Genomic DNA, 72,089 nt, shown 5'->3' with positions numbered 1-72,089 from the left:
TTTATTTCTTAATTTACACAATCAGTTAACGCGAAAAGTAAACGCGCGTTTACTTTCAAGTGCACGTAGAAATACACTTGTGAAATCTGTAGTAAACACCCGTTTACTTTTAAGTGCACGTAAAAATAAACTTGTGAAATCTGAAGTAAACGCCCGTTTACTACTGACTAAACGGACACATAGTAAACGCCCGTTTACTTGGGTAGACATTAGAAATTTCCATTTTGACCGCGTTAACGTAATTATAGTAAACGCGCGTTTACTAGTAAACGCAAAAATTGAAGTTAACTAACGAAATATGTGCACGCGGCGTTAACTTGCGTTTACTTTATGTAATGCTTGGTCTGCACCCAACTGTACAGGTGAAGAAAAAAAATTTGAGAAGTTTTTTTAATTTTATATTCACTGCATGATAAAAAACATAAAAACAAAAAGTGGTATCTGAGGTTCAAAAAGATAGCAAAAAAAGTAAACGATCATTCATTTCTGAATATTATATTGAAAATACTTCAGATTGTGTATGTAGAATTTTGGGCAGTGTTAGAAAGTGGTGAAAATTCTCAAAAGGCTATCATTATCCCTATGGGCCAGGAAATACTACCGTGCCACCTTAACTAGTATATATATGATGTACACTAAATTAATTGTATTATTTTTTACCTATTCAATTTGTACGTTTAACAATAAATAGTTGATAAAAGGCAACTAGAAAAAGTACAAAACTTAAATCCCCCCCCCCCCCGGAGTGAAAATTGAATATTCAACAAATTGTGCCTAATCTGTGGGTAATAGTGTCAAAATGTACCCAGACAGTAGCATTTATAATTTCAATGTAACTTGCAATACATTTTTAATTATAAATACTAGCTTTAACTTTTCGCAGTGTTTGACACATGCACAACTACTGGAATTTGAGACGCGACATATTTTAGCTGCCTGTACATCCTATAATTTTCACCACCCTTGGCCGCCACCTAGGATCCAAAATGTTCAGTAGCCAAAAGTTGCCAATCAGGATATTCAATCCCTAGACATAAAACATTCTGGATTAGGGATAGCGTTCAAAGTCAATTATGTAAAAAACTGTTAGAAATATTGATCTTACAAAAAACTGACGTTTCCACACAAATAAGGCATACTAGAGGGATAATTTATTCCTCATTTTCAATGTGATGTGTCAAAAAAAAAATGACCTTGTATTAATAGTTACATCGCAACCATTTCTATTTGAAATTTGTAGTATTTTGGCCTGATTTAAAAATAAAACATCAAATTCTTAGGGCCAGTTTGAACCAATCATGATCTTACTCCTATATTAATTTCTTTGTATACTTGGATATGCTGAATCTGTCCAAATGGAAGTCCAAAAACTGACTATATGACGTTCTTTAATGTGCTAAATCTATCTTTGTATTTAGATTTTGGATTTTCAGGGCCCTGTTATCAAATTTGACCACAGTGTTGTCCAAAATTAAAGTTTGTTTGATTTCATCCAACATTAAATTCTTAGGGTTCTATGATAACCCGAATCTAACCATGTATTTAGATTTAAGAAATTGGGACTTGATAGGTAAAAGTCCAATTTTAATTTTTTCAGTTCTTCGACCACATTCATTCTGTGTCAGAACCCTATGCTATGTCAAATATATAATCACAATCCAAAACCAGAGCTGTATCAAACTTGCACGTAGTGTTCATACTTGCCCCAACTGTTCAGGGTTAGACCTCAGTGGTCGTATCAAGCTGCGCCCAGCCATTTTATTCACCATTGTAACCCGCATTCATCGATTTACAGCAACTCATTTTACGATAAGATGAATAAGGAGGCACGCTGAGGGCACTTTTGCGGCCTAAGAAAATTATGTAAATACAAAATCAGGGGCTTATATCTTCAATATAATTGTTAATTATGCAAAGCTGAAACTGTAATGTCTTTTAAATAGTATGAATATTTAAGAATATTTACAGTTAAAAGATAGCAAAATTCAAATGTTATACAAACAGGACAAAATAAGCATTTATTCACACACGTTTGTTAGGTGGAAATATAGTGCGCATGGAAGAACAAAATTCCATGAAAGACTTTTTTATTTACAAAATATTAAAAAAACATGAAGATGTGGTATGATTGCAAATGAGTCAATTATTTTTCATAGTCTATCTGACGTGGATGTAAGCATCTTATATATAGGTAACCGCAAACATTGTGGTATCTTGTTCAGTTGGTACTTGCGTGTGATCTATATTTGATGGTCTAAAAACTATAAGAAAATTACCAAAATTTGCAGATTTATTTCGAAAACGCGTCTAAGGATCTATTACGTGATTATAATTTTGATAATTGAGAAACAAATCTAATACATGTCCTTCCGATCTACTTTTAGGCTGACATTTTATTTTTATGAAAAATAAATGTCAAACAATCGTTATAAACTGCTTTCATATTGTTTTTTCAGATTGGCATTTCGATTCCGTTAATTACAATTTCTAAGATGATCAAAGTCTCTGGTTGACAGTTGTCTCATTGGTAATATTATATAATATTCTATGTAAAACGTCATGCTCATTTTGTTCTGCATTTCTGTTCCAGTACTTCGAGCTTATTTTAGTAGATACACGTGTTCTTTGATAAGATTTATGGAGGAGGGTCTGGATTGGGGGAGGGGGGGGGATGGGGTTCTTCGATTCTGTATTCATTCCTTTTTTTAAGCAATTATTCTCCAATCTTCATATTTTAGCACCACTTATTCTCTATTCTTTATTTTTTGTGGCCTATTTATCTGTATCCATTATTTTTTGGCACATTATTCTGTAGTATTGGTACTTTATTCTCTATTCTGTAAACCCAATCAAAACCTTCATTTAGTAACGGTTGCATGTACATGAAATTATAATGTGAAGTCACGATGTCTTTTTTTAATTTTTAGTAGAATCCAACTCGAATACTCGATTATGGATTTTTAGATAAAAAGATCTGGAAGTCTATTTATGTTAAACATGAAGAACTTCACTAGTTTGAATGTAAAGATAGCATCAATTGGGTACAGATATATATGCTAAGTTAACCAAACTGGCACACACAAGACACAATACGACTGTAATACTAATACAAATACATAAAATGAGTGCAATGCAATTTTCCGGAGTTGGTAGCTCCATGTTGGCATGAGATATCTATAAGCACCATACTTCAACAACAAATTAACGATATTTGTGTGTTCATTCTGTGATGCTACAAAGCGAGGAGATCTCCGAAATGAATCGACAATATTAGGGTCAGCATCATGCTGCAAGAGAACATCTACGAGTTCATAGTAACCTTTCTTGGATGCAAGGAATAATGGCGATCGATTGTATTTGTCTGTTGCGTTAACTCTAGCGCCATTGTTCAAGAGTAGTTTCACAACTTGGCAATGTTGTTCTTGTATGACTTTAAAGTCAATATTGCGAAATCGTCGCCTTGAAGCTCCATGTAGTGGTGATCTTTTCAAGTTATCACATAGGTTCACGTCCGCCCCCTTTTCAACGAGAAATCTTGCAATTTCTAGATTGCCTCTCTCTGTCGCTCTGAAAAGAGGCGTCGTATTGTCACTTTTACCTTTCTTCACGGAGGCACCGAATTCTATTAAAATTTTAACTGCATCGAGGTGGTTCAAAGATGTTGCTGTGAACAATGGAGAAGAGTCCCCATTATTACCATAATTAATGTCAGCATTTGCATCTAGTAAAGCCTTTAAGACATCTCTATTACGTGAAAATGCAGCATTGAATACGGGCACATGTCCCGACTCATCCATTTTATGCAAATTAGACCCCATCTTTATGAGCTTCGAAATGCATGTAGGTGCTACACCCACATGCAAGCAAGCGGCAGTGAGGGGTGTTTTGCATCGATGTCTATTTTTGTCTTTTGTTTCAAAATCCTCCTTGTTCTGCAACAATGTGGCATTAAGACATTCATGTTCTACATTTTCCAGTACTATCTTTAATGTGTCTAAGTCCCCACTGCAACATCCTAAAGTGAGAAGTCTAGTTTGTTCACTTCTGGTTTCATCGAATATTTTGCACGGTGAATCATTTTGTGTCGAAGCAAGATGTAATAAGTACCGTAACAGAAGCTCGTGTCCATAAAATACTACCCAACTAATTACCTTAATATGGTATACGACCGAATTATCTTTTTGAATTATTTTGTTCATTAGAGTATCTTGGCTTCATGTCAATGACGTAATTAGAAACTCGTCTTTTATGTTTGATTCTATGAACAGCTTTTCGCCCTGGTCAACAATATTTGTACAATTCGTTTCGTCTTGATTGTGGAAAAAGATTTTTTAGTTCATTATATGGTTTGTTTTGTAACATTTGTTTGAAAACTTTGAAAAAAGCAATGTGCATTAAAGCTGGATTTCTAAAAACGTGATTCAGTTCTATGCTCTGTATGTCTTTGTATATTCTCTCTGCTAATAAATGATAATCATGTTCTTGCAGGAGAATACAAAGAGCATTATGGGCTTCTCCTACGGTGACCATATTTGTTATATAACTGGTTGACAAATATTTTAATATTTGATTCGGATACTTCGTCCCATGATGATAAGCAATTACTTCGAATATAGTATCGTGAATGAACGATAACTGTTTACCAGAATTTACAGTGTATGTGCCTTCCAATTCTTCTAATGCTCTCAGAATAGTATACTTAGAGGTTCCCTGATCCAATTCACACTGTTCATAAACGTCTCCTTTGATGACAGGGTCAGGGAAATTGTCCGTTGAAAGTTTACCACCATTTATCATGCACATAACCAACGCTGCATAGTAATATCCCTCAGTTTGTCCCTTCTGTCGTGTGCTTCTTTCTTGAAGTTTCTTTAATTGGTCTATTAAACACTCATACGGATGAGTGAAGAATCGAGAGCCGATCTGTTGATATTTTTTCTGGTTAGCAAACAACTCGCATAATAATGGAAACATGATAAAAGCTGATTCAAGAAATAACGAATCATACATGTCAGGGTTAACATTGTGTTTGCTGCAATGAGCTTTAAGAATCCCCTCTTTATCTTCTCTTGTCAACTTGTTCTCTTCTCGATCTATATCAAACGCATCTTTTGAAACTAGCGACGCTGTAAGTTTTACGGAATTGAAAACAGCTTTCCTGCATGTCATGACGAGTTTTGAACCGCTTGTCTCCATTAGGTTGACAATAGCCTTGCATCTTGAGTCTAATTTGTTTTCATTGTTCACATCAACACCATAAACACCTAAAATATCGTCATGAACAAATACTTGTCTCGAGTTAACGTTTCCATACGCTAATATCTCCTTGACACTGTCGACAGGAACAATATGATACTCCTCTTTCTGTTTTAGTTCCAGTGCTACATGCCGTGAAATGGAAGTTTGTCCTGACCCTGGACTACCGACAATTGTTGTATGGCTATTTTCTTGAACAATTTGCATGATTTTTCCTGTTGCACGAGTAACAGAAAAAACTTCATCGTTTCTTTCCCACTGGGTTATCAATGCGTTATGCCGTTCTATAATATACATATACATGACACGGGTTATGTTCTTCTCATATATTTTATGACGGTATAATACTAAACCCTTAACAGGAGGGATTGTGCCTGATATTCATATGACGAAGACATAATCTTTCAATCAGTTTAATTGAGGTCTGGAGCTGGCATGTCAGTAACTGCTAGTAGTCTGTTGTTATTTATGTATTATTGTCATTTTGTTTATTTTTTTTTGTTTCCTATTCTGACATCGGACTCGGACTTCTCTTAAACTGAGTTTTACTGTGCGTACTGTTGAACGTTTGTTTTTTTTCTACATTGGCTAGAGGTATAGGGGGAGGGTTGAGATCTCAAAAAACATGTTTAACCCCGCAGCATTTTTGCGCCTGTCCCAAGTCAGGAGCCTCTGGCCTTTGTTAGTCTTGTATCATTTTTAATTTTAGTTTCTTGTGTATAATTTGGAGTTTAGTATGACGTCCATTATCACTGAACTAGTATACATATTTGTTTAGGGGCCAGCTGAAGGACGCCTCCGGATGCGGGAGTTTCTCGCTGCATTGAAGACCCATTGGTGGCCTTTGGCTGTTGTCTGCTCTATGGTCAGGTTGTTGTCTCTTTGAAACATTCCCCATTTCCGTTCTTAATTTTATAATAAAAGACTCAAAAGAAATATTAAATCAATTCTATGGAAATTATTGAGGTATTTTAAAATGACTGAACATTGTTTCATATTCATTGACATTTTTTTGTCACATCAATGTAAAGTTGGAGTATTTAGAGTTGAAAAAAAGGTTTAAATTATTTTGGATCGGCCGTAAATATAAAAAAAAAAACATACACATTTGTTATACAATGTCGTCATTTCGATTACCGTTCATATTTTTCCAAAACTTCAATGCATAAGAAAATTCAACAAACACAATGTACATTTATCATACCTCGGACATTTTTCGGAATTTTCATTTCGATCTCTATTTCTCTTATAATTTCTCTTTCAATGCTTTCTTTTCCTAAAATAAATAAATGAGCATTTAGTATAACATATATTTTGCAAATAAATAGACGTCATTAACCTAATTTTGTGATTTTCGTGAAAAATTATCGCCTTAAAATAATTAAACCTACCTTATATATAATTTGGTATGTCAGACGAGTGTTTTGTCTGCTAAAACTCATCAATGTAGATCTAATAAAAATAGTTCAAGGTCCAATTCAAATACGAAATTGATGAACATTGAAAACTTCAAAATTGCCTTAACTCGATACTTATGAATCATGTGAGCATTTTTGTAAACTCGACACTTGTAAATCATGTGAGCATGTTTTGTAAAGTCGATACTTATAAATTATGTGAGCATGTTTTGTAAACTCGATACTTATAAATCATGTGAGCATGTTTTGTAAACTCGATACTTATAAATCATGTGAGCATGTTTTGTAAACGCGTTGTTGATGAATCAATAACAAGTTACTTCACTTAATGATAATAATACTGTAAAAGGGCATTAGCTACGAGATATGAAAAACAAAAAAAATTGAATATGATTTAGTTTGGTTCAATCACTAATAAAAGTGAAACAATGAGATAATAATTCGCTTTTAGCAGCCAATTTGGTTCAATGTTGTCAAACTAAGCAAAGAAACATCGCTGATGAATTATTCAATTGCAAGTGCAAATTCGACCTCATTGGATCCGTATTCATGTGACCTTCAATTTAACCCATTACCTAGAAATTGGTTATGCATGCATTAGTCGGGTTCAGCCATTAAAAGGAAAAGCATGTCAACATTGAAAGTGAAACAAAGGTGAACCATTTCGTTGACTGAATCGATCCACAAAAAATCATTCTTGTATAGGTAAAAACGATAATTAACTTATTTGTTTAACCTATAACATGAAATCAAACAGACATAGAAAAACCAAATTGCACGAGGTCGCTATCTATTTATATTTATGTGTATGTTAATATTGGGTTAGTTGACCGTCGGCAATCTCCGGAGGTCATCTCGATAGTTAATTAGATGGCGTCTAGACTAAAATACACACGAAATTCTGATATATATTATCGGGTAAATGCATTGTTAACTGTTTATTTCAGACTTATTGTAATTTGGATATACGTTTTAGTATGTTATAAATCAGATATTAGAATTTGAGTCAAATCGGTGAACATGATTTTGACAGCTAATGCCCCTTTAAATAATTATATTATGACAATAACAATTAATAAGCTTATTGCTTCAGCGTATTGACTCTTGCAGGGGTAAACAGACTCACCAAAAATTCCATGGCTTATAAATGTGTACCCCAGACGTTCGTTTCGTCTGCAATAAAATACTCACCAGTGACAATCGGATCAAAAATGTTTAAAGGCAAAAACAAGTACGAGGTTAAAGAGCATTGAGGACCTAAAATTCTGAAAGGTTTTGCGAAAAAAAACAACAGCTGAGGTGATCGATATGTATTCCTGGTATACTTCATTATATTTTGAACAATTTAAAGTTTTGTAAACCGTTAATTTATAGATATGACCATATCAAAGGTAATTCATGTCAACACAGAAATACTGCCTTCTGGGATGGTGATACAGAACTTGCAAACGTAGGCGCTACTATTTGAGCGATCAGTTTGCAGTCACCAATCCTTAAGGCTTATAATAAGAATATTTAATTGGTCGGACTAATCGGATGGACCGGACGGATTGGCCTTTCTGTCGGATTGGATTCTTCTACGTCACATGTTGGACTTTTATAAATTTCGAAATGTTTGTTTCGTTTCATTTAATCAAAGTTTATTTGAAAATTGTGCATCAATCCTATTGAGCGTTTATATATCTCGATAGCTAAAATCTGCTAAAGTGCAGAAAATCAAACAGTTAAATATTGCCAATTTCGGTGCATGGTTTTCAATAAAACAAAAAAATATGGACACTTAAAAAAATGCAAAAAATACATAAAGTATATTTTATTTCATACTCATTATATTCTAAGAACAACCCATCCCGATGTTGAAAAATAGAAATATCCAATGATGATTAATGAATTCTAATAAAATAAATACACTCTCATTCAACAGAAACAAAAGTTCAAGTATCTTTATCCATATAGTTTTCACATTTTATATACCCCAAAAAAAAAAACTCATCAAGAGGCATTAAAATGACTAACTGCAAATAATGGTGCAATAATTTCAATAAAAAGATGAACTATTGCCTTTTGAACAATGCAAACTAAACTTTAGTATATTTTCTCTTATATTTAACATATTTTATGTTAAAAAGTACTTAAACAATGACAGTATATATTTTCTTTTATAATGAAGTCAGAATTGAACTCTTATTCAACACAAACACTTATGTTATTTATTTAGCAGACAAATACAAATACAATTAATGGAATAATCAGATAATGCGTTCAAAGGTAATTTTTATACTTTTTGTATTTGTCATTGCGACAAATTTGAATACTATTCATCGGGAAAGGTGTCTTTGTCGAAGTCCGCGTTTACCGCATGTTAATATCGCGGAGTTCGTTTCACATAATTTTTTTAATTATTATATATTTTTATCTGTCCGATCCGTACATGAAAAAAAAAGATAAGCTCATAAGTACAGTACTTGCAACCTTAGGCGTTACTGTTTGACGTGAACTTGACTGATCGGTGAATGATCGGTGACGGATGTTTGACTGATCGATGACTGATCGGTGATCGATGACCCATATAATCCGTCAGATACGTCAAATAAGCTATGTGAGAGTTACCTTGACAACGGTCAGCGATCGATCAGAAAAGTTATTATATGCACGGATCTGACGGATATGTATATAATTAAAATTCTCATGTAAAACGAACTCCACAGTATTTACATTAGATAAACGCGGACCTCTACGAAGACACCTTTACTCGTTAATTTTTAATCAACTGGTTGTAATATCATAAATATATAAATTACTTTTCAAGCATTATATGTATTACTATATATTCTCTTGTACTAGAACGTGGTATGTTTTATTTAAAATCAAAAGGCCTCAAGGAACGACTTTTTTTATAAGAGTTTCATACTTCATTTCAAATTGTAAGGGGAAAAATACTTCAACTTTTTTTGTGTTGAATACGGTGAATACGAATGTAATAATTTCTTTATTTTGATAGAAATTACGAAATTCCATTAGATTTCAGTATTTTTTGTACATCAGGATTGATTGTTTTTCATAAAATATGCTAACTTTTAGGGAAAAGATACAGTACTAAATTTTTTTTCGTGTTTAATAAAAATGCAAACATTTTTTCTTTTATATCAGAAATAAAGCAACCTCAAATGCAATCAGACATTATAAATGCATTTATATTTGTACATTTGTATAAGATGTGAATAATATAAGGATATATAAGCATAAACTTTTGTTTTTGTTGAATAAGAATGCAATTTTTTTTTTATTTTAATGGAAATTATTGACTGCCATTGGATTTTTGTACTTTTTGTAGTTCAGGATTGTTTTTTTTTCATTTAATTAAAAGAATATAAGAGAAAATATACTAAAATGTTGTTCGCAATGTATAAAATTAATAATTTTTCTTCTTTTAATGAATTTTATTTGAAACTAGTTATTTTAAAGGCTTCGAGATCAGTTTTTTATAAGAAATCTGATAATGCAAGGAGAATAATACTTAAACTTTTGTTTGTGTTGAATTTTGATAGAAATAATGAACCGCCATTTCATTTCAGTACTTTTTGTACATCAGGATTGGTTGTTTTTATAAATTATGGTGAATTTCAGGGAAAGGATACTAAAATTTTTGTTTGTGTTGCTTAAAAATGCAAATATTTCTTCTTTTATTTCAGAAATATTGCAACATCACTTGCAATCAGTCATTATAAATGCCTTAAGATAAGCAATTTTGTATAAAATGTGAATTATTGAAGGATAAATATGCATTAACTTTTGTTTTTGTTGAATAAGAATGCTATCATTTCTTTATTTTAATGGAATCTATTGACCGCCATTGGATTTTTGTACTTTTTGTTGTTCAGGATTGGTTGTTTTTCATACAATTAAAAGAATATCAGAGAAAATATACTAAAATGTTGTTTGCATTGTTTAAAATTACCAATTTTTCTTCTTTTGGTATTTTGTTATTTGTAACTAATTATTTAAAAGGCCTCAAGATACATGTAAGATTTTTTATGAGAATTTTAAATACATAAGGTTTAAACTTTTGCTTGTGTTGAATAGGAATGCAATAATTCCTTTATTTTGAAGGAAATTATGAACCGCCATTTGATTTCAGTACTTTTTGTACATCAGGATTGGTTGTTTTTCATAAATTATGCTGAAATTCAGGGAAAAAATACAAAATTTTTGTTTGCGTTGCTTACAAATGCCTATATTTCTTCTTATATATGAGGAATAATGCAACGTCACTTGCAATCAGACATTATAAATGCCTTTAGATAAGTAATTTTGTATAAAATGTGAATAATTTAAGGATAAATATGCATAAATTATGCTGAATTTCAAGGAAAAGATACTAAATTTTTGTATGCGTAGCTAAAAAATGCAAATGTTTCTTCTTTTATTAAGAAATAATGCAACGTCAATTGCAAAATGGGTTGTATTTCACAACATTAAACGAATATCAGAGGACAGATACTAAAAGTCATTCACGTTGTTTAAACTCTAACAAATTACCAATATTTCTATTTTTTTATAAAAAATTCAGCAATGTTATTTGTAACTAGTTATTTTAAAGGCCTCCAGATACGTTTTTTCATAAGAATTTTAAGATTATAAAAATATAAAAAATAATACATCGAAATTGTCAAAAAATGATCATGTCTTTTCATTTTCCAGAGCATTTTCAGGGAACAAAATCCCAATCGCGATAAAAAATCGTTTTAGCACTGTTCGGGTATGAAATATCCCAGCAAACACACAACATTTTAAAAACATTTTTTAAATGTCATATGGACGTCTCTCACAAAATATTTCAATAAGATATCATTTAAATATAAAAAAAAATGTTTATTTTATTGTTTTTGAAATGTTTTATTTCTAACATTTAAGTAAAATGTTTTTACAACATTAACAAAATATTATTTGCTAATATCTTTTATTCATGTTCTCAAACATTGTTCTAAAATATCCCGTAGATATTTTATAATATAAAAAAATAATAGTTTCTTCAATTGGTATTTTATATTTTAACAACATTTAAAGTAAATATTTTCCAAATATCCAAAAAACATTCTGCAAAAAAATGTTTTACAGAAAATATAGTTTTGCTATTTGCATAAAATGTTTTATAACGTAAAATTAAAATGTTTTACATAAAACATCTGAAAAATATCAGCTAAATGTTTTCTATAAAATATTCTGACATACACATTACTTAATAGTCTTACTGATATTTTATTCAACATTTTACGGATATAAAAATAACATTTTATTTAAATTTTAATCAAAACCCCACAAACAACGTTTTGTGGAATTAGCTCGTTTTTTTTCAGGATAAGATATAGTACTACATTTCATCAATATCATGACAAGCAAGATACTATGCATGGTTGAAATCCTTAATTGATATCTTGAAGATCCTTGAAGTCAGATTTTATTTCTTCTTATATTTAAATTCAAAAGAGTCAACATTAAACTAAGCAATAATGTATTAATAAACAATCACGTTTCTTTAATGTTTATTCATTTCGTTCGTGTATATTTTAGAAATTAAGAAATGAAAACTGTAACTGTACTAAGTTCAATTTTCGTATCGTTTATATGCCTTACGGAAAACCGACCTTTTCCGGAATCGACTTTTGTTTTATCACCGGAAATGATTTTGAAATTTCAATTTCGAAACGAAGACAGGATATCAACAAAGAGAGCCAAGAAAGTTGTTTGTTACGCGATATATACTCACTTGGTAAGAATGATTAATCTGTTAAGATGAAACTTGTGCATTCATTGTGTGTGTTCAATCATAATCGGAACCAAATTACATCTGTTTCTGGAGGTGCGGATCAAGGTTTTGAAAAAAGGGGGGCCCCTGCCCAAGGCAAGCAAACGTTTGGAGTGATACTTGTAAATAGTCTATACATTTATCTTATAAGTAGCTCTATAAGGGGGTCGGGGCCCCTAAATCCGCCACTGTTCAAGCATCTACGTACACAAATTATGAATTTGTTCATTGATATAAAAAAATTATAAGGATATGTGGCTTGTGTGTCTGATTGCCAATACACCTTATCACTATTTGTCTGCCACTACTGGCCATGGACATCACAAAAGTTCCCGTAAAATGTTGACGTCATATTAGAAAATATTTGATTCCACAATTGAAAGTAATACACCTTATTGCTATTTGTCCGCAATTACTGGACATCACACAACCTTCACAAGTTCCCGTTAAATTTTGACGTCATCATAAAAAATATCTGATGCCACAATGGAAAAGTGATTGTTGTTTGAGGTCAAAAGTTCAAGCAGGATAGATTCTCGGGTCAAGCGGGAATAGCGATCAAGTGTATTATTGTATGACGTATGCTGACGTAAAAAGTTCAAGCGGGACAGATTTCCAAATACTGAAATAGCGATAAGGTGTATGAGACAGATATCCACCAGAATTTAAATGACTTAGATAAAAGAAATTATAGGTCACTCATGACCGTTTTGGAAGCCTAGGGTCACTGTACTGCTTTCAAAACTGAGAAAACCAAAGCCATATAGTCCACCTTGAAGCCTTGACAAAAAAATGTTAAATTTTTCTCAACATAATTGAAACAAAACAACTAACTGCCTACATTAAATACACATTATGAAAAAGAAATTTGACAGACTTAAACCAACAACAACTATTGCAACAAGCATGACTCAATACCTTGTTCCGAGGCACACAAACAAGTTACAATAACACTAATATAAGCACCATTTGAATATGGAGATTTTTTTTTCTAGTAAAATCAGTGTATGTATGTATTTGCAAAACAGTAAATTAAATTTCCCTTAACAGCTGAATGAACATTACAAAGACTATGTAAGACTTCAGTACAAGCAAGATAATATAAACTGTTGCTTAAAATTATATTTATTGCTTCATACACACAATGTACATACAATGTATCTTTAATTTTTTAACAGGAGCTAAAAGAAAAGCCACAAAGGACAAGTTCAATATGCAGGTTTACAATTTGGAAGTGGCGCAGGTTCTATGGAATGTCTACAACCTTTCAGGAGAATTTCTTTTTGAAGTAAGAATTTTATACAGAATTACTGTTATTCCATAATTAATTCAAATATTTAGCATAAACAATGCATTACATTCAAGATTAAGGGCATACAATACAGAAAAGATATCTGGATATTTGAATAAATTATTTTTTTTGTGACAAAATAGAAACACGTTGTTTATTTAAATCAATCTTTTAGTCCAACAGTGTGCTTTCATAAACAACACATTAGCTTTCCTCTGAAGTATTTCAAATACATATAAACAACTCATTTAATGACATCTGTGTGTTTCTCGGAAGTTAAGTTATATTATTATCATCATTGCGAAAACAATGGGTAACACTTCGATAAGTTATTATGTGCCTATAGTATACTTCTAGGACTGTATCATATGCCCTTAGATACAAATGACAAGTTATAAACTATGTCACTCTACATACAGAGTTTAACACTTAAAAAGGACAATAAGATGTTTAATGACATTATTTAGCAGGCCCCTACTTGATACAGTGCATTTTATGAAAACTAAAAAAAAACAAGAAAAACAACAGCCTGATTTATACAAAACAATAACAGAAAAAAAATACGATAGACAACAATCAACGAGTATAATGAAATAAGACTCTTGACTGGACACATATCTAGTCTAAAGTTTTTTATGTGTTTTTTTTTTAATAACTAAATGAAGTTCAGCGTGGCAAATTGCTCTCTCTTAACACGGTCAGCCATTTATCGTCCCCTTCCGACAGACTATCATCGTTATTTGTTTCAAAACTTTAAAGGGGAGGGGATGTATATCCTTCAGGCAACGTGAATCGTTCTATAATAAAGGAATGTGCAAGAAGTTTATATATGAATGTAAGATTAATTTTTTTTCAGAAGCATGGCACAGCAAGAAAAAGATATAAGACACTACAAGACATTCCAAGTGATTTTGAATAAGACAATTGATTGACACTTTCAATGTATTCTTAAATAAATCAAATAGTTGATGTAAAATGGTGTTTTGTTCTCATCTCTTCAGCCAATTATCAATGATTATTGACTTAAGATGTAACCCTATTAGAAGTGTAGCGTTTTAGTTTAGAAAGAGAAGTTGTATTGAAAAATCTGAATTTGTGACACAAGTTTTAGTCAATGTAACTTGAACTTAAAAATGTGTATAATGTTTGCATAATGTCCAATGGGATATATGTCATGCATGTTCAGGTTGACATATGCATGATGTGTATAAGATAGGTAATAAAAGTTGAGAGTGAAAAACTAAACATTATACCATTGTGGTTGGAATGTGGGCTTTCTTGCACTGTCTGTCATCTGTCCACCTATATTTGTCGGATTTTGTCCAACAAATATTTTCATCACTGTTTTTCCCAAAACTGCTGATAAAGATGAGTTCATATTTAATGAGCTGCTTGATAGTGATGAACTGTGATGTGTGAACATTTTTGTATCTGGCACCTGTTTCCTGTTTGCTTATACATTGTATTTCAAAATGTTGAATGTTCTCAAATTGTTTATTACTTTAATTAGTAATGCTGATGAACAGAATGACTTTATATTTGGTAAGTGGCTTGACCATGATGAGTTGTGTCTGCCATTTTGGATGTGTCAAAATTTGAAGATACTTCTTGTTTTTAGATACTTTGAATTGTGAATTTCATTTGCTTAGCAAAACAACTGATTTATTCTTGTTTGTATATAGAATTAATCACTGTGTATAAGTTAATTTAACTAATGATTTGTTATTTAAAAAAGCAGGAAACTCAATCAAAAGTACAGAAATTTTTATATTGATATGATCTAGATATCAACAAAAAACATCTTCTTAAAACATTTTGAAAACATTTTTTAGGCACAGTCTCAGTTGCAAGAAAACATCCAAAAAACATTTTTATAACATTATTCGATATTCATGTTTTTCAAACGTTCAGAAAATATTTCTAGAAAATATTTTTTAAAAGATTATCAAAATGTTTTATACGCCATTGTTTTTCACATTATCATGATATTTCTTTACAACATTTTAATTATATTATGCAAATATTTTAGAAAATTTATTAGAAAACGTTTTAGTGATATATTTTCTACCATACATTTAATGTTTTTCTCACGTTTATTTGTGATATTTTCATGACATTAGACACAACATTTTAAAAACATTTTATAGATGTTTTTGTGTTTGCTGGGATATAACCAAAATAAAAACGAAAATCACCATTCTGTTATAATAATATTTAAAATCAGTGTTATCTGAATATTTCTTTTTTTTTTAATTCTTAAAACTTTGCTGAATAATCACTAAAAAAAATGTTGATCTTTTGTACTTGAACGTTTCGTATTTTCCGTGGCGCCATTAATTAAATGAAACGAAACTAAGATTCCGTAATTTGTATTAGTTTATCATATGACGTAGTAGAGTTCAATCCGTCAGAAAGGTCGATCGGTCCTATCCGTCCGATCCGTCCGATCAGTCAAATATTTTTACCATAAATCTGACGGATTGGTGACGTGAGGTTGACGCGAACTTGACTGATTGGTGACTGATCGATGACCGCTGATTGATCGCTAAAATAGTAACGCCTAAGGTTGCAAGTACTGTAACACAGCTTGTATTACTTCTGTTTCACGTCTTTTTTTGACGCAAGCTTGATGCCTTAAAATACTGACAATATCTTAGTTACACTTAAAATTACGCTTTTGTTTTTTTATTTTGTTCAATATACAGTTCATCTCATGTCCGCAAGATAATGACTTAAAATATTCGTCGCAACTTTGTGTGACGTCTTCACCACCAAGTCTTTGAATAATCTACATTAATAAAAAAAAAATTTAAAGGATACCATATATTGAAAGTGATTTCGTTCGTAAATTACAAGCGGCTTTACGGTCATATCAAATCGAAACAAAATGTCTGACCATCAAAGAAGGAAGGTCGGTGAAATTTCAAATAAGCGGAATACCATTCATTGTAAATTCAGTGTACTTTAAATATATTATCATAAATGAAACTAAATGACATGTTTGGTATAATTTATCCATTTTTTTCATAAACTCCAGCGAGATTGAAAGAGGGAGCGGGTCTCGTAGTGCCAACCGTTGGCTGTTTGGGTATTGTTTTGTTGACTTGTTTTGTTTATTTTTCAGTTATTTTTCTTTTTTTCCATTGCATTGTCTGTTTTATTGGGAATATAGTTTTTGATAAGCCCATTTTCTTCAGTAATTTCTTTTTGTAAATTTTTGTAAATTCTTTACAGAGATCTAAAGTTAACTTCAAAATATGATAATGCAGACTATACATCCTTAGTGGTGCCCCCCTTTCCAAAATAAAAACGAACTGGTTCTAAAACGTTGCATTTATTAAGTCTCCCAAACGAAGTTTGGGAAGACTTATTGTTTTGTTCAGTTCTTCTTATTATTATTATTTTTCTTCCTCTTCTTCTTCCGCCGCTTTTAAATTTGAACTTGTCCGCACCCGTTCTCCAAAAACCGCTTGTCAGATTAACTTAGGGTTTCCACAATATGTTAGACTAACATGTCTAGTGGTGCAATCAGGGTTTTGTTTGTGCAATGGGGTTAATAAAGGATACTTTGAGGGACAAAAAGGAAGGAGGGGTTTACTATAGAACCCTATGGGATTTTATTATTTTTAATTTTTAAATGATTATAACTTGAAAACAATGAGTGATAGACACAATTTTTATAATTGAAAATGTTCTAAATGATGAAGCACATTAAATGAAATAAAAGGTAAGTCCCCAGGGATTACCCCACTCCCTTCCATTTGATAAAGTTCTTATATCTTGTTAAGTGGTTAAGATCCCCACCCCTAAACCATATATATGCTGGTTTGCAATGCCAAGATGATTTAAATGATATACACGGTAAGACCCAAGGGGTCATCCCCACCCCCTGTCATTTGAATATATTCAAATATCTTGTTAATGGTCGAGATCCCCACCCCTAAACCATATATATTCCTGTTCGTCATGTCATGAAGGTTTGAATGATATATAGTGTCAGTCCACAGGGGTTTCCCCCCACCCCCAGTGTTTTAATATCATGTAAATGGTCGAGCTCCCCACCCCTAAACCATATATATTCCTGTTCATCATGTCACAAAGATTTGAATGATAACTAGGAGAGTTCCCCAAGGGTTTCCCCCACCCCAATGTTCGAATATCTTGTAAATGGTCGAGATCCCCACCCCTAAACCATATATATTCTGGTTTGTCATGCCAAGTTAATTTGAATAGTATAAAGGGTAAGACCCAAGGGGTCATCCCCACCCCCTGTCACTTGAATTTGTTCAAATATGTTATAAATGGTTCCCCACCCTAAACCATATATATTCCTGTTCACGAAGATTTGAATGAATTACAGGGTCAGTCCCAAGGCGTCACTAATGAATATCACTTTACTGGACCAAACCAAGTTTTACTGGACTTTGCCCAATGTCAGGCCTCGGAATGACGAATTATGGGAGCTTCGTTTGGGAGACTTCGTAACAGCATCCTGTTACAATCATTTCTTGTTGTATATATTTTGAAGTTAAACTCGTTTGGCACTCAGTTTTCTTTAATAATAAATATATAATGACAAAAAAGTATAGATTGACAGACATTACCACGGACAAAGCTTTATTTGGCTTTTAACTTGCTTCCAGTAACTGTGAGTTGCTGCGAGTACTTCTAGGTTGGAACTTTGGAACTTTGGGTCTCTTATCGTTTTGCTTGTTTAAGTGCTTCGTGTCTATCTGATGATTATAGCCCTTTTCTACAGATTTTTGTAGTATATTTTTATTTGATGTTACGACAAAACTGTTCAAGATTAGAGTGGAATATGGTTTAACCCCGTTACTTTCTATAGATTGCACTTTGTAAATACAGCTTTTCTACAAGCCACGCCTCTTATGGGGAGATATATAATATTCATAGATATTTGATTTTGTTTACGTACTGGTTCCCAGATATGATCTCTATGTTTCATCTCTTAGAGAAATAACCTGGGAATGTTACCAGTATAAAAACAGATGGTAGCGGCGATAATTGAATTCTGAGGGACACCCAAAGTGGAGGTAGGGATAGTACAGAATTTTAGTATAATTTTAAACTCTTAGAAGTTCGGTCATATAAATGTTGAAAATATGCCGCACAGCCCTATGTTTTGACCTTTGAATAAAGAAGTAGTGCATATCAACTTTTCGTTTTAGGATATGATTTTTTACGAAACTACATAGTAAAAGTGGCACAGCTTTAGCCGCAAAGGGAGTTCCTATGGAAAGTTGCATGGTCTATATTTACAATAGTGCATCCTATATGTGCCTGTCCGAGATCAGTAATAGTTATACTGACACACCAAGTCGATCGAGTGGGATAACTATTTTACATTCCAGCTCTTCTAGACTATATGAAAAAACATTTACGTTTCATCTAGTTCAGAGTGCCATACAATAATCATAATATACTTTATATATTACTATATAGTATATACCTTTTATGAGCCCCTAGTACAATGTTTAAATGGCTTCATATTCTTAAGGTCTTGAGTTCGATTCCCCGCATAGACACTGGAAATTTAGTGGATTATTTCTACATAAATTTGGAAAGTTAGTATTTATTCCGCATAAACAAGTTTTATTGTGTGTTTGACATTCCCGCCAAAATGTTACAGAAACAAAAGAAAGCATGCGGAAAAAAGAAACTCAAGTTACGGTGATCTGGTAGGGGTGATCCGACTCAGATCACCCTTGTTAGAACAAAGGAGTTGGGATGTGAGGTGGTATGTTGCATATTAATAAATTTGTTTTCCCGATTGAATAAGTTTGTTTAAGAAATAATTCATGGGGGCTTGAAAATATCGTGATTTTACCACGGGTTGGCCCTTTATGACAAATATTTTACCCTGAGCGATAGCGAGGGGTAAAATATCGGCATAAAGGGACAACCCGTGGTAAAATCACGATATATTCAAGCCCCCATGAATTATTTCGATTCTAATAGGATAAATACGGCAATTGTTTTGGATCGAAGCGCTCTAGATGAAGGCATTATTTGCCGTTCCCATGAATAAACGCACTATTAAATTGACGTAAAAGACCGGAGCAAACTGAATAAATGACATGCTTAAACTATTTACAATGACATATTTAGATAGGTTTGTATGAATCTAAATGATAATTGTACTTATATGTATACAACAAATGGTTTATATAACACATTTTTTCATCGTTTGTTTACGTTTCCTTGTTGTGATGATTTTCGGTTTCACAAGTGTGTATTTTCCCGTAAAATGCTTATATTCTTACGTCATCGTTCTATGACGTCGGGTAGCTCATTCATAAAAAAACATATGACGCGGGAGTACGATTGGAACAGCCCAAACAATATATTCATATTTTACCACGGGTGTGTACTCAAAGCGTTTGAAGAACGTCAAGTTAGAATTTTATTCAATTTATCATGTCGGGGCATTTTATAGCTTACATTTTGTACTATACGGTATTAGATATTCTCATTGTTGAATGCCATACAGTGACATATATTTTCTTACTTACACTTGATTTGGTTAATAGTTGTCTCTTTCACGATCCTACCACATATCCTTTTTTGTCAAATCGCTCATAAAAAGATAAATTTTGGATTCGAGAATTATGAACAGAGATTCCTTACGGAAGCATAGGCATAACTGATGACGTATGTATTTAATAAAATCTGAATGTGCAATTTGATAAGAGACACACAATTCAGTTTTTGATACAAATTCTTCACAGAGTGGTTGCTTAATTATGGATATTGCGAAACATAGGCTATTGAAACAATTACACTTACTTCCATAATTGATAAGAAACGTATTTTTTAAGTAGAATAATGTAGAAAGGTTTTTTTTTTTTTATTTTTTTATGCTAACTTTTAAATGGTTAAAGCAATATATTAAAAAAAAAATTACAGATACATAAAATGAAACCTTAATACATACAATAAGGTAAAACTACACCTGTCATTTATATAACTTACCCCCAAACCCATGTTAACCGAAACCGAGAGGGTATTATAGGCCTTGACTACAGGGATGAAAACTCCAAATCTCGAAGTTGCTCTTGTAAATCGTTCACATGCAAATATATGTCTACTAGTCATGCTACATGTATAACGTATTACCTTGTCATCGCTAACAGGCACAACTTTTCTATCGAATTCTTAAGCCAGTCAACTGGAAGAAGAACTTCTGGTTACAAATGAAGCAGTTAATATTTACGCCAGAAAATCGGTTAAGATGAACTTTAACTTGACACTTTATCTAATGGATCAACGCTGTTTTGTCATGCATTTAGAATACGGTCAAAATCTACGACGTAACATGCCCCTTCCGGTTTAGATGTTCGACGTAACATCTTTTTAAACTTATTACTACTATTCTTTCTACAATAAAAGATGGCCTTCATTCAATTTGTGATGAGGTGTATCCCTCCAGATGTGGATTCATCATTTTTTCAAGACCAACTCCATAATCTTTACACACAAACTTTACAATTCTGTAATGAAATCAAAGCTTTTGATTTTTCTACACTCTACCTCTACACTACTTTTCCTCACACTTTATGGTAATATTGACTACATCTTCTCATTTAACAGTGCTTTTCCTACAAATATGGATCGTAGACACAAATTCCATGCTTTCTGATATGAAAAATTTAAGTTTGTGAAGAACAACAATTATTCCAATAACAAACATACCGCATATGATATCATCAAAAAGTTTGAATTTGGACAACATATATTTGTTCTGTTTTGTAAATTGATATTTCAACAGACAGTCTGTATTTAAATCGAAACTAATTGTGCACCCATTAAGGCTGACTTGTTTTTGTACTTATTTGACAAAGAATTAACAGATTGTTTCCTGTCATTCAATAACCCACACTTTAGTGAATGCTGCAGCCTTGCATATTATTTACCCTAGTTAAGTTAGGACTATGGATATTTTTGCAAAAATAGAAGGTCTACTTCATTTCTTGATCTATTCATTGATATTAACACAGATAGACCTCATCAATCTAGAATCTATGAAAAGTAAAATAACAAAAATACCGAACTCTAAGGAAATTTCAAATCGGAAAGTCCCTTATCAAATAGCAAAATCAAAAGTTCAAACACATCAAACGACTGAAAAACAACTATCATGTTCCTGACTTGGTACAGGCATTGCCTTATTTAGAAAATTGTGGATTAGGCATGGTTTTATAGCTAGCTAAACCCCTCACTTGCATGACAGTCGCATACAATTCCATTTTATTGACAACAATGTGTGAACGAAACAAATAGACATAATATGTAAAAATGTCAAAAATAGGGGAACATCAGTCAACATCGTGTTATAATCCTAATTCACTATAAAACAAACAAATATATCAACAAAGAAAAACAAAAAGGTAATGCATTCAAATTTCCGATTGTCAACTTTCTATTTCTTAGCGGTAACAGACCATATTATTCATCGTATGGCGTTTATAACTACCAAATAATGCGTTACCTCATGGGTGTTTTCATTATATGGACTACATTTATCATCAATAAACATACTACATACATACTGGTTAGAGAGTTATGAGGCAATACGAATGAAACAAACACTACTCAAGTGTTTTCACTATCACTAATGGGTTGACCGATACGATGAATCTGCGTCTTTTGATTTCTGACCGATTGAGTCCTTTTCTTGATTGCTACATTTTGAGTGTGGGTAGGGACGGAGGGTGATGCATATATAGCAGGAATGTTTCATTCTGTTGACGTACCCGGTTTCACTACTTTTGGAGATCATGCTATTACCTAAATTTGACCTATTTTACTTTGATTTGTGTTTTCTTATTGAATTATATGAGAACTGAAACCGGCAAACTACTTTGCCTCTATTTTATATCTGACGATGAACAATTTGACCAGAAATAAAAAAAAAAAACAAAAGAGAAAATGGACAGGGTCTTTTTTTTTAATTCACAATCTAACAAATTTATTCACCAGTAAGAAATCGAAACTCTAGTGCCCATCGAAATTATGCTTACCTATTTTTAAACGATTAAAAAGTTAAAGATGTTCCTTTCTTTGGCGCATAGAGATTTTCTTGTTGTTCCGTTGCTAAAAGGCAATTTATGATCATAGTTACCGAAAAATAATTGAAGTAATGTTAACGCTAAGATAATGATAAATATTATATGATAATGCAGACACTTACTTTATTCAACTCACTAGCCAGATGATTGTACGTTGCCTCGTTAATTTCCTCTTCTTCAATAATGAATTGCATGTGTACGGTCAATCGTTTCAGGTCTGCCTGAATTCTTTTATCTTCTTTGATTGGCCCAGCCTTTGGTATGGTCACTTTGTCAAAAGTTGCACATAATGATATCATGATGGATAATCCTAAACTGGTTCCAATACTCTGATATTGAGGAGCTTACAGAAAAAAGTGAAAGTTTTGTTTATTTCGAAAGACAAATATTTCCGTAAATGATAACACATTTGAAGAAGGCTACAACATTTCTTATAAGAACCAAAAAATTAGGAGGATGTGCAAATTGTTTAAAAAATGTACACAAAAGTGTCAATCACAAATTGAAATTCGAAAAAGATCTAAAAAAAACACACAAGCAATTATAGAGACATTTATTTTTGAAATTGGCATCTGGACTGGTAAAATTGGTACCGTTAATGTTATTTAACCTGAAATTGATGTTGTCATGTGCTGATTGATATATTTTAAACTGATTTGATTAAGGCTATTGTTCAAATATATGTCTTGTGTTAATTGATTGGGAGTAATTATTCGCCACCTATCCTGATATTTCTAGCACTTTGAAGCAATACATTTCTTTTTCCTTATCAAATGTAATTGAACTGCCAAACACTCTTCAATTTCACTGACAAATGATATATCGAACTGTTTTACCATAGAGACGTTCCTGATAATCATGATTCCATATGTTATGGAGAAGTCCTGCGGACTACATTGGCAATTAAATTAAATCTTTTCAATAACGTAGAAATTGTTTTGTTTGTTTTATTCACGCATCGTTGTCAATATAATGGAATTTGATGCGGCTGTCATACAAGTGAGAGGTTTAGCGCTATAAAACCAGGTTCAATTCACCATTTTCTACATACGAAAATTTCTGTACCAAGTCAAGAATATGACAGTTGTTATTCATTCGTTTGATGTGTTTATGCTTTTGATTTTGCCATTTGATTAGGGACTTTCCGTTTTGAATTTTCCTCGGAGTTCAGTATTTTTGTGATTTAACATTTTGCTTACTTGGTTTATAACGCGCAATGTCCTCCTCTTTTACAGGTGTGCGTTCTATGATATCAGCCACCACTGAACTCACTTCGTCCTCATGCAAAGCAACGAGGAACTCCGAGTAACCTTTTGCTGTTCTAATCTTTGAAATTAACTTCCTGTTCATTTCAGATTGTACATCAATAGACATGATTTCTTGCATATCATCGGTATTAAGAACTTCAACCTCTATTAAATGATCAATGATACCAGAGGTATTAGACAGTTCCCGTACTAACATATAATAGTTCTTTCTAATACGAATCAAGTTGTGACCTGTGAATAAATACATTGATAATCACCATTTTTACAACAGATTTGAAAGCACTCTATCATAATGAAACATTGGTGCGTTTTTGTCAAAATTGGATAACAATGATAGGTTAACTCATTTCTAAAATAAAAATGAGGGAGTTGCTCCCACTGAATACTATAAGTTACGTCAATAGCACATAGATACCAGATCAAATGTGACAGGTGAGCTTAATTCGAACACAAAATCTAGTTCATTTAAAAGAAATTAATTAAAAAATGTTAAAAAAAAAGAAAAAAAAAAAAAAACAGGACATGAAAAAAGACAAATAAGAAAGTAAATTCTTTACCAATTTCTTGGTTTTCCTCCAGTTGAACCAGATCAACTTCCTGTGTGTTGATTTTCATGCAAATCTCTGCAAAATTTGTATGGTCTCTTTGTAAAGCCTTTAGAAAAAGATCGCATGCATTTTCTGATTGGTCCATCATTCTATCTAATATAAATTTGTTCTTCTCTGTCTGACCTGCGCATATACCTACTTTGTCACTGTCTTCCAGTGTCAATACTCCCTCTTTTATTAAAAAATCCATGACAGATGTATCAAGTGTTGCGTTCAACAAAATACCATCGTAATAAGGATATAACTGATGCTTGTAGATACCTTAAAAACATAAGTGATACAATAACAAAAATAGCATAATATATAATACCGTTTAAATAAACATAAGAAGATGTGGTATGATTGACAATGAGACGACTATCCATGGTTTGTTTGAGTTGTTCCTTAAAAGTTTAATGATAAATAATTTAAAATCAGGATTTATAATCGTACCTTTTACTTTGCAATGTATTTCTATGTATGTAGTATGGCGATTAATTGCTGAGCTTTCACATATTAAGTAAAAGCCAGAAACAAATAAGTTGGAATTTGCATGATGCAATTATACTTTATTGTCTATAAATTTTCTGTTCACATATTATGCATATAGCCTTAACCTAAGCAAACTACTTTAATTTGTTACTTTAATGAGTGTGGAAATATCGTATGACACTTGATGCAGTGACAGAAATCATGACAATTGATTAGGAAACAAAATAAATTGAAGCATGTTAAGGTTATAGACTTAGTTAAGGGCCTTATCTCTGAAGTCATTTGTACTTTTGTGTCATCCATTTTCATCAATATAGTCTAAACTTTTAAGAAACATAAAATAACTTAGTCCTCTTTCATATAAATGCTGAAAAAGCTCTAATAAAACTTAGTTTTGAAGTGCAATACTGATTTTAATACTTATATCCCTTAAACAAAGTATACAACCTTAAACTGTAAAAAAAAACCAATGTTTTGTTTACTTTTAATATGAAATATATGATTCCATTCCTCTATTGTTAAAACTTTTTTTAGATCTTCCTCCGTTTTCTCAATAGCAACAAGAAGTTCGATGTTATGTTTTCTCTCGATATGTTTCTCGAGAACTCGCGGGACTCTTTGAAACAATATATATACAATTTTTAAGTAGTATTCCCTCTCTTTTCGACCCTTTCTTGAAGCCATGCTTGTAACATATAGAAGTCGTTTTCTGTAACATAATAGAAATGATGTTTAATTTGTATCTTGAAACTAGTAGAATGGATAATAATGCGAACTTTAGATGTCATATTCACGCACTCAAATTCTAATTGAATAATAGTTTGATATTTTTTTAATATTTTTTTTCAAAATGTACTAGATGACTTTTATGACGAGAATTCAATATTATTCATACATTTTCGCAATTATGTGGAAAAAAATGGAATAACAAATATACCGACCTCCAATGAAAATTCAAAACGGAAAGTCTCTTATCAAATGCCAAAATCAGAAGCTCAAACACATCAAACGAATTCAAAACAACTGTCATATTCCTGACTTGGTACAGGCATTTCCTTATGTAGAAATCTTTTACTTGTATGACAGTCGCATAAAATTAAATTATATTGACTGACAGCAATGTGTGAACAGAATAAACAGACATACTTGTTTTTGTTAATATGTCTTTTGATTGCGTTAAGCCATTTCAATTGATATTTTATAGTGTGTCTCTCTGTGTTGTGATGCTACACTATTGTTTCAGGTTAGAGTGAAGGCTGGCGCCTATTAAAACATTTAAACCCGCTGCATTTGTTTGCACCTGCCCTACGTCAGGAACCTGATGTTCAGTGGTTGTTTTTTGTTGATGTGGTGTTGATGTGGTTCATAAGTGTTTCTCGTTTTTTATATAGATTAGACCGTTCGTTTTCCTGTTTCAATGGTTTTACACAAGTCATTTTTGGGGCCCTTTATAGCTTGCTGTGCGGTGTGAGCCAAGGCTCTTTGTTGAAGGCCGTACTTTGATCTATAATGGTTTACTTTTACAAATTGTGACTTGGACGGAGAGTTGTCTCATTGGCACTCATAACACATCTTCTTATATCTATAATAAATAAAAATGTAAAAAAATTGGAGTACAGCAGTCAACAATTTGTTATAATCTTAAACACCAGAAAAAACAAACAGCTATGTAAACAAAGAAAACACAAAATGGCATATAGACACTTTGTAGACAAAGCAAATAAGCAAATATGAAAGACAAGAATACAACAAAATGACCATAGCACAATAACACAATGGAGGGATGTTCTTTAACATAACCCTGGTTCATCAAATTTCTGCTGCAAAGCTACTGGTGACGTTTTGTATAGTCTGAGTAGCAGATGCAAGCTCTTGAAGATCGAACAAGTTGTATATCCCATATGCAGGGGAGGTTAGTATAATGCTGATAAGGTTGGAGAAATTGATAATTTCAAAATTAGAATCGTCTCGTTAATCATAGATTCTGGTACTGAGATGACCGCTCATGTCAAATTCGAGGTATAAGTATAAAGATGAGGCGGAGGAAGATATGTCTGTTGTTACTTGAATTTATAGTTCTAGGGGATATATTAATGGAACCCAAATTAGAAAAGTTTGGATTGTTAATGGAAAGAACATCATCACTCTATCTGAATGTGAAATTAAATAATTTGGCTTCTTTGATCTTCTTGTTTTTGACAAGTGTCTGAAGGAACTTTGATAAAAATAAGAAAAGGTCGTTAAGGCGAGGCGCACAATTCCTTCCCATAGGAATGCCGACAATTTGCTTAAAAAAATCTACCTCTAAATTGACCAACATTCTTTCAATAAGAAACTCCAGCAAACTTATAACTTGTTCCTCTGTGTAGCATGTTTTACCTATTTGTTTACTATTAACAAAAATATGCCGTATGGTATCCAAAAGCAATAAATTTATAGCATATGCTTCCATTTTTATATTTAAAACCGTGTGGATTATTTCTTTTAAAAACGTCTTACCGCCACATGAACTCTTTGCAGAGGTTTTTGTTACTACGAAATCATTAGCGTTATTTAACCAAGTTTACGAAATTTCGAAAAAAAGTTTTGTATTATTTTGCAGACTTTGCCTCACTTCACAAACTTTGAAATAATTTGTAAACTTTGGATTCATTCCCAAACTTATTTCGCAAACTGTAATTTGGCAGTGTGGTATTCACTCGTACGGAAGCATATCTGCGCCCTATATATTTCTAAATATTTTAGTTATTTCGCTTACTTTAACGTAATTTTTCTACTAATGCATTTTTTTCAAAACTATTTGTTACTTAACATGTTAACACACTCTTGCATAGTTTTGCAAAGTTTCATGTAACGTCCCAAACTCTTGGTCGTTTTAATTTGTTTATTGCCTTGGTGTTGTCAGTTTGTTTTCTGAGTTGAAATATTCCTTTGGTATCCTCCTCCTCTCTTTTTATACCTTTCAACTGAAGTCAAAAGAAGATATTTATATAAGACAGAAGATCAATACTTAAGCAATAGTCTAAATTAAAAAAAGAATGCACATCATAATCAAGTTAGCTGTTCATATAGGTCAGCTAAATATGATGGACGATGTTGTGTTTTACGTCCGATGACAAAAATATAATGCAAAACTGTGCGAGAACATGTTAATGTGATATGATTATTATTCCTTTTTTTTTCTGAAATCTCATGCTATGCTGGATTTTTAAAAGACTCGTTCCCAAGGTGACAGTCTGCAGTAAGAAATTTTCACATTAAATGGGCACAGTATTTCACACTACGCCGACCAGTCTTTGCCCTTAGTCCCTAATGAATTGAAACTGATGGAGAAGCAGCAAATATCCATTTTCATATTTTTTGGTATGTCCCGAATGGAGATGGAACCTTATTTCTAATAAAATAGCTGAACATATATCAATTCAAGAAAGGATACTCAAACGAAACATACTTTCATATTAAATATACCAGATAATAAAATTTGTTTATGCAGATTAAGGGTCTGGACGGAGTTTTATGAATATAGAATAATGGGCCAATACTTCAGAATAATGGGCCAACACTTCAGAATAATGGGCAAATACTACAGAAAAATGGGCAACACTTCAGAATAATAGGCCAATACTTCAGAATAATGGGCCAATACTTCAGAATAATGGGCCAATACTTCAGAATAATGGGCCAATACTTCAGAATAATGGGCCAATACTTCAGAATAATGGCCCAATACTACAGAATAATGGGCCAATACTTCAGAATAATAGGCCAATATTTCAGAATAATGGGCCAAAACTACAGAATAATGGGCCAATGCTTCAGAATAATAGGCCAATATTTCAGAACAATAGGCCAATAGTACAGAATAATGGGCCAATGCTACATAATAATGGGCCAATACTTCAGAATAATGGGCAAATACTACAGAATAATGAGCCAATACTTCAGAATAATAGGCCAATACTTCAGAATAATGAGCCAATACTTCAGAAAAATGGACCAATACTTCAGAATAATAGGCCAATACTTCAGAAGAATGGGCCAATACTTCAGAATAATGGTCCAATACTTCGGAATAATGGCCCAATACTTCAGAATGGAGGGCAAATACTTCAGAATAATGGACAAATACTACAGAATAGTGGGCCAATACTACAGAATATAGGGCCAATACTACAGAATAATGGGCCAATAATACAGAATAATGAGCCAATACTACATAATAATGGACCAATACTACAGAATAATGGGCCAATACTTCATAATAATGGACCAGTACTACAGAATAATGGGCCAATACTACAGAACAATGGGCCAATACTACAGAAAAATAGGTACAAAAAATAAAAAATAGAAAAAAATAGGCCACAAAAAAAAAAAAAAAAAATTTGAAAAAGGTGGGGTGTTGAAATATAAAGAATAGAGAATAATGGGCACAATTTTTAAACAGTTAAGAAAAATGGCTAAACAATAAAAAAAATACAGAATAAAAGGACCCTAATCCAGACCCTCATTAAATGTTTAGAAGAGAAAGATTCACACTTTACTGAATATACACAACATAAAGTTCATGAGTAAGAAAATCGATTCATAACCGAAAAAACATAAAGTGATGTCTTATTTATACATGTCTACAAGTGCAGATCAAAATGGCTATTTCAGTTACAAAATCATGTCACAAGAAATATTATGTGTAGTTACAGCATTCTATAAAAGCATTCGAATACGGAATACTTACAACCATTCGATAAACAGTTCTTTTTCCTTTTACCATAAAACAGTACACAGTAAATAACCTGTTGAAACAAACCATTTGTGATAAAAACACATTGTACATGTATTTGAATTAAATTCCGGTGTAGTTGCGTATATATTTCTAGTTTAAAAGGAACACACAATGTCGCGAATATTAACTGTAGTATGTCATTTAAAAAGTAAAGTTTTCTTAATAATTCAATACATATAACACACCATGCACATACTATTAAATGTCCGTTCGTTTTAAGATAATTGGTGAATAATAAACATTGAAGGATATAAACCTATGAACATTTAAAAGTAATTCAAACCAAATACCGAGGGGTTAATCAGATTTATACAATAGATTGAAGAAGTTGCGTCGATTGCACTCGCTTAGGGAATACGTTTTGGATATTCTATCTTTTAAAACTAGCTTTATATAGATTATGACTTTGGTGATGACATAACTCATTTTGCTCATTCAAAGTTTGTAACAATATTTTGATTCATAAGAAAGAGGTCGAAATCCCACATAAGATAAAACAAAATCAAAACGAAAACAAAGATGTATAAAAACATGAAACGAAAGGATAGAAACAGATGATAAGAAAAAGACATTTAACACATTTGTTTACATTAGTAGTCGTTATTTTTAGGGTCTAAAAACGGACAATGTAATATAGCCGAAAACCCCCTGTGCTTCTCCATTTTTAACCACCGGAACCTCAGTGAACCACTGATTTCGCCACTTGAAGAGATGGAACAGTGATGTCTTTCTTTCATGCCAGTAAAATAGTAACATGAACACTCCATAATTTTTACTTATTAAAGATATTTTTAAATGTAGATTTATCAATAAAATTGAGAATGGAAATGGGGAATACTTATAGCAATGTATAAAATTGATTGTTTTATTCAAAGCATGTTAAGAAAAATGATAAACAGAAAAACTCCTATCTTTTCTATAAAAAGTGATTTCCTATATATAATACCTGTAACTTTTTAAAAACTTAAAAAATGTCTTCCATTAAAATTAAAAAATTAAAAACCTGATGGCTAACTGGCTTAGTTGATCTGTGATTAGTAGTTGAGGGTGGGAAAATAGAATATTTTTCATTTGAATTATAAACCAAAAAAATGTTCCTCCCTACACTATGACACTTGCACATTAAAACTTATTTTACTGTCAAAAAGTTACTTCCAATCATTAACATAAGCAAAGATTATCAATTGTTTTTTTATATTTTTTTTAAAGAAAGTGTAGGTACATGAACATGCAACTATTTTACTGGCAGTTTCAGAACTGATACAGCTTTATACATGGGAACTGTCTACATTTCTTTACAGCTCAGGAGGACTTTCTTAACATACCTTTGTTTAATCTTCGGTTACTGATTCTTTGATAACAGTTTCTGGACAGTTAGTTGAGTGATTGCTATTAACCCATCCTGTATACATTAAATCAACATCTGTGATATAGTTTCAACATCTGTGATATACCCTACTTTCAACATCTGTGATATACCGTAGTTTCAACATCTGTGATATACCGGTTTCAACATCTGTGATATATAGTTCCAACAACTGTGATATATATTTATTCTGATTGTAAATAGTTCATTTATGTTGAAGATCTCTATTTCTAATTATGTTTATAAAAAGTAATTGAATTTTAATGATTAATGTTGGTTAAGTTTTTAATTATAACTTGTTGTTCATGTTGTTACTCCAATATAAAAAAAAAAGGTACATGTACATTGTATCTTAAGTTATTAAATCATAAATTTTGTTTAAATACACTGTTATATTGTTTTATTGAAAATGCTTTTTGATATATACAGCTATAGATTATAAGATATAGCTATTACAATATGTAGAGGTTTAACTAGTACATAAGAATTTTGCAAGTTAAAAGAAAAGGAAGGTTGAGATGAGGAGCAGCTTTAACTTTTGATCAATGCATTAAGAGACGAAATCTTAAAATGAAAAAACGTATAAAGGCATTTGGATTAGAAGTGCATCAATTCTGAAAGGTGTCAATGTTCAAAATTTGAGAGAACACCCTTGGAGAAAATTTTCACAATGGAAAACCTATTTCACACTTTCTCTCATTTTTTTTATCTGGTATCATAATTTGTAATGTTTAAACATAAAACAGTTGATGTGGTATATATATACATACATGTATATGAATGAAACAGAAACCCAGCATAAAGAAAATCAAAGATTGATTGGTGTTTGCTTTATTCTCAAGTCTGCATTAAAAAGTCAACATACAGTCTTTAACAATAGACAAATAGATAGATGGCGTAACAATATGTCAATTACAGGCAACTCTTGCAATCAACATCAAGATGAACACATTCAGTATTCAGTCATCAAAGTTGTAAGCTGAGTATGTTTAATACATTTGTAACAGAGAAATTGCCAAAAAAACATGCCAGTACAGCATATCAAATCAACCACCCTATTATATTCTGTGTGTGTATCCCCCAAGTCAAGAGTATCATGGAACTTAGTGAGTTTTTTTGTTGCTGTATAGAATAGAATATTTAGTGACAGTCCCGTACCGATGAAGTCGAAAGGGGACTTCAGGTTTGCACTCCGCCTGTCTGTCAGTCCGGCAAATCAGTTTTCCACACTTTTTTCTTCATGCTTGAAAATATTGATTTGATATTTGGTATATAGGTTTATCATGGCAAGTTACAGATCAAGTTTGAATTATGTTCTGGTCTGATGATTTTACGCAGAGTTATGGTCCTTGGAATTAGAAAATTTACTTAAATAATCAGTTTTCCTCACTTATCTTTGCCATGCTGGAGTATATTGACTTTATATTTGATATATAGTTTACACCATGACAAGTTATAGATCAAGTTAGCATTTTGTTCCAGTACAATGAATTCTTAACATGTAGTGGACTATGTATTGGCATAGTTGCCATGCAATACTCTCAGAAATGCTTGTTTTATTTAAAATTCCCAAACTTCAGAGCTCACAAATTACAGGTACATGTATAAGATATGTGTTTTGTGTTTGTTTGTTTGTACATTAATAAGGTCCATATATTCATTGTTCGCATGTTTTACACTTTGTCTTATCAGGGCCTTTTATACATTTGTAACTGGCAATGTGGTATGGTGACACACAGTTGTGAATGTCTGTCAGAGGGGAACAAAGTACATTTATGATAAATCCATAGACTTTTTACAAGTATCACTAGTACTCATAATGACTGAAAACCTGTTTTAAGAGGCTTCAAAATAGCCCTTTTACATTTCTCGAACATACATTGTAACAACGAACTTGCATAGGGCAGTGACCAAAAAAGCGAGTCATAAAGAAAAAGGTTATATTTCAAGTATTATAATGACCGGTTTAAATTACATCAAAATCAGATGAACTTGGTCAGACAGACATGTACATAATTATGTACTTACAATCATTCAAAACAACATATAGTTAATGTGGACTTGGGAATCCTTTAAATGTATGTTCAATGAAAAGAATATTATCCACAAACAAAATGAAAATCAATTATTAATGGATCAACATGGAAAATAAATAAAAACTAATGTTTACTTGTGAACTCTAAAAGGGTAAGCATTTCCATTTGACATTTCAAGAAATTTCAAGGGAACTTGTCATTTTTTTTAGAAATTCCAAAACATCCCATTTGAATTAAATGTGGCACCCTAGTCCAGTTTACTTCATGTAGTATTGTTGAAATCATAGTACATATAGCAATGATGTTGTATTGACATGTACAGAAATTGATGTTATAAAGATAACATGAAACCTGTGTTTTTGCTGTTTCTGTATAATCGACTACATTCATGAGCTGAAAGGCTACCAATCAATGTCTGTTTTTTTTTAAACCAGAAAACATATCAACAGATGTTTGACACAGGTATCATCATTTTTCTTTCTGTGCATATTTCATTTTTTTTATAGGAATCTCAGATGAAAATCAGTAAAATAGCCATTTCAGGATTATCCAAATTTTCTACCCTTCCCCCTCCCATTCTGACTCGTCACTGCACTTCCCAGACTACCGCTACCCTCCCCTTGACTCCTGCTTACCATTATCTCATTCCCATATTCCCTAGTCCGATATTGCTTTGGCGTCCGACGGCTGTTTTGTCCGAAAAGCATGTTACCTTGCCCCAGTTACCCCTCAAAATCTTATATGTTAAAGTTCAGTCTTTCTTCAGTTATTGTGATTGGATATGTTGCCGGTTCTTTTTTATTTATTTTTTTAATACATTACCTTTTTATTTCATTGTTTCTTCGTGTAAACACCATTCTGTCCATTCTCCGGGTCATATTCAGGTAACATATTTATCTTGTCGATTACACAACTCGTGTTATTGTTTACATGTAAAAAGCGCGGGAAACTGTATCACATCAATGACACGGATATTGCCGGAGAGTAACGAATGTTATGTAAATAAAGGATCCTCATAGAAACCATGATGGCGGATTAACAATGTAAATAATCTTGAATAATGTGAAGGTCAGGATTATACAGTGCAAACACAATAAAAGGTAGGACAGTAGTGGATATTTGGAAAGGATTTTTATTCCGCTTATTGAAAAACGTCATCTCGAGTGAACGCGGCTGATATTTAAAAAAATTTCGACAAAAAACACGGTGCCAATTTTACATGACGGCGACTATAGGAGCAGTGTCGACGCTTTTACTTGGAAAGCAGGTGGGGTCTGGAAAAAATAACTTTTTTTACCTTGTTAAAAGATAAATATTAGGGAGACAACTCTTGATGCCTTGTACGCGATTTGATGCGTCGACGTATAAATTACAGAAATAGACATATGAAATGTTAATAAAACTTGGAAAAATATAAACAACATCAATAAAATTGCATAAAATAAGAGAATTTCTGTCAAAAAATGGACGAAAATGCATTTAAACAACAACAAAAACTCACATTTTTTCGATTTGCTTCTGTGTTGATGAATCCTAGTGATCTTAAAATCGCAGGAAATGACGAGTGAATCACGCGAGACTAGGAACTGGTAAAAAACCGCGGTAAATTCGAATGGGAATTAGAAAGAGCTTGATCTTTTAGTAAAATACAGATTTGACAAAAATAACGCGAATACGTCATAAAAATTGTTACTTGTTTAAGTAATTCCCCTGACTGGTTATTGTCCTGTCTTTGTAAGACTTCCACAACCGTCTTGAATGGAAGACTTAATAAACTGTCAGACCAAAAAAAAAAAAGGATTAACAATAAAAGATTAAACACGTCATAGATGAGGCTGGAGTATGTTACTGACGATATTTTTACTTTTTATGCTTTGTTTTTTCTACCCAACTACAGAATCACTGGGAAAAATATATACTGTACTTTTGTTAATTTCTTGGTAAGCCTTAGAAATGACCGAAAGACTGAACATGACATGATAATTTTTTGTTCATACTTTTCCGATGATGTTTAGATTTTCAATTTCTTTAAATGGTGAGGGAAATGAGGAAGAAACGTTGCACCTTATATATGGACGTAAAAATACATACTTAAGGATGTTCCCTCCTCTGGTTTTTGATGTTTGTGTCAGATATTCGGAATCCTCTTGTTTCATCCATGTAGTGCCATTAAAAATTTTGCCCGGTAACCCCTACTTTTCTTTTCATAATTTTATAACATATAGTTTTAAAAGCCATATTTGAAAATCTTATAAAATCCTTGTTATTTTTTCATTGTTTTTGAGAATAAAAAGGTAACAATGTTAAATGTATGAAACATCTAGAGAGGATCATTTCCCGCCAAATTTTCAATGGCTTATATCTCGAAAACAAGCACACAGACCCTTCATTTTTTTCTGCTTTTTTTAGTTCCTTCATTTAAATACTATCAATCTATCACAGTCTTTAAAAAAGCTTGTTATTTTAAAACAGAGTAGCGAACATCCTCAAATCCTAAGTTTTGAGTATTCTTTCGATGGACATTTTAATGTTATACTTTACACGTATGTCGTCTGGTATACACTTGACGTCTTCTCTTTCGAATTATGTCACTAAACGTGTAGTTTTTGCCAAACCCAGTATCAATGAAATCGTGTAGGAAAAAAACAAATCCAATATTAAAGAAAAGCGAAGATATATGAATTATAAAGCACTATAATGGATAAATATTGTAAATATTGGTAATGATACGTTATGTATACAATAATCCATTTTGCAAATAATTCAATTATTGTATAGATAACATATTACATATTGAATTTCATGATCAACTGCAGTGTCTGCTTCTAAATAACAACATATGGTATGCTTTAAATATAAGATCGAATGTGGATTTTAGTTTTGAATTGATTATGATTCATCTGCAGTAATGTGATATAACGATATATATTTGACGGTTGTATCATTGAAAATTAAAATAATTTGGTTACTTAGTTACAGGTAATAACTTAACTTAATATAAAGCTTAGAAGATATAGTATTATAGCAATTAGACAACTATCAATCAAACACTAAACGATACGGATGTGAAGATCTGTAGGTCAAGATACAGCATTCAACATCACACATTGCGTAACCAATTAAGGACCGAAAAAAACAAAATGTGAAATGATTCAAAAGAAAAAAAAACGAACGGCCTACTTGTAAACATGAATAAGCGAAACAATGAGTGCAAACAATAACCAACGAAATCCATTACATACCAGGCTACTTGATTGGGCAGACACAATCAGTGGGCTAAAATGTTAACGCATTTTTATTTTTACAGTGACCAATAGTGTCAAACTATGAATAGAAGTATGTAAATAATACAAACAAGGACACTAAAATAAATAGATTCAAATAATAAAAATTAATCAACCGTCCAAGTTTAAGCAGAAAAGCAATTTCTAATACTAGTTCATTTTTTCATTTTACTTCTCAAACGTTAGATTCCGAGAAAAAGAGAGGCAAACGATACCAAGGTGATATTTAAACTCATAAGTAAAAAATAAACTGACAACGCTATGGCTAGAATAAAAAAGACAAACAGACAAACAACAGTACACAAAACACAATAAAGAAAACTTAAAAGTGATGATTTTCTATAAATTGTTTGAAACTTCACAGTGATATCATACTTTAACTTTGTTTAAACCTGTTTATTTACTTTTGACTTTAATTATTTATCCCTTGTAATTTTTTATTAACTGTGTATTTGCATTCAGGTGTCACAGGTCAAATTTATTCGTTCATTGTGTGTTAATTTATGTTTTTTGATTGAGTTAAGCCTTCCAATTGATATTTTATGGTGTGTTTTTCTATGTTGTGATGTTATACTATTGTTTCAGAAAAGGGAAAAGGTTTGGTACCATTAAAACGTTTAATCCCGCTGCAAATGTTTGCACCTGTCCTAAGTCAGGAATTTGATTACAGTAGTTGTCGTCTGTTTATGTAGTTCTTACGTGTATCTCGTTTCTCGTTTTTATATAGATTAGACCGTTGGTTTTTCCGTTTGAATGGTTTTACAGTAGTTATTTTTTGGGGCTTTTATAGCTTGCTGTTCGGTGTGAGCCAATGCTCCGTGTTGAAGGCCGTACCTTGACCTATAATGGTTTACTTTTATAAATTGTAACTTGGATGGAGAGTTGTCTCATTGGCACTCATATCACATCTTCCTATATCTATAAAGACTGAGTAACACGAACCCCACCAAAAACTGGGGGGTGAACTCAGGTGCGCAGGAAGGGTAAGCATATATTGCTTCACATGTGGACCCTTTGTGTTGCTCATGTTAGTACAAACTCGGTATTAATCGATAAAGCTTGTTAAACAGATAACTGAAGGGTTTGTAAAATAATTGATAAGCTTGTTAAACAGATAACTTAAAAGTTTGTAAAATATTCATCAGTTTCGACAGAAACAGTAAAATCAAAACCAAAAAGCATGACTGTAAAACAAATAAATTATTCTTTAAAGAATTGTTACTGTATAAAGATATATCTAAATCATTCAGTATTTATAAAAAACAGTAGCAGTATTTGATATAAACGATTCCTAGTTAAATTTTTGTGGCATGTTTTGAAATTTGCTATTTTTTTTCAAAAAGATATAAAATGTAAAAAAAATATCATTTCACAATTTGTTGTTAAATATGTTAAAGCCGAACAGATAAAGGATAGCCAGAACCAATTTATGGACATGTTACACTTTTTTCCTAATAGAACTTTGTAATTCCCCGCCAACGATAGAATAAAGTGAAGTTTGTGATATACAAAACAAATACAAAAACTGAAAATGTAATCATTCGGTGAGTTCACTTCCAATTCTTCAAAGACAAGGATGTCTTCAACCTAAGAAAACATGAAAAAAAACATAGTGACATAACTCGTGATCAGGTGTCAATACCGTTCTTATTTACACATAGGTGCCTTATTACATTTTGAATTGATAAGTTGTTGTGTCATTTGCATTTATATTTGTACAAGATATTGGGTTTTTTTTCATAGATTTATTGATCATATTTTCCGGTCGATAGGACTGTAAAGAATGCATTAATGTTAGCAATTGAATTTTGGATCATTAAACAATACTTAGGTTGTTTATTTCGATTAGCATTTTGAGATCATAGAATGAGACATGGTTAGTTTGATTAGAGAACATCACGGATACGTACGTGTCGTTGTTCGAGAAACATGGATGTTTTAAAGGAAATTCAATGTCTGCTTATCTGTCTTTAAAGTGTAATATGGACTTTTCTGTTGTCAGATTAGCAACATATAGATACTGAAAACCAACAAATTTTCGCGAGCGATTTATTTTCGCGAAGAGAAAAATAACGCGAATATAAATCGTCGCGAAAATTTAAAACTTGGTTTTTTCCCTGTCTAATTACATCAAGTAAATTTAAAAATCGCGAAATTAAATAGCCGCGAATCGGGCTAGAAAGGGCTAAACGCGAAATAAAGTATCCGCGAAAATAAGTTGGTTTACAGTAGTTTGTAATTAATATATTTTGTATTCTTAAAAAGGAAAGCGACAATTAGCAAAAATAAAATCGAATTGTCAAAGATTTAATACCTGATATTTCTTTTGTTTCTTTAACGCTAAAATTCTTAGGTTTCATTTTAAATGTCAAATGTAACGTTTGTTTGCAGCTGTCAAAACATAGACATCACGCAACACGTCTATTTTGTAATGCGACAATCAATATAACATATTCCAAGAGACCAGCTTCCATATATCGGTATGTTATATTTCAACATAATCAATCTATTATCTTTGATGAGTTTATTTCATTGGTATAATTGTTACAATTAAAATGATATGAAACAAAATATGCATGAACAAATCACAGATAATTGATCGGACTGCCATATCCCAAAAAGTGCATTGACGGAGATGACAATAATAGTTTTCGCATAATATGCGTAATTAATGCTGTCATTTTATTGTTCGTAAATCCCAAATAATTTGTTTTCTATGTCATCAATGATTTTGCATTTAACATGTTTAAATTCCACATCAATTACTTAAAAAATCTACTTGAACACACGTCGAAATGTAATGACATTATAATTCATAATTAGTAAGCATTTTTACTGAAAAGCAATTTTGAATATTTCTATCTGCTTCAAACGTTCCCTTTTCGTATTTATGACGTCATTATACTGTAGTCATTGGCCTGTTGTTCCGTTCAATATACAATATATTGACCGGCTGATGATCATATGATTTGTTCTGAAAGTCGTCTGTACTCAGTGTATTCCGACACCAACATCATACGCATCCTAAAGAAATAGTCGGAGTGTTTCAAAAATCAGGAAACTTTGAATAAATATTGGTAAGACTTGGTTCTCAGTTTGTTGTTATGACAAAGTTGAAGAACGTTGTAAATATTAATATGTATCTTTTTATGTTGTAAATAGTTATCAAAGGTACCAGGATTATAATTTAATACGCCAGACGCGCGTTTTGTTACTCCGTGTTGAAGGCCGTACTTTGACCTATAATTGTTACTTTTTATACATTGTGACTAGTGGAGAGTTGTCTCATTGGCACTCTTACTATATCTTCTTATTTATATCAACACCAATTTTTTGGTTCTAATGAAGAAAAAGGGGTTTTCCAAATTCTGAAATTGTTGATTATAATATTTTTTTTTTAAATACGGCACCTAAACAATACTCCCCCTTTCATTGGTATTCCTAAAGTGTCATCTACTTTTTTATTTTTCTAACTTTTTTGCCAGTCTCTCAAACGTTTTAATAACAATTATACTTGTCAACAAAAGAAAATATACTGAACAATGCTTTAAAATGATAAAATCTTAAAAAAAACCTTTGAAGATTCGAAAGCCACACTTGAGTCTTATAGTATGCAAACAGCATGCGCTTCTCACATACCAACTATCTATTATTAATTAATAAAGTTTTATATTTTTTCCATATGATATATTTAGTCATTCAATTGATAGAAAAAAACCTGCGTTCTAAATTGTCATGAACTATCATACACAAAATTTAAGTATCAACAATATATTATTTTTATATCTTTACACCTGATATTTTATTCAAGGTCATACAAGTGCATATGTTTTTATTATTAATAGTTGCAGATCAAAAACATATATATATATATATATTCCGACCGAAGAAGAGAAAATGTACCGGTTTGGTAAGAAATAGCATGTTTAATGTAATAATTTGATAACACCTTAGTTAACTTTTGTACATATTTGTGTATTCATGTATATGTGTTTTTATGTTTCTATATTATTATAACTATAAGTAGTAATCTTGGTACAACAAAAGCAGTGTGATTAATACTACTCATAATAGTAATAAATTCCAAATAATCCATTATTATTAAAATGAGACAAGGATTTTTTTTTTATGCCAACAAAACAACTTTTTTTTCGACTGGAAAAGTTGCGTCAAATTCAAAAGGTTTCATTTTACTAAGCGGACATTCCAAACAGCAATTTTGCCTTCGAGCAGTTTCCCGCTAGAAAAAGAGACTACGTGCACATAGAAAAAAACAGTTAGTTTGCGTATGTGCAGTTTCCCGCGGGGGATAAGGGTTTTCTTAGGTGATGATTGTAATAGTGGTTATTTAAGTAAAGTATGGTAGTCATAATAATAATAATAATAACAATAATAGTAATAATAATAATAATGATAATTATTATTATTATTATTCTTATTATTCTTATTATTCTTCTTCTTCTTCTTCTTCTTCTTCTTATTATTATTATTATTATTCACATTAAATTTTGACTAAGGCTATCATTGTAGATTATTTGAATATATGGTTTGCCCTAGGTTAGTCATACCAAAGCCACATATATTGTTTGTGTCTATATGGTGTATTTTTTGTTTTAGATTTAACCTCACCAGTAATGCTAAAACAAAACAAAAAAACATTAACGGAATGCTGTTTAAATTCTTGATTCGCTATGCATGTATAAATTGTCCTTGATTGAATAGCTGAAATCATTTTAAAGTCAACTTTGCCTGAGAAGAGTGGATTATTAGTTTCTTATTAATTTCTATTTTTACAAACAAGAAATTAGAAATATATATGTTTAAGACTATGCCATGGAAGAAGACGATAAGCAAGTTATTCCCTCGGATCTAAAAGTCTACCTAAAAACCCAATACTAGTGAATAAAAATAACAATTTACATGTGAAGCTCTGAAGCCTATTTCTAGACTTACAACAATACTGGCACTGTGCCTATTGTTATTGCACATACGTATGTGTGTCTTTGATACACAGACAACTGTTCAACGTTGTTTGTTTACAACACCTGTATCTTATGAGGAACTATTAATTAATTCCAATAAAACATTGAACTCGTCACTAAAAGTATGCCTAAAAGGTGAATATACGAAGGAAACAATCATTTACAATGGCCAGCAGCAAATGAATACACAAAGAAAATTCATGCAAATAAAGCATAACCTTATTCTGATAGTTGAAAAACAAATTTGCTTACCACACCACACTGACATTACACAGTAACCATTCCTAATTGCTGTACCATATCATAATAACACATTAATCTATATATACCAATTATTTTAAGAAACGTAACTTATACAGTATATGTGTGTCAACGTGTACACATCAACACAAGTCAAAATACACGTGCACTGTGAAGGTTTTCATAAATTTAATATTTTGATTTTGTTTTCATCTTAATACGGAGTAGTCGTGTGATTGCAAATGATTTTTTCCATGTCTGTTTGGCCTCATGTTATAGATTTGAAAAATGTAAATCATCGTCTCGCATGTATATGAATGATTTAGAAAATCGTTATAACATTTTTTTATGGTCCATCCCCTCCTCTCCCTTATGACACTTTTCAATGTTGCCTCTCTTTCCTTTTTAATAACTGAACACGCTTAGGGCAAGCGTATCCTATCTTCACCTGAAGGTCAAGTTAGGGTAACATGATTAAGGATTCAAATAAGATTGAATTATTGACTTGCAAGCCAATAATAAGTTTGCCATGTTTGGGATATTAATTTGACCAAATTGAACCAAACTGACTACTAATAGCGGAATAGTATCTCAATATTCCGCTTTGATAAATGTTTGAAACAAAAAAATATTGTACATTAATGTTTTGTTTACCTTGCAGCTAATCATGCTAATGGTTCGTTATAACACGATGAAATGAAGAGCAAATATATTTATTATTCAGTTTAAAATTTTCAGTAATAGCAATGATAAATATTTTATCTCAATTATTTTTTTTGTCTATTTTGCAATTACTACCTTTTTCTATTCCTTTGTAATTACAGCAGAACGGTACATCAGAGGTAATGGGCATTCTAAAGATCAGATTAACAATGACAGAAAACAAGTATATACATTTTATCATGTTCCTTCATATTGCATATACGATTATATCAAACATTTGTAACTGTCACAGGGCCTTTTGAATGAAACGTCATGTCGCAAGATCGCCCGGAAAAGCCGTTAAGGTCAGGTTTGACCATGTTAGAGCGACAAACAAGAAAAGACGATAACGTAGTCTCGTATTTGATATTGGGAGCGTTTTTATGAGAGAGGCCACGTTATCGTACAACTTACAACCATACAACCACTGCTAGCCATTTCGTACAATAAACCTGTCGCACCATAAATTACTTCAGCATTGACAAAGTGACTTCTAATCAAAGTTAAAAGACGAGCACTTTCTGTTTCACTGGCAAAGAATTTGATTAGTACATAAACATATAAAAAGCTTTACATAATAATGCAAAAAGCATTTATTTCGACATTGGACTTATATCGGGATGTAGGCAGAACTAATTTTAAATTGTAAAGAGTACATACAAGAAATAAAAGATATTCACTAATGTTGATAAAATGTTTTATTTCGAATGCAAGTTTTTGAGAAAAAAATGAGAATTGTAGATGATGGGTCAAACTTTTTAATAATAGCCTATGCCAACCTAAAAGGATTTTTTATTGAATTCAAAAATGAAAATTAGAGGGGCGCAAATCCACAAATTAACTTCTTTTTTTTTACATTAAACAGCTGCTTACCACTGGTAAAAAGGTCCTACTAGGGCTGTTGTTTTCAGTAATGGTGGTGTGTCTCTCTGTTTTTGCAACTTTGAAAGTAAAGACGACCAGGTATCTAATGATTTTTGTTTATATACAAAAGTGACATGAATCTGTTAGTCCAGTACTGAACATTACCATTCTAATCTGTGTCTCATTAGTGTTGACATGATTGGTAAGTCCATGACATATGTGCGCTCGAGCCGTGTGCATCATGTTTGATTTTCAAAGACAACAGGATAATCATCGTTTATTAAGACGAAAAGCATTAAAAAAAAACAACAGAAATGAGACAACTACATGTGTATCCGTCAATCATAGAACAAGGAACTAGAATGTAAAAGTACTGGTCAAAGCATGGCCTTCATTAATGACCAAACTATTTAGAAGCGTTACTATGAGAAAACCCTGAAAAACAGACAAAAAATCATAAAAGGAACTTTTTGAACTGATTTGAAAGCAATAATGGCAGACGGTAACCAAATACAACCACAGAAATACAAGATCCTGTTGTTGGACAGACACATAAAGAATTTGGCGTGGTTAAACGTTCTGTAATTTTATTTCAATGCTTTATCCAGAAAATTTCAAAACTTTCATTCGTAAGTTGTAACGTTCGTCGTGTAGTGTTGACGTTCACAGTGGTTTGGTTTTCATTATTTGTCATATATATGTATGCTGTGTGAAATAGTGAATACGCATCTGTGTAAGGCTATTTTATTATCTTTTAACCAGGTTTAATACACTATTTTCTACATAAGGAAATGCCTGTACCAAGTCAGGAATATCACAGTTGTTTTCCATTCGTCTGATGTGTTTGAGCTTTTGATTTTGCCATTTGATAAGGCAATTCATATCCACATTTTCAGGTGAAACTACTGTACATCGGTTTAAATTTCACAATCAATAGGTTTAAACCCCTCCACATTTTTTCTCGTTTCTCTTGTCGCGGATATCGGTATCGAACTTTATACGTCAATTTTAATCCGAATAATTGAACTCTTTTCTTTTTTAGTGCAGATAATCTAGATTTAAAAGTCAAACGAGAAAAGCAGGAGACTAAAAACCCTACAGTTACTGAACAACTGAAAAACGTTCTAGCTGGTAAAAAAGGGCAGGATTTCAACTTTAATATAGGTACATTTCCGTGTAACTTCTATGTTTAAGCAATTAATTGTATGAGTGTAATTTGTTGCGATAACATGTTGTTTATTACAATTTACACTTGTTTGCCTTAAAAGAAGGCCTTCACTCTTTCTGGCTCTTGTGTGATCGCAATAGAAAATTAGGAATGACAAATTGATCACATTAACGTGTTTGTGTTTAATGCTATTTTAACACATTTGGCTATACCATGATGGTCTACTTCATTGTGATTGAAGTCCTTTGATTGGTGAGAACCATCGAATTTCGGCAGAAAAACATTCTCCACAAGAGATTAAGATTTGAATCGAATTCACTTGCTCATGGCAGGGTTTGAAACGACAACCTCAGTAGTGAAAGCAACTGATAGCTCAAGATTGATTTGTTTGACCGCTCAATCACCGAGGTTGAACAATTTAAAGTCAGTATCTCATCAAAATGTCCTGTTAACTTGTCCTCTTTTAGACATTATTCTTATGTTGTAAATTATGCGTGGTTACGACATTTCGCTGATAGTTTATCAATCAAAATATATTTCATTTTTGTAAAGAGTGTTAACTTCCGGTGTTTAAAATCATTTTTGCGATACATATACATGTTGAAGTCTCAAATTACCTGAAACTATGAAATTGACAGGACAGATAATTGTAAACTAAAATGAGTGTTCAAGTTTAAGCCATTTCATATCCAAGTTGTTGAAAGACATTTCTATTCGAGTTTAACTTAAATTTGATTGTTTATATTCTGTTTTTTTTTTACATTAGGTATGAGAAATGATTTCAGGATGCAAGATTGTATAGGAACAAATTTCAAACAAACATTTCCTGATATAGACTATGCATTTTTCGGATATAACATCTTAAGGGGTTATCCACTGTCGAATGGACACGATCCTGGATTTACGTTCCCAATCTTTAAAACAGACTATAGTGAAGGGAAAAAAACGTCTGACTGCAGATACAGTATACCTCATGGACTAGTTGTTGTCCCTGATGTCTCGTGTATAACATCCTTTACTTCTTCTACTGCTCGGAATAAGTACGAGTTTTCCAAATCATTATCGTATACTGCTAATGCCAAAGGCGGTGGTTTTTTCGGTGTCAGTTTTTCAGCTTCTTATGGTTATAAGACTTCAACCTCGGAAATGTCAGCAGGGGAAAATGTCAAAATATTATCAACGGCAAAGTGCATTTACTACTATACTGAACTTATTCGGGAAAATCTTCCTCGTTTCACTGAACAGTTTTTAACATGGGTTAAAAAACTTGACAAATCAGACGACCCACAAACATATTTAGACTTTTTCCATCGCTATGGTACACATTATCCAACTTATACAACCTTTGGGGCTCGTCTCACTTACGAACACACCATGAAATTATCTGACTACCAGAAAAAAACAGAAAAAGGTACAAATATAGCTGTTCAGGCAAGTTATTCTGGATTATTTAGCGTGAGTGGGGGTTTTAACATGGACACCAATCAAAAGAAAGCAATATCGGAGTTTTCTAGCTCTGTTACAACTAGGACTGTGACTGTAGGAGCACCCCCGCCCGCAAATGGCGATGCCATGACATGGTCGTCCTCAGTCAAAGAAAGTCCGGTTCCTATGCAGTATGAACTGTCTCCAATGCATACATTATTTACTGATAAATACATGGGAAATTTGGGAGTTAATCACAAGAAAATAGCCGAAAGGATGAAAAATGCCACAACTGACTACTGCAAATATCTTCTTAAACGAGGAATTGTTGATTCCTGTGATCCACTTAAACCCGGTTTAATGCTCGAATACACAAGCCTTGCTTACTTTTACAATAACGTTCCGGCCAAAAGCGTAAGCGAATGCATTGATCTATGTGAAAACGAGAAGGACTGCATTGCCATGGCATACTGTACAGAGTGCACCACCATGTATCATAGTTTCCATGTTTGTTATATGTACAACCCAAAGAATAATCCAAAGGGTATGATAGGTAATTCCAAATTGGGCTCTCAACGATGGGACAGTGTAATATTCACTTATAAGATAGAATACTACCTACAGCTAGATAAAACTTCTATCAGGGGAATATCAAGATTACCTGCTACCAAAAGCATGAGAGTAACAGACAGTGCAGAATGCAAATGGCTGTGCATAAAAGACTTATATTGTGTAGCGTACACATTTTGCAAATGTCCAAAGAAGAAAAATAAATGTTTAACATATGCCGAACATAGAATACATGGACTGAAGAACGATAAAGAGTCAACCACTGTCTTCATTACTAGAAATCGTCGTCATTTGCTGGTGAAACCACCATGGAAAAACAATAATTGAAATGAAAATTAGAAACAAAATTCAAGCCTACAATTTACCGAGATAAAATTATCATTAAATTATCGCATATGATAAATTTTATTTTATTAATTTGAATTTTCGAAAATGCCAAGTAGTATATAATTTGGAACTTTTAACTTGAAGGGCCATGAAATGTTAATCAAACCTTTTTGAAAATTCCCAATCTCCATGTACAGATAGTACACGAGATATTTACGGGGTCAGTAAATTTCACATAGGGCTCCAGCTTCGTTCGCTTTCAACCTATATTGAATTTATTGTCTTACCTTCTTAGGTCACTAGCACATTTCGTAACTAATAGTAGAGACAAAAATAAACAATTTCTCATTAGACATGTTAGAAGGCTATCTAGTATATTAATATTACTTAAATCACATTTTTTGGGGACTTTTATGGCTTACTATGCGGTATGGGTTTTGCTTATCGTTAAAGGACATATGGTGATCTATAATATGGCAATCATACTACATATTTTTCTATATTTAACTAAAGCAAAACACGGACCTTTTATAGGGTGTTGTGCTTGCCACCAGTCTTACTTTTATGAGGTGGCAGTTACATTGAAAACGGTCACCAATCGATAATTAAAAGTATGCACCAAACGGAATGGATGATAACAACATTCACATGTTCTTAAAACAAATTCATTATAAACTGTTAATCAATGTGTGTTGATTGTCAGACTTCTTAAAAATACTTTTTTAGACTTGCATTTAAATCCGATATAAAATTAAGGTAAATCTACTACAATTGTAAATAGACCAAAATACTGTTACAACATGATATTATTATTTCATCGTCATCGTATGCATTTGTTAGCACGGTTGGCATGGATAACAATTTACTGTAAACCAAAACATTTTAGCAAACAATTTCAGTTCGCGACTTTCACGGATACAGAAAAGTGCAATTACAAATCGTCGAAAATATTCAAAATTTGGATCTCTCCTTATAAGAAAACTCCAAGAAAATAAACAAAAATGCGATTAAAATGATGTAGATGCAACATGAAGTATGTGAGATAACAACTGGGACCACGTAATCCTTTTAAAATATTTTCTAGCATACTTTGATATCATACTTTAAACCTCAAATTAATCCTTGCGATGAAGTCTTCATTTATAAAAGAAAAATATTTTGGTCTGTTTTATGATTATAAACATGTTAAAATGTGTATTTGTGATCAAGTTTCCGAATGCACTATTTTCCTATCGTTCATACTTTGCGAAGAACCACACTTGTTCCCTTATTAAATTCAGCGAAGACGATATCATTTAAAGATTAGACTTTTTGATCGACAACAAACTGTTTTAGTTTGGTTGACTGATATTTCAGCAGACAGGCGGTATCACAATGGGAACTTAATGTTTACCATTACTGGTCAGTATCCACCAGAGGTCAAATGACATAGCATTCAACAACTATATGTCACAGGACGGCTTTCGACATTGAGTAATACCCATACCGCTTAGAAAGCTATGAAAGGTCCCTAACTGACATATGTAAAACAATTCAAACACGAAAACTAACAGCCGGTGTATGTACAACATGTACAAAACAAAAAACGAAAAGCAAATATGGTATACAGCGACAAATCGACAACAACTAAATTAGGTTCCTGTGTATTTATAAAGTCAGTTAAAGAATATTGAAAAAAAAAGAATTATTGTCACATGTGATTGTTATTGACATAAATATTAGTAACTGTAGACTTGAAGACCTCTCAATTTATTCACGTTTAGGGACCAAAAGAACAGAAATTTTATGCCCTTGAACAATATTCTAACAGAATGGAAAATATTGGCACCTTTTGTTGATGGCGACAACAAATTTTACAATTTAAACTTAAGTTCCTTCCCTTTAATGTAAAACACTCCACCCTGAGGTATAAAAAGTACTCCATTATCAGGCCAGTACATAAATATTAATAAAAAAAGAAATATTGGACATAAAAATTAGTAACCGTAGACTTGTACATGCTGTATAGCTCTCATTTTATGTAAAGCTATTCATCATTTGACACCAAAAAGAACAGAATTTTAATGTCATTGTATAAAAGAGGGACGAAAGATACCAGAGGGACAGTCAAACTCATAGATCGAAAACAAACTGACAACGCCATGGCCAAAAATAAAAAGACAAACAGACAAATAATAGTAAAGATGACACAACATAGAAAACTAAAGACTAAGCAACACGTACTCCCCCAAAAAATGGGGGTGATCTCAGTTGCTCCGGAAGGGTAAGCAAATCCTGCTCCACCTGTGGCAACCGTCGTGTTGCTTATGTTATTACAAATCCGGTAAATAGTCTAATTCGGTAAGTCACATTCGTGAAAAGGGAAGGGTATTGTAGTTACGACATAAGGAACATATCCGATATCATCTGTGAAACGGTTATTCCATAACGGTCAACCAACTCGTGATGGCGTCCGTAATATTTACGAAGGGATGACTTCAACTTTACCATTTGGAACTCTTGGTTTAATAGCTTCCTTATAATATTATAACAAAATGGAAAATATTGGCTCCTTTTTTTATGCAAAGTTACAACAAATTTTGCAATTGTAAACTTAAATGGCTTCACTTTTATGTATAACAATCCATTCTGAAGTATAAGAATAACTGAATATTGGGCCAGTACATGAATATTACTACAAAAAAGTTTTTTTTTTGTGTTTTCGACATAAATATAAGTAACATAAGACTTATAGAGCTCTCAATTTGTGTAAAACTATTCATCCTTAGGGCCCATAAAGAACATAATATTGATGCTGTTGTAGAATTTTATAACAAAATGGAAAATATTGGCACTTTTTGTTGATGCGACAACAAATTTTGCCTTTTCAAACTTAAATTTCTTCACTTTTATATCTAACAATTTATCTTGGGGTATAAAACGTACTCAATCATCAGGCCAGTACAAGAATATTAATAAAAAATAGAAATATTGTCTCTTTTTTTATTTGTTTAACAGTAAACTTATAGAGCTCTCAATTTGTTTAAAAGTATTCATCCTTAGGGACCAAAAAGAGCAGAATGTTAATGCCGTTGTATAAAATTATTACAAAATGAAAAATACCGGCATCTTTTTTTTTTTTTTTTTTATGTGAAAATAAATTTTACAATTATAAACTTAAATTTCTTCACTTTTATGTCTAACAATCCATCCTGAGGTATAAAAACAACTCAATTATCAGGCCAGTACAAGAATATTAATAAAAAAAAAGAAACATTGTCACTTTTTATTGTTATTGACATAAATATTAGTAACTGTAGACTTATGGAGCACTCAGTTTGTGTAAAACTATGCATCCTCTTGGACCAAAAGAACAGATCCATTTGTAGGTATAAAAAGTAATCAATTATTAGACCAGTACAAGATTATACAAAACATAAATATTAGTAACTGTAGACTTGAAGACCTCTCAATTTATTCATGTTTAGGGACCAAAAGAACAGAAATTTTATGCCCTTGAACAATATTCTAACAGAATGGAAAATATTGGCACCTTTTGTTGATGGCGACAACAAATTTTACAATTTAAACTTAAGTTCCTTCCCTTTAATGTAAAACACTCCACCCTGAGGTATAAAAAGTACCCCATTATCAGGCCAGTACATAAATATTAATAAAAAAAGAAATATTGGACATAAAAATTAGTAACCGTAGACTTGTACATGCTGTATAGCTCTCATTTTATGTAAAGCTATTCATCATTTGACACCAAAAAGAACAGAATTTTAATGTCATTGTATAAAAGAGGGACGAAAGATACCAGAGGGACAGTCAAACTCATAGATCGAAAACAAACTGACAACGCCATGGCCAAAAATAAAAAGACAAACAGACAAATAATAGTAAAGATGACACAACATAGAAAACTAAAGACTAAGCAACACGTACTCCACCAAAAAATGGGGGTGATCTCAGTTGCTCCGGAAGGGTAAGCAAATCCTGCTCCACCTGTGGCACCCGTCGTGTTACTTATGTTATTACAAATCCGGTAAATAGTCTAATTCGGTAAGTCACATTCGTGAAAAGGGAAGGGTATTGTAGTTACGACATAAGGAACATATCCGATATCATCTGTGAAACGGTTATTCCATAACGGTCAACCAACTCGTGATGGCGTCCGTAATATTTACGAAGGGATGACTTCAACTTTACCATTTGGAACTCTTGGTTTAATAGCTTCCTTATAATATTATAACAAAATGGAAAATATTGGCTCCTTTTTTTATGCAAAGTTACAACAAATTTTGCAATTGTAAACTTAAATGGCTTCACTTTTATGTATAACAATCCATTCTGAAGTATAAGAATAACTGAATATTGGGCCAGTACATGAATATTACTACAAAAAAGTTTTTTTTTGTGTTTTCGACATAAATATAAGTAACATAAGACTTATAGAGCTCTCAATTTGTGTAAAACTATTCATCCTTAGGGCCCATAAAGAACATAATATTGATACTGTTGTAAAATTTTATAACAAAATGGAAAATATTGGCACTTTTTGTTGATGCGACAACAAATTTTGCCTTTTCAAACTTAAATTTCTTCACTTTTATATCTAACAATTTATCTTGGGGTATAAAACGTACTCAATTATCAGGCCAGTACAAGAATATTAATAAAAAATAGAAATATTGTCTCTTTTTTTATGTGTTTAACAGTAAACTTATAGAGCTCTCAATTTGTTTAAAAGTATTCATCCTTAGGGACCAAAAAGAGCAGAATTGTCACTTTTTATTGTTATTGACATAAATATTAGTAACTGTAGACTTATGGAGCACTCAGTTTGTGTAAAACTATGCATCCTCTTGGACCAAAAGAACAGATCCATTTGTAGGTATAAAAAGTAATCAATTATTAGACCAGTACAAGATTATACAAAAAAGTTTTATCTTCAATTGCAAATTTTGTGTTGCAAATAATAAATGAATGGCTATCGCATCTAAAATTACATTACATTGCATATTTTTGAAAAGTTTTGAAAAGAAAATATGCCAAAATTATATACATGTAATGCAAAACTGTATGTAGATGTGAAAATAATATTTAAGACAGTGCCAGGAGTAAGTGGTCAACTGTTGACAACATTCTTTACGGCAAATTTACCTTGGTCAGACTTCAAGAAATATCATGAATCTGAAATTTTGTTTTCGGACCACGTAATCGTTTTAAAATCCATGTCCACTGACTGTCAAAAGAATTTACGCCTCCGGAAGAAATATGTACAGTTTTGTATTTTCAATAAATTTGATACGTGTCATATCATACATTGTAATTGTTAATCTATATACTTGTCGAAAATGTGCAGTTAGACATTTTTACGTAGTCATGTGATAAGATAGGTCAGTGTATCCAGGATACGATGCCAATCTGCGTTAACTCGCGTTTTCTACAATTAGTAAACGTGCGTTTACCTTTTACAAACATAGAAGATGCGCCTTTTTCGCGTTAACGCGAATGTATACGTGAAAGTAAACGACCAATTACTTATTATATCTACTGAAATTTTTAAAGTTAAAGCGGCGTTTACATGAAGTGCACGCGAGTAAACGACGCATTAACCTTTTCGTCCGTCTACATGTAACGCTTGGTCTGCACCCAACTGTACGCATTATGAATAAAACAAAAGTAAAATAACAAAAATACCATACTCCAAAGAAAATTAAAAACGGAAAGTCCTTTATCAAATGGCATAATCAAAAGCTCAAACACATTAAACGAATGAAAAACAACTGTCATATTCCTGACTTGGTATAGGTATTTACTTATGTAGAAAATGGTGGATTAAACCTGGTTTTATAGCTAGCTAAGTCCCTCACTTGTAGGACAGTCGCATAGAATTTCATTATATTGAAAACAATGTGTGAGCAAAGCAAACAGACATGATAGGTAAAATGTCAAAAATTGGGGTACAGCAGTCAACATATTGCTAAAATCTAAATCACTATAAAAACGAACAACTATGTCAACAAATAAAAACAAAATGGCATATAGACAATCTATAGACAAAGCACATAAGCAAAAATGAAATACAAGAATACAAAAAATTTCCATAGCACAATAACACAATGGCGGAATGTATAAAAACCGAGCCACGCCAAAAGGATATTACCAAAAACTGAACTTAACAGTCAAGGTTGAAAATATACAAAGACAAATAAAAAGAAGACTATAAAACATACCTAGGATGATAATCAACGTCAGTACCTAGAATCTATACTTCAGGACCATCATGTATTATTTGTGAAGTTGATACGGAATATTTATCAACAAGGTCTTGGTATCTTCCAGTGAACTTTAAAAAAACCAAGACGAAACGTTCTTTGAAATAACCTGATTCATCAACTTTCTGCTCACACACTGGTGACGTCTGAGTAGCAGCTGTAAACCCTTGATTACCCAATGAGTTTGGGACATGTTTATCCCATATGCAGGTGAAGTTGGTATATTGCTGCTAAGGTCGGGAAAATATATCATTTCAAAATTAAACAGTAAAGGTTGAAAACTACATTGACAATTACAAAAAAACACGTTATTAAGATGATAAACAACGTAAGTACATAGGGTCTATACTTCCAGATATTCATGCATTATATTTGAAGTTGATACGGAATGTTTATCAACAAGGTCTTAGTATCTTCCGATGAACTTTGAAACAGGACGAAACGTTCTTTGGCATAACCTGGTTCATCAACTTTCTCGCACACACTGGTGACGTTTTATAAAGTCTGAGTAGCAGCTGCAATCCCTTGATTAGTGACATGTTTATCCCATATGCAGGTGAAGTTCGTATATTGCTGCTAAGGTCGGGGAAATATATCATTTCAAAATTAAACACTAAAGGTTAAAAATATACAAAGACAAATACAAAAACACGTAATTAAGATGATAGACAACATAAGTACCTATAGTCTATACTTCAAGACCATCATGTATTATTTTTAATGTTGATACGGAATATTCATAAACAAGGTCTTGGTATCTTCCGATGAACTTTTTAAAAATAAAGGATGAGACGTTCTTTGACATGAAGATCTTTTTCTTGACACAAGAATTCTAATTATAGTCAGTCAAAGAACATCTATTGAAAAAATATTTCGGCAAGTTGGCATCATCTCTATGATCTGAATATAAAATAAAAATAAACAATTTCATAAACATAAGAAATATTTCAGGACTGTTTGAAAGCATTAAAAAGGCTAACTGATATTATTCCCCATCAAAAAAGAAAGAAAATTAAAACAAAATTAAAACAACGTACCTTTGAATATTGTCTTTATCAGTATTTGTATTGATGTTCTTTTCAATAGTTTAAAATATAGCTTAATATGTATTGTTTTACAGTAAACTGTCGATACTTATTCTGAAGTTAAAAAAGATAATGCTTTTTCAAGATTGTATATGTGTATGGCTTTGAACCAATATTTAGTAACTGCGAAAATCACAAATAGGTAATTTATTTCCTTTGTTTTTTTATAAGAAGTTTTTCGAACTTCATGTCGATTCAATGAGTAAAGCCCTTTTTAACTCACTACCACATTTTGTTCTTATATCGTGTTGTTTTACCACCCTCTCAAGTTAAGGGAAGAGCGTTCGCACATGTTTAACTTCGCAATATTACTTATGTGCATGTCCGAAGTCAGAAACCTGTAATATAGTTGCTGCCGTTGGTTGTTGTTAGCCCTGTCTTTTTATTTATTGTTTTAGCATTAATCATTGAGTTACTATGGTTTGAATTTTCTCTCATTTTGTCATGTCGGAACTTATAATAGCTGGCTATACGGTATTGGTTTCGTTCAATAATGAAGGTTCAAAGAATACGTAAAGTTGTTTCATCCAAGTCCTGTTGTTTCAACGAAAATGACAAACTGATTAAGCGTTTTAACAGAAACACATTTTGTAGTAATTGAATTCCATAGCAATCGTATATTTCACAGTCTACACCTAAAGGACCAAAAGTCTTCAAAAAAGTCAATCTAAAAAATATATTGCCTTTACATATGATAAAAGGTGTATGAATAAATAATTATTTCTTTACATAAGAATTCTGGTAATAGTTAATCACACTTCTTTGTTTGTCAACTGTTTTGCCAAGTTCCTTAATTTCTATGATGTAAACCAATTTCATAAGCCTATCTCATAAGCCTATTTCAAATCATAATAAGGTGAATTGATATGCCTATTTCAAATCATAATAAGGTGAATTGATATGCCTATTTCAAATCATAATAAGGTGAATTGATATGTCTATTTCAAATCATAATAAGGTGAATTGATATTATCCGTCAAATAAGACAGAAAATATTGTCTTTATTTGTACTGGTATTGGTTTTTTGTTTAAATTAAAATATGACTTAATAGGTATTGCTATATACATGTTATAGTAACGAACACTTCTGGTCCTACATTCGGTCAATACTTATTCTGTCGTTAAATAAGGTAATGCTTTTCTCAAACTGTATATGTTTGAACCAGCTCGCAGCAAATGCGAGATTTGGAAATCGGTAATTTGTTTATTTTGTTTTTTTATGATTTTTGTTTTTTTGCTTCAACAAGTCAAGCCCTATTCAACTCATTACTTAAGTTTGTTCTTATATTGTACTGTTTCACCACTCTCCAAAGTTAGGAGGATGAGCGTTTCCATATATATGGGGTCATGGATGGATACCCCATATCCTTTGTTTTTCTATTATGTTTAACTCCTCCATATTACTTATGTGCGTGTCCGAAGTCAGAAGCCTTTAATTCAGTTGGTGTCCTTTAGCTAAATATTATCTTTTACATGGTTGGGTTATCGTCTTGGACGCATACTTCACATTTCCTTTTTAGCTCACCTGGCCCAAAGTGATCTTTTCTCATCACTTGGCGTCCGTCGTCCGTCGTCGTCCGTCGTCGTTAACTTTTACAAAAATCATCTCCTCTGAAACTACTGGGCCAAATTAAACCAAACTTGTCCACAATCATCATTAGGGTATCTAGTTTTAAAAATGTGTCCGGTGACCCGACCAAGTAACCACGATGGCCGCCATGGCTAAAAATAGAACATAGAGGTAAAATGTAGATTTTGGCTTATATCTCTGAAACCAAAGCATTTAGAGCAAATCTGACATGGATTTAAAAATGGTTATCAGGTCACGATCTATCTGCCATAAAATTTTCACATGAATCTGACAACCCGTTGTTGGGTTGCTGCCCCTGAATTGGTAATTTTAAGGAAAATTTGCAGTTTTTGGTTATTATCTTGAATATTATTATAGATAGAGATTAACTGTAAACAGCAATAATGTTTAGCATAGTAAGATCTACAAATAAGTCAACTTGACCAAAATGGTCAGTTGACCTCTTAAGGAGTTATTGCCCTTTATAGTCAATTTTTAACTAATTTTTTGTAATCTATTACAAAAATCTTCTCCTCTGAAACTACTAAAACAAATTTAACCAAACTTGTGCACAATCAGTATTAGGGTATCTAGTTTAAAAAAAGTGTCCGATGACCCCGCCCTTTATAGTCAATTTTTTACATTTTTCATAAATTTTGTAAATTTTTGTAAATTTTTACAAAATATTTTCCACTGTAACTACTGGGTCAAGTTCATTATAGAAAGAGATAATTGTAAGCAGCAAGAATGTTAAGTAAAGTAAGATCTACAAACACATCACCATCACCAAAACACAATTTTGTCATGAATCCATCTGTGTCCTTTGTTTAATATGCACATAGACCAAGGTGAGCGACACAGGTTCTTTAGAGCCTCTAGTTTTATATAATTATGTTAATGACATCATACTGATACGGTCTACAACTTCTGAAGGAATACCTTAATATTTTGTGACTGAGGACATCTTAACATCACAGATATCTATAGGCTTCATAAAGAATGGTGCAAAAATACTTTTAGGTTTAAAAATATCTTACCAAGTATCATTCAATTTACAAAAGAAACATCTAAAAACGGAAATTTATAGATTGGACTATCAAAAAAGTAAGTGTCGTTACGTGGAAAAAGAATTAAATCAAGTGTAGATAATTATATTGAATTTGATACGACAATTTGTGTTTTTTTATTTATTTATTTTTTTGTCAATAAAAATGGCAAGTGGCCCCTATTTTTATGAAAAGCAATTCTCTCATTATATTTTAACCAATTCTATCTTTTAATGTTTCCTTAATAAGGAGAAGTTAAGTTTCCCTTTTATAACAAGTATAAAATAAATTTGATTTGGTTATTTTCGATGTATTTAGACAACAAAACAAGGGTTTTATTTTGAAATTTGAAAGTTGACCCATTGGATTCCAATTATTGTCACATTAACCTATCATGTCTATTTCTCACCCAATCGTGTCATTATAACAAAACTATAAACAACTGTCATACAAGTGGGAAGTTTGGCTAGCTATAACACCAGGTTTAAAACATCCTTTTCTTCAGATAATGCCTGTACCAAGTCAGGAACATGCCAGTTGTTTATAACTCATTCAGTTGGTTGAAAACGTTAAACTTTCGTCAGTTAATATGGTCCTCCCCGTTTTGAATGTACCTTTGAGATCGGTATTTTTGTTATACTTTTTTATTATTATAAACAATATTACATTTAAATAATAAGAACTGATACAAAGCTATATCAAATAAACACGAGCTATTAAACCTAAATTCTAATTGTCAAAAGAAAATTCTGATGAAATATTTTCGATTTCACAAGCTTCACTTTATATTTAAGTCTAACCACGGTATTAAAAACATTGTGTCAGGAACTCAAAATACTGTTAAATCATAAATATTCTAGCTCTTTGTACTGTTAAAAATGTAAAAAAAAATGGACAAAATGGATATTGTAAGGTGCTACATGTACATTTGAGTGTTTTGTATAGTATTGTAGAAATCACAATTATTGTTGCCAAGTATATTGAAGTACGTTGTGACCTTTGAAAGTCATCATTGACCAAAAAACGCATATCCAATGATGAGGTGTCACAATTTTATAACATATTGCAGGATAGGGCAACCAAATTAACATACCAGGCCACAACCATAAGAGAATGTTTTTACCAACCAAATATTGGATTATCAATTGTATAATAACATGCTTGGATCATATTCAGACTTGGAAATTTCTCTGGATGAAAAAAAACGAACACATATACATATAATGTATATCTAACAGGACCATAAGTGTATGCTTTTGTAAATGCAATAAGATTTACAAAATATATTAAGGTTGCAAGAGATGAATAGTTCAAAATTGATAAAAGTTGCATTACAAAAAATATCAAATCTACACTAAGCAAACAAAATATCGAATTGTCAGAAATTTAATACCTAATATTTTTTGTTTTATCATTAAAATGCATAACACTCATTTGAAATGTGAAATGTAGATCGCAGCTGTTGAAACATGACAGCATGCAACATTGTAATTTTTGTTATTGCTAAGCTACAATCAATAAGATATATTCCAAAAGACTTACTCCCATATATCGGTATGTTAAAATATTTGTTCAATATTAATAATCTATATATTAAAAAGATTAACAATCTAACAAATAATTCATAGCATTTTAAGTCATATGACAGGTTATGAACTTGGTGGTCATCTCCAAAAATCATATCTACTGAATTTAACATATTAACTATTTAACATATTTGTATCCCATGGGTTAATATTAAAAATTTAACAAATAATTCATAGCACTTTAAGTCATATGACAGGTTATGAACTTGGTGGTAACCACCCAAAATCATATCTACGGAATTTAACATATCAATTATTTAACATATTTGTATCCCATGGGTTAATATAATAGCCTACTATATTTTTTTATTTTCTAGCCATACGGCAACCGGTAGTTGCTTACACCATTATCATTTTGTATTTTGTTGATAATAGTTACAGTGATAATTATGCCACATCTTATTCTTCATATTACCAGCAACTGAAACACATTTAGAGATGTCATCAAATATATCATATATATCGATAAAAGAATTGGCAAACTGATAAAATGATAAAAAAAATCTTTGTTATTAGTGCAAAATCGGCTAATTGCTGTTAACTTAATCATGTTAATGTTAACTTCCAATATATTTTTTTTAGATAATCTATGTTCCAAACGTTTCTATGGCTTTATCGTGTACAACGAATACTTTTCGATTACATCTCCATTACTTTATTTAAAAAGATTGATGAAATAGAACATAGCTGAATTGAAAATAGACAAGTGCATGAATTCCTATGCTTATAGTATGATGATATATCAAGTAGAATGTATACATACATTTGACTTGTAAGTTCTAGTAAATGCGATAATAAGAAAATAGTCCAAATAAAAATATGCACTAAACTGGTTAAATTACATCAAGAAAAGCGCTTCGGACGCATTAAATTATTACGTGTTGTTTTCATATTTTTTTTAAATACTAAGCTTGATTGTAATAAAATTCCTTAACTCATAATTATAAAAACATTTAAATAAAGAGTTGGAGTTGTAGCTAAATTTTGTTCAATCAAAATGTTATGACATAAAGATTAAGATACAAAACCCTCCTGCAACAAAACCAATAGATCTCATTTTGATACTCACAATATATAATTGTTTATCTATTTTGAGATATAATAAATAATACGAATCTGCCTTCTTGTCTAATTTCTAAATACTCAAAGACTTTTAATCGATAGCAGACTTCTTTTAATTTCAATTATGTCTATTTAAGCATGACATTTACATGATTGTACTCAAGGCAAAATATTTTGTCGGAGGAGTCGAGTATATGTGGTTATTATGGTAATATATGGTATTTTGAAGTAGTCCTGTCAACATTTGTTTCGTATTAATTGATTAGGAGATGTATAGATACATGTAAATGGGTGCTTTTATTCATTTATACGAAAATTTAGCATTTAGAACTCTTTGAACTTTGTCTGATGAAACGATGTAAGCAGCTAGTATAATTTTAGATATGCAGTCAATTGTTTATGTTTAAATATATCTGGTAATGTATAGAAACGGCATTTATCTTATTCACTTAAGATTGCCATTTCTGAAAATGTTGTCAAAATTATATTTAATTAGGGATCACCACAATCTATTTAGGGATGGCGGTGCGCCACGCTAAAATTTCTAGCACCACGTTAAAATTCCCAGCGCCACGCTTATTCTATTGTCCGCCACACTTGAAATTCAATAGATTGAAGTTAAATTTCAGATATCCCTTATCCAATTATCATGTCAGTGACAATTAAGAAGTCGAATTATTGTTAATTGCCACAAGGGATGTACACTGACAGCTGATTATATTATTTACATGGTCTCGCGTGGTTGAATAAGGTAACAACCAATGAACGATCATGACCCAGTTTCTTCAATTTAAAATGTAAAACTTGTTTGCAAACTACAGTTATTTTATAAATGCATATGTTTGACTATACCTTAAATGGAATGTTTATAACCTAACTAGATTAATTAAAGCAGTAATCCAGAAAACAAATGGATTCCCTGACGACATGGTCCTTTTGTTGACAACTGTCAAATGATCTCTTTTGGCGGGAAAATACTGGGGAATACCTAAATAAAAGACAAACATTGTCTGGTTATTTTTAAACATTTAGATCTGGGATAGGAGTTTCCTTATCTTAAAGTAAGAAAAGAGTAAAACTGGATATATAATTCCTTTACATAATTGTATTGGAAAAGAGGGGAGTTGATTTAATAAAATTCTACATAACACATATGATTTTATTTTCCTTTACATAATTGTATTGGAAAAGAGGGGAGTTATTTTTTTAAAATTCTACATAACACATATGATTTTATAAACTGCTAGATATATATATGATATGTCTCTGGTTTAACTTAGAAGTTTAACTTAGATGTAGATAGGCTTAATTTGGTTGAAATGACTGAAACTCTGTGACTGAATATTATTCTTTATTATTAATTTCTTTATCTTTTTAGACCTTTTTATTATGTGGTTTTCTATAAGACAATTTAGATAAAATTTGTCAGAATAGTCCTGCAATCTGGGAATTCACATCAGGTGTGATCAGGTGTTTACTCTCCCTGTTTAATATGTTTCTACATGTGTGGTGACCACTAATAGGATCAACTACAAAATCTGTGTGAGACCCCATTTCCAAATTAGCTATATATATGAAAAATGCATGTAAGGCATATAACTAATAACTCATGCACAAGGAATCGATTCGACAACGCAACACAAAATCTCTGATTTAAAGAACTTTCTCCCCCACCCTTGATTTTCATTCTGTAGTGAACCCTAATTTAAAATTATTATTTCTATGAACATTTTCGGTGTTATGATAAAATAAGATCTTTAGAAGTTCGGTACACGTATACTTCGTCACTTTTAATTTAAACAGAACTCGTCGTTTTACACCTTGCAACAGAGTAGACAAGAAATACGGCTATTTTACCTTAAAAGTATAATTTTCATCTGTTTATTTCCAAAACTAAGTTTATATCATGCTGTGTATGTGTACATTTTTATACATAATTTCAGGACAAATATATTCATTTCGACTGAAGACGGGAGAATGTATCGGCTTGGTAAGATATATATGAACCAAACCACATCTTCTTATTTTTTATATTTACATAAGTTACTGTCTTTTCACCACATCACTTAATTTTACATTTATATGCTTTCAAATATTTATCCTCTTATTATTATTATTATTATTTTATTATCATGATTATTATTATTAATATTATAACTATTATTATCATTAATATTATAACTATTATTATTATTATTATTATTATTATTATTATTATTATTATTATTATTATTATTATTATTATTATACAAAACGATATAACAGATACTTGGACGATTATCAATGATATTTGCTCATTCTGAATGTTATTACCATACGAGCTCAGTACGTAGATGTCGACTTTGATGAAAATGAGGCTGTTATCTCTTTTCTATTTGAAGGGTCAATATCAGATTAAGACTAATTTTGTGTTAATCTACATGCTAGCAAATGCCTTTGTTAATTTTGCTTATAAAGACATGCTTTAGATGCTTTCCCCAAAATAACAAATACAAAACATTTACCAAGAACATTTAAACCGTCAAGTAGGATAATGTGTGTGTACATTTAAAAGTTAAAAGTATTCCTCAGAAGTTGAAAACGAGTAGATCAAAGGGAAATCACTCCGCACTCATTCAAATATGTCGTAGCTTCCTAATACAATCATTGGTTTAAAAATGTTTAACAGTAATTTAACGGTTAGTGTAATGAAGATTATCAGAGCTTGGCAGTGGGCTGCAGGAACTAAAAACAAGCATGTGTTCCAACGTGTATAAATATAAAGTAGGGGTTCACATAACTTAAAATAAAATTATACTTTATTTTATAAAGAATATACTTTTTAGCGCAATCAATATTTGATTGGTTCAAAGATCCTCAATCTGACACTGAACAACTACGACCTAGCTAATTTAAAATGTTGATGATTTATCAATTTCATGTTTATCAAAACTAGATCTCTGCGAGACATTTCATTAAATATCTTAAGAGAAACAATTTTGGAAGATTTTTTTTTAAAAGAGCCCCAGATTATACGTCTTAACTCCCCACTCCACACACATACAAATACTCCCCACTCCACTCACACACAAATACAGAATATCTATGTATTTTCTAATATGTGTTAAACTATGTATATGAGAGACAGCTGCTATTTTATTGGGTTTTTTTTAATTTAATTTTATTATTGTTTTTTCAGTTAAACGTCCAACTTACAGGACCTAAATGCAATCAAATAAAAAGAATTATTCACATAAAATTAATGTACAGTTTGCAAGTACTACATAATATATGAGAGAGGTCAGCACCTTGTGTTGACAAAACATATCATTGATATTGTAACAATTATAGATTAACTGTTCACAACAATTCGAATTTCTCAAAATACTAAGGATTTTCTAACCCCGTAATAATTGTGGGTCCTCAATGTTCTTCAGCTTCGTACTTTATTTGGCCTTTTTAACTTTTTTTATTCGAGTGTATATGATGAGTCTTTGTGTGGACGAAACACCTATAATGAGTTTATATATGATTAATTTCATAATTATTATGACATTTTTTTTTCTTCTCTGATCTTACAATTAGTTTCTGTCTTCTAAAACAGAGCGGTACAACAGAGAAAATGAAGAATCTGAAGATAAGATCAGTAAAAACATAATCGACAGGAAAAAGGTACGTTTGTCTTTAATAGTTGGTTTTTGGATTAAAATGTTTAATTATATAAAATGTTAAACTTGCAAATAAGTCAAATATGAATACGTGTTTATTTGTTCATTTCTTTGCCTAAGTTCGAAATATTGATCTTCCGTATCCGTTTAGAATATACAAACCAAGTGAAGACAACTGAGGAAATTGCATGATCTTCTAAAAAAGCAAGAGTGTGTGCGTCAACAGGGTAAACGGCTCCTTTTCGTCAGTTAGTGTATTTTCAGTTCACAATCTCTTATTAATGTATCACAAGTACAAATATAAAAGCGCAATTGAAACGGGGAATTAGGAGGTATAGTTAACTTAACTTTCATAGACAGAGTTATTTTGCAACAATGCAAAGAAAACGCTAATGCGAGTTAAACTTTCTTTATATTGTCAACTATATCAAAACCAAAAAATGAAATTTGATACTCTTGACACGGATTTAAAATTAAAAAAAAGATTTTAAAACAGTCGCATTTTCACTAACCCTGATAACTTCATGAATGCCAAACCTATCTCGAAATGATTAGGTCGTATCATAACGTTCAGTGACATATATTTTAAGTATTTGAGTGTATATATGGCGATGACTTGGCATCTATTATTACATTGATCAGGTACGTCTTCGGTTGGGAATATTATAACCTCTTAACTCTGAAAAAAATTGTTTTCCGTATTTCCTTATTCAATTAACGTGTAAAAGTCAGTTTTATTGTTTCATGTTTTGTTTCGTTGACTTGCTGTCAATTTTATTTTTTGTCTGCTTCTACCTATCATATTTGATAACGTCCGACGCCTATCCTATGTGACTAAGATTGAAACTTTCTTGTCAGTTTTCTGCCAATGGTCGGTGGTTTTGTCCGAGTACTCAAATTTCCTCTACCAACATATACGTACTACCATGATAGAGCCAATTATGCTGAAAGTGATGTAAACCAACAACAATCAATCAATAAATTAGAAAGCTGAACAATATTTAAATTAATATGATATCTAAAAATATTTGGCATATATATGTGATATAAAAAAAGCAGGAAAATGTTCGTGTGTCGGAAGGTTAACCTTACTGTTTGTAATCTGTCAATCAATTGTATGTTCGCGTGAATAGAAGAGTCTTTGTGATACATCCTCAAAATGCTTGATTCTATTTACTTGAATATGTTGTTTGTTTACCTGAACAGGTGCTTACGTCTGGTAAAAAGATCATATTAGGCCTGCTTTTTACAGGAGTGTTGGTGTGCCTTTCTGTTTTTACAACTAGGAAAATGAAGACGACAAGGTATGATATATCATCATTGTCTATTTCCATGTTTATAGTACTTGGAATTCAAAATTGAAATGTCAGTGATATGGTGAGTATGAAACACAATTGCAGTAAACGTTTTAACACAAGTATTGTGTTTGTTTGTGCCTGATTATTATGTTCTTTCGAGATAAGTACAACATTGGTTTGTAGTGAAAAGTCCAGGCAATCAATTTCGAGCCACAAACGTCCTTTTCATTTTAGTGAAAAGTGCCATATTATATCTTATCTCCTATACACTTCTATGAAGTCATTAGCTAAAAGCGAACACGTGGGGACCGTGCATATCTAATATTTGGTCAGTGGGCGTGTTTTATTTTAAATCACGGTAAGTAGAAGTGTTGCGTCCCTTTATACAAAAAACCCGGAAAATATGAAACGTTTCGCCCAGACAACTCGCTATCGTCCCATATGGAATTTACTGACCCCAAATATATCGTGTAAGGTCATTAGCACACTGTGAACCTAGATTGTTCTTTATGGTGATCATCAGTTAATGTAGCTCCAATTGTGTATTTATTCTGTGTATAGCAGAAAACCCTGCAATTTGATGTAAAGGACGTCTGATAGTGCTTATTGTCCGACTTTGCTTTGTATTCAAATTTTTGCTTTTCGTCCGTTTCGTTTTGTTCGACTTGCTTTATACGAAAAAAAAAAAAAATTTCCTAAATTTTTGCTTTATTCCGTTGCATTTTGTTCTATTTGCCTTTTGTTCGAAATTTATCTTTTTGTCCGAAACTCTCTTTCGATATTTATAATATACCTTCTTTGTCGGAAATACATAATTTACTTGTATGATCTTTAGAAGTTAAAAGAAAAACGAGGCTCACCGATTTCCTATGAGGCAACTATCAACAATGGAACAAACAACGAATATGAAAAATAAAACGGAGAGTACGGCTCATGGCTTGCGACGAAGTTTAATACGTTTATGAGTACTCAAATAATCAATTTTGAATGCGTCTTTTGAATTGTGTACATTTCACGATTTATCATTAAATGCACATCGGTCAACACCTTTTAAATTCTTAAAAACTAGATCAAAACGAAACATGTCATTCTTAACACTGCTTGATAATGGTACAACCAGGAAAATACAAGCTAAATAAGAAAAAAAAGCACAGATAAATATAGTAAACAATTGAGAGGACAGTGTGCATGTTTATTCTTACATAATACACCTTATCGCTATTAATTCCAATCCGCATAAGTTCTGAAATTACATAACTTCTCCATGACAAAGCATTTTGATGACTTTAAGTTTTTCCTCACAGAAATGGACCATGATCTAGCAAATTTTCACTTTCTAAACTTTTTCCTCCCTCAGCTCATTACTGGTGACTTTGTTTTCGCGACACTTGACCCAAACAGGAAGTAGTCTAAGTCACTGTTTTTTTTTCGGAATGGACTAAATAACAACAGGGTGTATAATAGCGTGTGTGTGTATAATGGCAAGTTCTTAATCGTCCCAGATCTTACATCAATATAAAGGAGTCATAGAAAAATTGGCCAGCGCTACATTGTAAATGATCAAAATGATAATAAATAAAAAAAAACATTGCAGACAATCCAAAAATGAGGCTCCTGACTAGGCACATGCTTTTGAACTTATTGGATAAAAATGAATGGCTATAGAATGGAAACATAAGGTTTATATCATTCTTTGTGAATTTCATTAACAAAGTATGAATGCATTTTTTTTCAGTGAAGAGAATATAGACTTGAAACTTAAACGAGAGGAAAAACATATCGAAAAACCAAAATATACTGAACAACATAAAAACGTTCTTTCTGGCAAAAAAGGACAGGATTTCAACCTTAACATTGGTATGTTTTTCTATTTCCTTTCTTGTTAAAGACAAATTAAATGCATGTAATGTTATTAAGTAGCTTGTTTTTTTTTATTAGCCCTGTTTTCCATAAAATTTATGTTAACATAATCATGATATTGTTCAGACTTTTCTATGATTTTCCAAGGACTGGCAGATAATGCGTTCAAAAACAATTACTGTTCCCTGTAACACTTAAAGACCATTGTACTAAACAGTATAAAATTTTGAACAGAACAAATATACTATTTGATTTTCCTTAAAAAACTAATTTCATTTGATTAAACAGATCTGAGCAAAATGGTAGATTACACATGATGTTTAAAGAAATCAATCTTCAGAACACATAAGGGTCCCGGATTTAAATCTTTAAAAATCAGCTGTTCGTTTAAATCACATACTATTAGTAAAGAGATATCAAGTTTTTCAATTATAACAACTGGTGTTTGTTAAACTGCTGTATATCCAATGAAATTATTCCCGTAAACTGTGAGGATTCAAATTTCTTGAGAAAGGACTTTCCTTTTTGAATTTTCCTTTGAGTTCGGTATTTTTGTTATTTTACTTTTTTCTTGAAATTTTAATATTTTTGTCAACAGGTCAAAGTAAATATTTTGTCAAAATTTTACGAAAATTAAACAAGCCAACTTTATTTCAAGTTGTTCAAGTGTTTGGTACCCCATACAATAACGTATAATAGAACGACAACCATTCCATACAGAAATATTTTTTAGGTTTTACAAAAAATTCATTTATTCTTTAGGTATGAGAAATGATTTCCGGATGCAAGATTGTAAAGCAACAAATTTTAAACAAACATTTCCTGATATAGACTATGCATTTTTCGGATATAACATCTTAAGGGGTTATCCACTGTCGAATGGACACGATCCTGGATTTACGTTCCCAATCTTTAAAACAGACTATAGTGAAGGTAAACAAACCTCTGACTGCAGATACAGCATACCACACGGACTTGTTGTTGTCCCTGATGTCTCGTGTATAACATCCTTTACTTCATCTACTGCTAAAAATAAATACGAGTTTTCAAAATCTTTATCGTACACTGCTAATGTCAAAGGCGGTGGTTTTTTCGGAGTCAGTTTTTCCGCTTCGTATGGGTACAAAACTTCAACTTCTGAGATGTCATCAGGGGAGAATGTCAAAATATTATCAACGGCAAAGTGCATTTATTACTATACTGAACTCATTCAGGAAAACATTCCTCGTTTCACTCAACAGTTTTTAACATGGGTCAGAAAACTTAATAAATCAGATGACCCGCAGACATATTTAGACTTTTTCCATCGCTATGGTACACATTATCCAACTTATACAACCTTTGGGGCTCGTCTCACATACGAACACACCATGAAATCATCGGACTACCAGAAAAAAACAGAAAAAGGTACAAATGTAGCTGTTCAGGCAAGTTATTCTGGATTATTTAGCGTGAGTGGGGGTTTTAACATGGACACCACTCAAAAGGAATCAATATCTGAATTTTCTAACTCTGTTACAACTAGGACTATTACTGTTGGAGCTCCTCCACCCTCCAATGGCGATGCTATGACATGGTCGTCATCAGTCAAAGAGAGTCCGGTTCCTATGCAGTATGAATTGTCTCCAATGCATACATTATTTACTGACAAATACATGGGAGAATTGGGTGTCAATCACAAAAAAATTGCCGAAAAAATGAAAAATGCCACATCAGACTACTGCAAATATCTTCTTAAACGAGGACTAGTCGATTCTTGTGACCCACTCAAACCTGGTTTAATGTTGGAACACACAAGCATGAGTTTCCATTACGTCAACGCAAAGGCAAAAACCCTAAGCGAATGCATTGATCTTTGTGAAAACGAGTTAGACTGTATAGCAATGACATATTGCACAGAGTGCAGCAAAAGCAGCTTATACTTTCATGTTTGTTATAAATACAACACAAAGAATAATCCAAAAGGTATACACGGGGCATCCACATCAGACGGAAGAAGGTGGAATAGTGTCATATTTACATTTAAAATAAAATCCTACGTAGAGCTTGATAAAACTGCTGTTCGGGGAATATCAAGATTACCAGTCAGAAAAAGTAAGGCAGTCACAGATGCAGCGGAATGCAAGTGGCTGTGCATCAGAGACGCATATTGCGTGGCGTACACATTCTGTAAATGTCCAAAGAGAAAGAGTAAATGTCTAACCTACGCCGAACATAGAATACATGGACTGAAGCGCGATACTGAGTCTACCACTTACTTCATTGATAGAAACCGTCGTCATTGGATGGTGAAACCACCATGGAAAAAAGGAAATAACAAATAAAATTAAAAAATATCAAATAAAATGTATAACCGACTCAGTCAAATTAATATGAAATACAATTATTGCAGAGTACGTGTTTTGTGTTTTATTGCTAACTTGGTTTTTGAAAGTGCTATACAATATCTTATTTCTGACCTTCAATTGGAGGCCGTATGACTAATTTTACATATATCTAATTTCCATACGAGAAAATAAAAATAAATAAGACATCAAAAAGACATTACAAAACATACGTCTACCAAAAACTAAAAGTGGAATGGTCAAAAAACAAAATGAATAGACACAAAACATTTCCAAACACTACACATAAACTTAAGATTGGGCAATACGGATCCCATCAAAATCTTTATCTAATTAGTTCTAATTTAGCATGAGTATTTAGTAGTGTAGTTTCAATAAAATTGATGAGAAAACTGCTTCACCAAATTTTTACCAAAAAATTAAAAAAAAGAAGAATGAAGAACGAATAGTTTAGAGTGAAGATTGTCCCAAACATTTGACCCTACACACATATTCCTCATTATAGAGTTAAAGACAGAGTAAATTACTATTCTAACTTTGTTATGACCAAAACAAAATGTCAATATATAGGAACGGACAAATTACATTTAGTGGGAGCCTCAGTGGCGGAGTGGTCTAAGTAGTTCAACTACTGTATCATTAGCATGTTTAACAATGAGGTTGGAGTTTTAACCGCACACGTGGAAGGTGCATCCGACTCTAATGGTAGTTGAATCAGATTGTCAGTTTTCATGCCGATGGTCGGTTTTCTTTATTTCAAACTCTAATATAACCGAATGTGTACAACAAATTTTTTTAGAGGTGATCATGTTTCTGTCAGCGATCTGTCTTGATATAAATACCAAGAATGAACATTTTTATCAAGCATAGCTTCATTAAATATGCATTGGATAATATCAAAATTCTATATATCGGGATTTTTCATAGATTGAAACTTGTGCCAGTGTGTAGACAATCAACCTTTCTCCCCTCCAAGAAAAAAATCCCAAAAAAACAAAGTAAGAAAAAAACCAGCACTTACAATTTAAAGATAGAAATCATGATTCTGATTCATGATTGTCATAATTTCAAATCAGTACGCACACATGTATACCTCAGTAGTTATATGATAACAAACTAAAATTAAGGTAGTTTAACTGTATCTCGTCATCTTGGATTGTTAAATAGCAGTAAACAATCGGTCTAGTTCTTAGCTTAAATTCGTGAATTTTGAGACAGATTAGCAATTAATGTGTACGATTGTTTAATTGAATAAAGAAAAATAAATGATTCATTGGATTATTGAGACTTTTTTAACAAATACCCATTATTTGTTCTTGTTTGAATTAATTTTTCAACTTAGCTATTTAAGGGGAGATAACTCAAATAATAAAAATTTAATGAAAAAATGTTAAAGAAATTTTCATTTTCTACTTGTACCTAGAAAGCAAGTTCTTTTTATTTTCTTAAAGCATATTATAAAACCTTTCTTCTTATATTTTATTTCAAAATTCTATCTCATAGATTTCTTTTATTCTCAAATAAGTGTTTTTCATGAATAATCTATGCAAATTTGGCCAATTTTGCACGATTTGTAGCTTCAAAAATAACACGGTGACCCATATTTCTTATTATTATTTTTTTGAAAAAAAAAATCAAGGTAAAGTCTACATTTAGGCAAAGTATAAGAAAATTCTATCTCAGGAAATATATACCGATAATCCACCTTAAACTCTCTGTTGATAAATTGAGAAGTTTGTAAGATACTATGGTTCCAACTCCACATTTTAAAGTTGAGTTTAGATGAATGTAGCTATTATTTTAAGGTTGACGTAGCTCAATTCGAATTTATCTTTGTTATCCAGATCCAGATGAAGGTAATCCAGAAAACACATGCATGCAACAATATAATGTTATTCTTATGTTAAACGACTGCAAAAATATAATCTTTCACGACTATAAAAAAAAGGAGACGTGATATTACCAAAAAGACAACTATCCTACAGATAACAAATGATGTCTATCCTACAGAGTAATGATTCCTATGATAGACTGAGGTATAGAAATGTGTTCCTCTAGACATATCCTAGTCCTGCAGTAAAAAAAACAAACATTGCCATGTCAGGGTACTAATTATGGTTGATTAAGAAATGAAGGATTTACGTATTCTGTAACCAGACCCTATCTTAACCTTCCCTCTTTTTCTAGATCTAAAGGTAGAGTAAATCATCCGACCTCCATTCGGATAGACCCATTTTGTAGAACCATCTTACCTGATTTATTTATTTGTTTTTGTTTTTTGATAAACCACAAGGATTGACTGGGGTATAGAAAAATAGTTATTATGTTGTTCCCGTTCAGGAATAATGTTAACTACCCGGACACATTCTTTTGAATCCAAGCCGACCAGGCTTTGTTCTAATTCCTAAATGCCACATGCTTAGCGGAGAAGCAGCAAATATCGATTGTTAAGTTTTAAATTTGACAGGGCCGTTTTACAAATGGTCCTCAGAAAATTTTGAAATAAAAAGATCGATAAAAATGGTGATACTGTCTAGTTGGAAAGTGAACATATCATGGTTAGCTAGTACTGTCTTTTCAATAAATGTTTTGCACGAACACTAACTAATTTAAAAATAATTAGTTTTATTTTTTTTTAAATCGTAAAATGTACATTTCAAAGAAGAAACTGGTTACATTTTTGGGGTTTAACTATCATTTGGTTTTGATTACAGATTTGTACTGTTTTTACACTATTCTTAGATAATGAAATAGTGATTAAGTAGTTGCTACTCTTCGCTGTAAATGAAATAAAAGTGAGAAACGGCAAAAGTCAATTAAACAGCATCTAAACGATACAATAACATTAAAAACCATGGAAAACGGTAGGGCCAATTTACTTATTGTAACACTTAGATCTTTCGACGTACGAACAGACAGCCAGACGGACAGACAGACAGATAGACGGACAGACAGACAATGTGATTATAAGTAAGCGATTGATAGGTCTCTAATAATAGACATTTTATATAAAGCATTTAAGCATGCCATTACCGAATTTGAATATTTAATTCACAAAAAGCAAACTTGCGTTTCAGTGGTCAGGTCATTAATACAGTTAATATACTTTAATTTCCTTACAAAATGAAAACAAATAATTCATAGACGCACTATATAAGAGGGTCTGAATTGGAATACGTTATTTCTTCTTTTTTTTTTTTTTTAGACCATTTTCTCTATTTTTATTGTTTTTGCCTAATACCCTCTATTCTTTCTTTTTTCCATTATTCTGCATTTTAGGAATAAAAACACTAATGCATAGACCCATTGCTTTCTATGTTAAATTCTGCAATTTCCAGCATGTATGGCTACTTTGTCTTAAGTTCAAATAAAG

At 31.8% G+C, this 72,089-nt stretch overlaps 4 protein-coding genes and 2 long non-coding RNA genes across 7 annotated transcripts; 3 read left to right on the top strand and 3 right to left on the bottom strand.

Annotated features, from left to right (window-relative positions):
• Positions 1-907: 907 nt before the first annotated feature.
• LOC127705003 (ankyrin repeat and KH domain-containing protein mask-like) lies at positions 908-4,199 on the bottom strand. Its single transcript, XM_052209251.1, has one exon. It carries the CDS (start codon positions 4,197-4,199, stop codon positions 3,057-3,059), a length of 1,143 nt encoding a protein of 380 aa, XP_052065211.1. The 3' UTR covers positions 908-3,056.
• Positions 4,200-4,281: 82 nt separating this feature from the next.
• LOC127704994 (uncharacterized) lies at positions 4,282-25,999 on the bottom strand. Of its 2 annotated transcripts, XM_052209240.1 has the most exons (7): positions 25,690-25,974; positions 24,686-24,997; positions 24,060-24,359; positions 22,983-23,203; positions 16,445-16,559; positions 6,461-6,532; positions 4,282-5,540 (listed from the first exon to the last, which is right to left on the bottom strand). In XM_052209240.1, the coding sequence occupies exons 1-7, from the start codon at positions 25,889-25,891 to the stop codon at positions 4,282-4,284; spliced, it is 2,481 nt and encodes an 826-aa protein (XP_052065200.1). In that variant the 5' UTR covers positions 25,892-25,974. The 2 variants fall into 2 exon arrangements, with proteins under 2 accessions (XP_052065200.1, XP_052065201.1); XM_052209241.1 differs by lacking the exons at positions 4,282-5,540; positions 6,461-6,532 and having other exon boundaries at positions 16,057-16,559; positions 25,690-25,999.
• LOC127705016 (uncharacterized) lies at positions 12,208-14,747 on the top strand. Its single transcript, XR_007983610.1, has 3 exons — positions 12,208-12,444; positions 13,659-13,768; positions 14,628-14,747. It is a non-coding gene; the product is annotated as an uncharacterized LOC127705016 (long non-coding RNA).
• A 5,175-nt stretch (positions 26,000-31,174) lies between the features above and the next one.
• Positions 31,175-34,622, bottom strand: LOC127705015 (uncharacterized). The gene is made up of 2 exons (XR_007983609.1): positions 34,215-34,622; positions 31,175-31,506 (listed from the first exon to the last, which is right to left on the bottom strand). It is a non-coding gene; the product is annotated as an uncharacterized LOC127705015 (long non-coding RNA).
• Positions 34,623-39,067: 4,445 nt separating this feature from the next.
• Positions 39,068-47,030, top strand: LOC127704996 (uncharacterized). The gene is made up of 6 exons (XM_052209243.1): positions 39,068-39,156; positions 40,522-40,586; positions 42,723-42,784; positions 43,466-43,563; positions 44,507-44,628; positions 45,399-47,030. Exons 2-6 carry the CDS (start codon positions 40,574-40,576, stop codon positions 46,952-46,954), a joined length of 1,851 nt encoding a protein of 616 aa, XP_052065203.1. The 5' UTR covers positions 39,068-39,156; positions 40,522-40,573; the 3' UTR covers positions 46,955-47,030.
• An 11,382-nt stretch (positions 47,031-58,412) lies between these two features.
• On the top strand, positions 58,413-68,765 carry LOC127704995 (uncharacterized). The gene is made up of 6 exons (XM_052209242.1): positions 58,413-58,472; positions 61,510-61,556; positions 63,150-63,217; positions 64,420-64,517; positions 66,247-66,368; positions 67,134-68,765. The coding sequence occupies exons 2-6, from the start codon at positions 61,544-61,546 to the stop codon at positions 68,693-68,695; spliced, it is 1,863 nt and encodes a 620-aa protein (XP_052065202.1). The 5' UTR covers positions 58,413-58,472; positions 61,510-61,543; the 3' UTR covers positions 68,696-68,765.
• The last annotated feature ends 3,324 nt before the right edge of the window (positions 68,766-72,089 follow it).

The sequence above is a fragment of the Mytilus californianus genome, unplaced genomic scaffold, assembly GCF_021869535.1.
Source record: "Mytilus californianus isolate M0D057914Y unplaced genomic scaffold, xbMytCali1.0.p SCAF_6, whole genome shotgun sequence".
In the NCBI taxonomy this organism is placed as follows: Eukaryota; Metazoa; Mollusca; class Bivalvia; order Mytilida; family Mytilidae; genus Mytilus; species Mytilus californianus.
This window is presented reverse-complemented; position numbering and strand designations above follow the sequence as displayed.

Coding starts and splice junctions, on each gene's coding strand:
- LOC127705003 (XM_052209251.1), bottom strand. CDS start 4,199: ATGAACAAAATAATTCAAAAAGATAATTCGGTCGTATACCATATTAAG.
- LOC127704994 (XM_052209240.1), bottom strand. CDS start 25,891: ATGGCTTCAAGAAAGGGTCGAAAAGAGAGGGAATACTACTTAAAAATT. Junction 24,360..24,685: donor GGAGGAAAACCAAGAAATTG/GTAAAGAATTTA, acceptor ATTTATTCACAG/GTCACAACTTGATTCGTATT. Junction 6,533..16,444: donor CAAAATAAAAAAACAAAAGC/GTAATTTTAAGT, acceptor TATTTATTTTAG/GAAAAGAAAGCATTGAAAGA.
- LOC127704996 (XM_052209243.1), top strand. Junction 42,785..43,465: donor TTAACAATGACAGAAAACAA/GTATATACATTT, acceptor TACATTAAACAG/CTGCTTACCACTGGTAAAAA. Junction 44,629..45,398: donor GGATTTCAACTTTAATATAG/GTACATTTCCGT, acceptor TTTTTACATTAG/GTATGAGAAATGATTTCAGG.
- LOC127704995 (XM_052209242.1), top strand. Junction 63,218..64,419: donor ACATAATCGACAGGAAAAAG/GTACGTTTGTCT, acceptor TTACCTGAACAG/GTGCTTACGTCTGGTAAAAA. Junction 64,518..66,246: donor AGGAAAATGAAGACGACAAG/GTATGATATATC, acceptor ATTTTTTTTCAG/TGAAGAGAATATAGACTTGA.